The sequence below is a fragment of the Protopterus annectens genome, chromosome 5.part0, assembly GCF_019279795.1.
Source record: "Protopterus annectens isolate FY-2018-M chromosome 5.part0, PAN1.0, whole genome shotgun sequence".
Classification (NCBI taxonomy): Eukaryota; Metazoa; Chordata; order Ceratodontiformes; family Protopteridae; genus Protopterus; species Protopterus annectens.
The window spans coordinates 814,087,529-814,159,617 of NC_056735.1; the positions used below are offsets into that span (position 1 = coordinate 814,087,529).

At 36.8% G+C, this 72,089-nt stretch overlaps 1 protein-coding gene across 1 annotated transcript; it reads right to left on the bottom strand.

Moving 5' to 3' along the window:
• Positions 1-8,851: 8,851 nt before the first annotated feature.
• Positions 8,852-53,631, bottom strand: LOC122802205 (olfactory receptor 56A4-like). Its single transcript, XM_044071868.1, has 2 exons — positions 52,720-53,631; positions 8,852-8,923 (listed from the first exon to the last, which is right to left on the bottom strand). Exons 1-2 carry the CDS (start codon positions 53,629-53,631, stop codon positions 8,852-8,854), a joined length of 984 nt encoding a protein of 327 aa, XP_043927803.1.
• Between the last annotated feature and the right edge of the window lie 18,458 nt (positions 53,632-72,089).

Below are 72,089 nucleotides of genomic sequence, written 5' to 3' on the forward strand. Positions count from 1 at the left end.
AGGCCAGTAATCCTCTTTGTGAGGTATTTCTGTGGCCTTTTCAGTTGTTGTAGATGTCTTGTGAGGTATATACCAAAAGGGGTGTTGTACTCTATAATGGGTTTAATGAGTGATGAGTAGAGGGGCGCAATGACCTCTTTTTTCCTGGATGAGAAACCTTTTGTGATGAGGTGTGCCATGTAGAAGGATTTCCTGACTACTGTGGTGATGTGATCATCAAAGGAGAGACTACTGTCTACCTGTGTCCCAAAGTCTCTTATCACACTTTCGGTGTTAAGTAGACTACCACCTATGTGGTAGCTCATGGCTGCAGAGTTTTTACAAAAGGGGATGACAATGCACTTTTTGGCACTGAGCTTGAGGCCATGGCTTTGGCTCCTAGTTTGCAGTCATCTGCAAAATTCGTTAGCCAAAGACCTTCTGTGTTAGTCTGTACTTCAGAAAAGTAGATACCAAACAGGAGAGGACCCAGGACTGAACCCTGTGGTACTCCACATGTCACTGGTCTGAAGTCGGATTTGGAGTCTGCTACTTTCAAAGTGTGGGTTCTGTCAGTGAGCTAGTTGGCAACCAATCTTGTGACATAGGGATTTATAACTAGTTTAGTGAGTTTATCTATAATTCCAGAGTGGGGGATGGTGTCAAAAGCCTTGACAAGATCTAGATATTCTGTGAGAACTACCTTACCCTCATCTATGGCTTTAGTGACTGCTTCAAAGAAGTCAATCAGGTTTAGGAGACATGAGCTACCTTTTACAAACCCGAATTGGGTGGGGTCCAGAGTTTGGAGATTACCAGTGTCTTTGTTTATAAGTTCCATGATGAAACATTCTATGGCCTTGCAGACCAAGCTCATTAGGTTAATGGGGCTGTAGTTCCTGGGGTCTGTGGTGACTCCCCCTTTGTAGAGTGGGATAACCGTCATTGTGCCCCATTCAGTGGGCACAAAGCCTGAGGTGAGGCTATGATTGAACATGGTGCTTAGGTGGGGTGCCAGTTCATTCTGTAGTTCATGTAGAACCCAGCCTGGGATGTTGTCAGGTCCTATAAATGCTGAGTTCTTGGCTTTGGAGAGTGTGTTTTTTACCTGTGCAGCCATGATTACAGGAAATTTGCATTCTTTTGGTATAGAGTTGGGCCCTTTAGTGGGTGAGAGGGGGGTAAAGTTAGCACTGAATATATCTGCCAGGATGTTTGCAATATCATTTTGTTCTGTATATTTAGTGCCATTGTGCTGTAACTCAAAGCAGATCTGAGAGTTGTCATTGAGATTCCTGACATAGCTATAGAATGCTTTGTGGTTGTCTTTAGAATCAGTGGTGATTTTGTTTTCATAACTAGCTTTGGAGGATTTTATGAGGGATCTCAGTTTCTTTCTGAGGCTGACCAGGGAGTTCTTCCAGTCATGGGATTTTACTCTTTTTTGCAACAGTTCCTTTCTTCTGTTGTAGAGTTTGTTTATGGCAGAGCACCACCAGATTAGCTTCCTTGTTTTGGAGGATAGCATCTTGGTTCTGTTAGGGATAGCATGATCCATGCACTCGTGTAAATGCTTATAAAGTACATTTATGTAGGATTCAGCAGTCGTACCTCTATTGTCCATCTGCATGAGTGTTGTGAAGTTTGCCACTTCTGTCTTAAGAAGCATGAAGTTGGCTTTGGAGAAATATTTTTATGGTGGTTTCCCTAATGGGAGGTGGGGGTGGGATGTGGATGTCTAGGCTGATTATCTTGTGGTCAGATCTGATCAATGAGGAATTGACCTCTGGTGAGGAACACTGGTCACCCATGTTGGTAATGACCAGGTCTAGGATATTGCTGCCCCTAGTAGGGGTGTGGATAAGTTGATCCTAAGCATTGGAATTTATGAATTCCAGAAAACGTTGAGCAAAAAAGTTGGTACATGAGTAGTTTTCCCAGTTAATGGTGGGGTAATTAAAATCGCCCATTATTAAGGTGTTGGGTTGTACCCTAATATTTTCCAGTGTATCAAGAAATGAGGAGTGGGAATCCTGGGGCATGGTGGTGGATCTGTAAGAAGTTACAATTTGTATTGCGGTCTTGCCCAGAGTTAGTTGCACTTGGATAATCTCAGATGCATTATGCTGTGCAACTAGCCTGGAGGTGCGGATATCCTTAATGAATATGGATATGCCTCCACCTTTAGTGTTTCGGTCCAGGTTAGGTGGCCAAAAGGTGTGGTATGAATGCCTGGTAATGCAGGGTTGCTCTCTTGAGCCTTAAACCAGGTCTCTGTCACTGCACAGATGTTGATGTTCTCCATTTTAAGGAGTGCCTCAGGTGAATGTATTTTGAGGTTTAGACTTCTAGCATTGAGTAGCATTGCCCTCAGATTTTGCTTGCTTGTACCTGTTACAGTGGTGAATTTGTCATTTGAACCTTGCCTAAAAAAGGCACTATAGGGTGGCAAGAGCCTTAGCCAGTATCCGGAATCCCAAGGGTGACAGGTGCAGGCCATCTCTGGCAAAGCATCATGGTCTGTCGATCATGTCATCCCAGGCAGACAGATACTGGATCCCCTTAGAATGACACCAGAAGCGTAGCCAATTGTTGAAGTCAATCATTTTGTCCTTGTACTGTGGTATCATTCTGGGTGATGGCAGGATGCTACTCAGGGCTCAGGTCATACCTGCCTGGGCTACAAGATCGGAGAGCTCCTCCATGTCTCTTTTCATGTAGTCCAGGGAGGTACATCTCAGGTCATTCACACCAACATGGACAATGACAGAGTCATATTTGTACTTGTTGTGGAGTGACCTGAATGTGTGCGTTATGTGGCGGATCCTGGCACCTGACAGGCAGCTGACTGTAACTTTCTCCTTGTTTAGCCTGGTGAGTGGAACCTCAGTGTGCCTGAATACAGAGTCACCTATAACTAGAGTGTCGGGTAGGTTGTTATGCCTTATGGGCTGTGGTTGAGTGACACACTGAGTTTGTGTGCTATGTGTCATTTGGGTTGTGTTGGGGGGGTGGAGGTTGCATGTGTTTCTGTTTTGGAGGTCTCTGTTGCTTGAGCAGATTTTTATTGAGAGCCTCCGTGAATGTAGGTGTGTGTGTTTTCTGTTGCTATGTGTGTGTTTTAGTGGTGTGGGTTTTGAGGGACTAAGTGATGAGTGTGGTGTGGTGCAAGTGTTTACCTTCTCCTCTTCTATTGTGTGTAGGATATTCCAATTCTGTTTAATGACCTCACAATATTTATTGCTGTCACTAGAGTAAGGTAGAGAGACTCTAAAAGTATCTCTCACAGCTACAGCTGATTGTGGAGCATCAGGTGGAGTATGGTTGCCAAAATAGGCTCTACATTTCCCTTCCCTTTCATCCCCTGCAGCATTAATTTGAGAGTCAATCTCTGCCTCTTTGTAGCCTCTGTCTAAAAAGTCACGCTTGAGAGAGTCAAGTGCAAAACCCAACTGAATGTTATCCTTGTGCAATCTCATTACTCTATAAATCTGTCCTTTTAGAACATTCCAGGTGACCTTCTTGGGATGCATGCTATTTTTGTGCAGGAAGTTGTTCTTCCTAGTGGGTTTTCTGTAGACACTAGTATACATATTATTAAGGTCTCCTTTATTGATCTTAACATCTAAGAACTCCACTTCCACAGCAGAATATTTACAGGTAAATTCTAAGAAACCAGTAGTGCCATGCAAGTAGTTAATAAACATTCAACAGTTCTGATGAGCCAAGCCAAAGCGAAAACATATTGTCCACAAAACATAAGTACCAGGCTATGTTCTCTTCATAAACATTATGTAACAGACAGGATTTCTCCCATTGCACTAATGCAAGATTGGCGTAGCTATTGGCACAGGCTGTGCCCATAGCCACACCAACCTTCTGTAAGAAGAACTCATTCTCGAACACAAAAACTTTATTCTCAAGTACAAGCTGAAGTAATGCACAGAAGCAAATTCACTTTCTCATTATTAAAACATCTCCTGTCATTCAAAAAAGCTCTGACATCCTCTACACCCCAGTCATTTGGTATCACTGTAAATAGTAATTCTGTGTCAAGCATAACAAACAAATAATCATTAGACAAAGCAGATACTTTATCAAACAGTTTAGATAAAAAGGACTTAGTATCTTTTAGGACTGTGTCACATTCATCTAGAAGTGGATGTAAGTTTTTTTCAACAAAAATTGATAGTGGCTCTGTGCTCCAACCCTTGCCAGAAACAATAGGTCTCATGGGTGGGCACTCCAAGTTCTTATGTATTTTAGGAAGCCCATAAATCATGGGAATGAGGGGGTGTTCAACATTAAAATAATTAAACAAACTCACAGAAATGAAACCTGTCATGAGTAAGTCAAGCAGCATAAAAGAAATGTTTTCCATAATTCCTGTGACAGTAGTTCTTGAAACATTTAAATAAGTTGCTTCATCATAGAGTAACTTTCTCATTTGTGTTAGATACAGATCTCTATCAACTACCACAATACTGCCACCTTTATCTGCAGGCCTAACCTCTACTGAGTGCATATTCTTTAACTCAAATAGAGCAGTGGCGTCATCTGGTGACATGCTTGAAAAAAGAGGTTTAGAGTGAGTATCAAACAAATCCCTAAACTGTTTTCCACACAGAGAAATAAATGCTTCTACCATAGGGTGAGGTTGTGGAATAAAGGTACTTGTTTTTTTTAAATTCAGTAACATTACGCTGAGAGTCAGTTTTGAAAATGGTTTTGAGTGTCAGTGATCTGCCCAAAAGTCTCAAATCTTTAAGCAACTCTACAGGTTCAGCTTTTTTCACTGAAATAAAGGATAACCCTTTATTCAGTGGGGTTAGTTGTGCTGGAGTAAGTACCATGTAAGAAATATTATACACCAAACCTGCATTCTGTGTTTCCGTCATTTCACTGTTGGTTGTGTGTGATCCACGCTCTGTAGATTTTGTAGTCTGCCTTTCCTCCCTTGACTCCTGCTTCTCTCCTTGATGGGAAAGGGGTTTGTTAAAGGAAACAATGGCTTGCTTGAGGCCCCTGTTAAAAAATCCATAGAATGTGTTCCCTTTGAACTAGAGGCCATTTCTGTTGCTATTAATTCCATTTGAGTATTTTTAGATGGCCAGAAATGAGAACTCTTCAGGTTATCTGAGGGAGATGCAGCGCTAATGTGTTGTGATGAAATGAAAGTAACCTGGTTAGCCACAGTAGCTACTGGAACATTTATCAATTTAGAGGAACCGACAATGCTATCTGGTGGACCAGCAGAGTTATCACTAGTGCCTTGCCTGGTAAATGCAGATTGTGTTCTCATTGAAGTGTCAGTATGTTCCTTAGGCCAGGCAAATATGGCACCATTCTGAAAGTCTGATAAATCCCTTTGTAAACAAATAAAATCTTAGTTTAAAATCTTTGTTTAAAAATAACATTAATGTTTAAGCAGGCATGCTTTCAACAATGGTTTAAGGCCAGAGACGACATCTTGCATTTAAAAACAATAAGTCCTTGAAGAAACATTTGTGCTATAAATCACAACTCTGTATCAAAGGGTCTCAGTCTACCAGGTATGGGACTTTTTCCTGTAGATCTTGTTAAGCCTGTAAGTATATACTTACGAGCTCAACCTACATACATCCTCACTTTAATTTTAAAATTGAACTTGATTTTTATGCTGACTGCAGAACTCCAAATATTGTTTATTTTGCAAGCTGCCAGGTCTGTCATGCCTTCTATATAGGCAAAAATAACAGACCACTGAAGGACAGGATTCTCGAACACTATAGGGATATTAGGAACCAGAAAGATACAAATGCCTTAGCACAACACATTGGTTTACATGGCTCAGAACACCTCTTAAGTTCTTTGTACTTCAGGTTTTGGACGTTGGTATTAGAGAGAGTGATACAGCTAATAAAACAGAAAGGGCTGAACAGAAATGAATCTTGCTCTTGAATGCAGAGAAACTTCCTGGTTTAAATGACATCTCTAGACTTAAACCATTCTTGAAAGCATGCCCCTTTTGCATTAATGTTATTTTTAAGCTAAGATTTTATTTGTATTGTTTCCGTTGTATTTATAACAATTGTTGCATTGCTTGGTGTGTGTACCTTTTAGTTAATGTATCTGATTTGCATATGATAGCTGATTGGTCTTGCTTTCTTTTTAAACTCATGTCTTTCTACTTGTTTATTAGTCTGAAGAAGCAATAGTGTTATCACGAAAGCGCTCACTTTTATCACTTTCTTTTATGTTCAGTAAATAGAGTTTTTGCCTAGCCGTGTTGGTTCAGTACTTGTTTTTTACTTCAGGTTATAGTAACACTCTACTCATCCCTTATCAGACCAATGATTGAGTACAATACCGCCTTCGACATATACCTAACTAGGCATATGTATCAGCTGGAACACCCACAGAGGTTCCTCACTAAGAGAATCCAGGGTATTAAAACAATATCCTGTACAGTTCACCTTAGAGCCCTGGTTCTATACTTGTTCTCGTACACTCCTACTGACTGAGAGGTGATTTATGTTTGGCATATAAAGTATGTCTAGATCCAGCCATGATGGAGCGTTTGCATATCTGCAACAGAAGCAATACCAGAAACACTATATCCAGGGATCTGAACTTTCCTTGCAACATATTTAGAACATGCTGACAAGATCATAATCTGGAAGAGGATGCCCATCCATGTGAAACTGAATCCATCCTTAACCCTGTTCATATGTCACCTTGACCATTCAATGGGACTTTACAAATTAATCAATGGGCTGGGCCCCATGTCTTTTATCCACAAAGACAACCAGTAAACATTCCCTAACATATCCACCCACATAACTTTTTAGCAGCTTCCTAACATACCCTACCAAACAATCATACCCCCTCCCCCAGTTAAGATGCACATGTAATCAGAGGATGCAGTCAGATTGGGTTGCATAGCTAGGTTTATAAAAGCATTGTTGGTCATTTGCATGCTATATACCTATGAATCTATGATCACTTGCAGAGAAGTAGCCATATTTATTTATGGTAGAGTTCTCTCTTACAAAGCGCATACTGATTACTGCCTCATTTCATTCCTTTTTGTAAGTTGTGGACATTCTGAGCTTAAATTTAGTAATTCCAATGATTTGTAAGTTTGTACTTAAATGAGGTTGTGGCATAGAAAACCAAACTGATAGTATTTGCTGTACATATTTATAATTATAACTTACTGGCTTTTGTACTCATCATTTTCTTTTGCCTGCTCTGGGTATTCTGAGCCTAGGTCCAGACAAAACCACAATCTGCAGATTGTGCTGTCACTTGTACTAAACTATTGTTTTGACACTCAAGCAAAATTTTTAGTCACTGTTTCAAGAGTTCGTAACTTGTTGCTTTCACTTTTATTGGCTTTTGTGCTCTTCAGTTTTTGCTTCTTCATGTATGTATGTATTTGAAACTCATTGTCTTTTTGCTCATTGTTTATCTTTGTTTTCTGATAAACAGACTCCTTTCTGCAGTTACACTTCATTACTACTCATTAATACTCCATATTTCACTAGTTAGTGTATATGATAAAATCAAGTAAACCAAAAATAAGCACACTGGATGTCAGTCTCAAGTCCGTTTATTGTATAAAATCAGTTGAGCGCTTTCATCAAACACAGTTGACTTCATCAGAACAAAGAACTTTCTTGAAAAAAACAGTTTAAATATTGTTAAAACAATCATGATTGGTAGAAAAGCAACCAATAAAAAACACAAATTAGCATAAATCATGAATATTAATGCTTAAAATAAATTAGCAAAAAAACACGTGATCAATGTTGTTCACTTTCATGATGGTATAATGACAAAGGGCTTAAACTTGTCCTGCATTTGCTTTTAAAACTGGCAGGATAGTCAGATAGTCATTCAACCCCGGATGTATATTTGCAGCTGGCCTTAACTGCCACAACAACTTTTTACACAATACATTTTGCCAATCCCCCCCTCTAGAATCTATCTGCACAACATCCAAAATGGCAAACTTAAAACCAGAAAAATTTTCACAATGTAAGCTATGCCTAAACAGAGCATTAGTTTCCTTCTTATTTTTTACATCATATAAATGCTCATATATTCTAGATTTGAGAAGCCTCTCAGTTTTTCCAACATAAAATGCAATACATGTGCTGCATTTCGCAAGATATACTAGTTTGTTAAAAAAACAATCACCTTTCTTAAAAAAACAAAGTATTGCCATTTTGGTTAGCCAAAGTTATAGATGTACCCTATAATATATACTGGCAGTAAGAACATCTACCACAGGATTCTCCTGAACCGTTGGATTTCTCACCAGTAATTGATTTTGGACATTCCTTAGAGCTTTTGGAGCTCAAAAGGGAAATGGCCGAGTTGAAGGGCAAGTTAACTCTGCTTATTGAGTTATTTTCCCAACAAAACAGCTGTAAGAGTGGTTTGTTTGTTTCTGAGAGCTGTGTGGAGGCTACACAAGTGAATGGAACAGGTTTCTGTTCTCAAGGCAACAAAAAAATCTACAAATGGTTTGGGGAGCTGTTTGCGTGCCTTGGGGAGGTGTGGTGACATCATCATGGTTGCTGAGGTCCATCATGGCGATGGAAAACAGAATTTCCCTGTAATGGGGAATCATCTTTTGAATTTTAGCCAACAAAACAATTCGAGGAAGGATTTAGGCACGAATTGTGCTGTTTATTTTGGGAAAGATGTTGATTTTATTTCGGATGGCATCTCTGAGCAGCCGTGACAGGCGGAAAACAAGGAAACAGGTACTGTTAACTCCATTCTTGACTTAACTCAAAACAAAATGACTAATTGCAGTTCGAAAGGTACGAGTAACTTTAACAATGTGCTCCCTGAACAGAGAGCTACTCTTAATGGGCATTCAACTTGTCCTAGGAGTAATGACAATATTTGTAATCATAATATAAGGGTGACTAATTGCAAATATGGTGCCCTGTTTAACAAGAATATTGTTTTTAATGTACAACACAAGGCACCAGGGACAATGTCTGCAAAGGACAACAGTGATATTAACAATTTTAAATCCTTGAAAGACATGATTTACATGTTTGAGAAGAAACTGCTTAAATTCAAAATGTCCCAAATGGAAATTGTTTATTTTAAGGAATGTATACATTTGCAATTGATACCACAGGGGTTACGGATTTACAAATTCTCGTTTGGTTTATATTATGATGCTGATATTATCGGGAATTTTGTTAAACGTTTTGATAAATGGGGGTTTGAATTATTAAGTAAAATTGTGTATTTTCATGAACAAATGGACATTAGGCTTCAAAAAGAAGTAGAAGAGTTGAATGGTATGATTTTAAGTGATCTGTTGTTCTCTCAATATGAAGAGCTTTACAACAAAATAATTGTCAGGGTGGAGAAAAAATGTAAAATTTTTTATAAAAAATCATGGAAGTTATACAGGGACCTTAAGCAATATAAAAACAACAAAGTGTACCCTACTAATAACCTGGTTTTGCGTCACAACTATTCTGATAAAAGTGGATTTGACCCCCAAGTTGATGGTGACATCAGGGTTATGTCAGGTACAGATGTGGATGATAATAATAGCCATTCTGTAGAAGAGCAGATGGGTGATTATCCTGAGCAGCAGGATTTTCCAGTTTTAAAGCGCTCAGAAAGAATAGCAAACAGAATCAAGGAAGGCAGCCTGCCTACAACAAAGTGTCACAATATCAGAAAGGTTTCCCCAAGTGGCAGACAGGGAAGTATCAATATTAGGGAATGAAGGGCAACACATTCTTCATACTTTCCATGGTTTCAACATTTACAACTATACTGATAGGCCTATTACAGAGGATTTTTTTACATTATTTTCTAAAGGGTTCAAGTTTGTTCCCACTAAAATTCCTGATATTGCAGAGGTATTAATAGATACACAGTTGTATTTAAGGAAAGTAAATTTGAAAGTCCTGTTTTGGAAAAAGGATGGTGGTAATTAAATCAAAAGAAAAGAAAAATGTTTTAAAGAAAAGTAATGTATTTAACCCACCCCTACATCCCTTGGTAGCTATCTTTGAGAGAGCTGTCAAGGATGACCTTTACAAGATGTGAGGGTAAAATAAGAACTTTTCTTTTAATCTTAGTGCAAAGGAAAGGAGACATTCAAGAATTAAGAGAGGACAAAAGTATTCATATTATGACCCCAGACAAAGATGGAGGTATTATAGTTTTCAATTCTGAGGATTACACGAATGTTATGCAGGAAATTTTGTTTAACGTTGATAACTATTCCAAAGTCTCTAAAAACCAAATACATATTTCTTATCAACGCATTGATAGTTTGATAGTTTTTTATATGAATATGTACTAGATCAAAGAATTTCTAAAGAGACTTATGATTTTCTTTCCAATACACACCCTAAAGTACCGTCATGTTTGGGATACCAAAAGTGCACAAGAACATTGTGAGCCCTCCCTTCAGGCCAATAGTGGCAGCTGGGAGTTCCAAAACTCACAATTTAGCTGTCTATGTAGACAGAATATTGAAACACATTGTGGAAGAGGTGCCACATTTGGTTAAGGATTCTTGGGATTGCCTAGGATAATTAAAATTTGAACTGTGGTCCCCAGGAGTCATTATTTTACCATTTATGTCCAAGATCCTTTTTTTTTTTTTGCATTCCCAAACAGGAAGGTTTAACAATATTTGAGGAGGTACTTTTCACCTGTTCCCAATTAGAAAATAACCAAGTCACTATGATATGTGAGATTATGGCCCTTATTCTTGAAAACAACTATATATTTTTTGAGGGGCAATATTTTCAACAGGTAAAGGGTATAGCCATAGGGGCCACTTGTACCCCCATTTATGCTAACCTTGTGTTGTTGGGTTGGGAAAGGGAATACATTTTCAAGAGTGAATATTTTTCAGAGATTCTTTCTTATAATAGGTTTTTGGATGATATTTTTATTTTGTGGAAAGGTAAAAAAGATTCTATACCTGCATTTATTGATTATCTGAATAATACCACCACCTTTTTGAAGTTTACCTTTGAATATCATGACAAGGAAATACATTACCTTGATACAAATATAGTAAAAAGAAAAGAAGGTTTTATTTCTCGGATATATCGTAAAAAAACTTTCTGTAACAGCTATTTACACTACAACAGTCATCACCCATTGTTTCAGAAGAGGGGCATTATTAAAGGTCAAGCCATCAGGATAGCCAGGATGACTTCTCAAAAAGAGGATGTGACAAATGAATTTGTTTATTTGAAGAAAATGTTTTTAGACAGGGGTTATCCTGGTGAACTCATTGATGCCATCCTGAGTGAAGATTTGGATAAATGGGGTAAACAATATACTCCACTCCTAGGTAGGGGGTTAACTAAAACATCCCAGGTTGGCACAGTTGTAGATGGTGAGGTAAATATTGACTTTCAACAAACTTGTGTTATCTAATATAGTCCCCTATACAATGAGGTAAAGGACATTCTTAATAGAAACTGGAGTATTGTTAAAACCAATGATGAAGTGTATCAAGTTTTGGGTGAAAAAAAACAGTTTTTCAACTAAAATAGGACCTAATTTAAAATTGGTTATAGAGAGGAAAACTAGTAATGGTAGTAAATAGGAACCGAAATGGAACCAGACCCTGTGGCAGATGTTCTTACTGCCAATATATTTTACAGGGTACATCTTCGACTTTGGCTAACCAAAATGGCAATACTTTGTTTTTTTAAGAAAGGTAATTGTTTTTTTTAACAAATTAGTATATCTTGCGAAATGCAACACATGTATTGCATTTTATGTTGGAAAAACTGAGAAGCTTCTCAAATCTAGAATATACGAGCATTTATATGATGTAAAAAATAAGAAGGAAACTAATGCTCTGTTTAGGCATAGCTTACATTGTGAAAGCTTTACTGGTTTTAAGTTTGCCATTTTGGATGTTGTGCAGATAGATTCTAGAGGGGGGGATTGGCAAAATGTATTGTCTAAGAAAGAGTTGTTGTGGCAATTAAGGCTGGCTACAAATATACCTCCGGGGTTGAATGACTATCTGACTATTCTGCCAGTTTTAAAAGAAAAAGCAGGACAAGTTTAAGCCCTTTTTCATTATACCATCATGAAAGTGAACAACATTGATCATGTGTTTTTTTACTAATTTATTTTAAGCATTAATATTCATGATTTATGTTAATTTATGTTTTTTATTGGTTGTTTTTCTACAAATCATGATTGTTTTAACAATATTTAAACTGTTTTTCAAGAAAGTTCTTTGTTCTGATGAAGTCAGCTGTGTTTGATGAAAGCGCTCAACTGATTTTATACAATAAACGGACTTGAGACTGACATCCAGGGTGCTTATTTTTGGTTTGCTTGTTCTTTTGGTAAGCACTTTTATACTACTTATTTGGTTCTATATTATACAATCACTGTTTACCACACCTTCTGTTGCAGGTTCAATAGCTCCGTACACCCAGACATAATGTATGAACTGCCTTATGCTTACTGTTGACTATTTGATTCTTCCACTAGATGAAAAATATATAAGAAAAGATCAGGTATCTACTATACCAGGAGGCTTGTCTCTCTTCTGTGATTGTTGACTATACCGCACAAGTTTTCACATCACACAAGTATGGCCACCATGTTATAAACCAACAAATAAACCTTCTTATGCCTAGGTATTTAAATGCCTCTGCCTAAACCACAAAAGCATCCCAGATGAAAGTTTGGTATGTAGGATAGTCAACATCACACTGGGTGGCAAACAACATCTGCAGACACTACAGAAAATAGAATAAAAAAATGAGATCACGAACTAGAAAACCAAAGCCCTTAAGGCAGCAAGGATGAGACTATACATAGGTTAACATTTTTATCATAGGAGACTCCATAGTCAGGAACACAAATGTACATTTCACCAGTTTGAGGAAGGACAGGGTGACGGCAGCCTAACAGATACCAGGATGTGCCACGTCACTAGGGCCCTCAAGTTCCTTTACTCCAGGTGCACATATGACCTGGTTATTTTGCATGTGGGAGTAAATGACTTGAAACATATGCAGAGGACATGATGGAGCTTTCTGAATACGCATCCAAAACTGGAGTGAAACCAGTCTTGAAGAGTATGCTGCCAGCACCAAAAATGATGCCACAAAACAAACAAAAGATAATTTACTTTGACTACTGCCATAGAATTTTGTGTCATTCTAATAGAGTCCATTATATATCAGCCTGGAAAGAAATGATTGATGACCCTTGCTGCTTTGCTAAGGATGGCCTGCACCTCTTTGCACATAGTTTCCCTTTACCAACCAGGAAGGTTTCTTCCTGCATTGTGCCTTTTCAGGCAAGGTCACCCTCATTAAATTACCTCCATATCTAAACAAATTAGAGTATATAAAGTAGCACTGCTCAATGCTTGGAGCCCAAACAAAAAAATGCCCTGACCCACCACCACCTCAGTGCACCATTTTAATGTGAACAATTCTCAGAGATGCAATGCTGAAAATGAAAGTGTTATTGGAGAGGGTGCAGCCATATTCCTAAGAAGCCAGTTTACCTTACACTCTTAAGGTAAGACAATAACCTTTACCTTCTCCATATCCTTCTCAAGATAAAAAAAATCTATGCCTCATTTTATCCAACCAGTGTACTGCCTCCTTGTTACTTGCAGCCCAAGAGACAAATACATAAAAACTGATATCCCTCCCTATCAAAAATACCACTGTTATCTTAGGAGACTTTAGCTATCCTTCCATTAAAAGAGAAACCCACACCACCACAAATAAGTACACATGATGATTCTGTGACAGCCTAAATGCTAGCTCTTTAGCACAACATGTTAAAGTTCTAGGAAGAGATTAAAATGTAATAATTGGCTAGGCTTACAATGGCTCGCAAGGGCAGTTAGCCTAGTACTAACCTATGAACCTATGAATCTTTTATATTAGACCCATTCCTCTCCTAATAACTAAAATATGTTCAAAATTTACAGTTATCACATCAGTTATCATATCTGATCACCATTCAGTAAGAATTAGAAGATAAAACCCCTAATTTGCCACAAAACACATTTTATAATGGAATATTCTAATGCAAACCTGCTCCACTTAACTGATACACTAATGAAATGTAATCATCCTCATTATCTCAACAAACCAGTCTCACATGCTTTCACATCTACAGATAAGTTATTTGCGCACAGCTAAGCATGAATTGAGGTATCGGTACCCATAAGATGCCAGTTCAGGAATAAAACCTAATGTTGGATGCCTAGGATATGCAAATTATACAAAAAATGAAGAATGTCAGAGCCTGTAAAAACAAAATTAATATTCAATCCTTTAGAGGTGAACTTAGAAAATCAACAGAGAATTCAGATGCAAAATCAAATCATCCAAAAGCAAGTACAAAGTGAAATTGCCACAGTTGCTAAGGACAACCATTTATTAGCTAAGTCAGAACTTTATAATTAATGCTCAGTAATGTGAAGAGCTAATACAAAGCAACACATGCTCATTCCCTAAGGACATACCCAACATACTGAATGAATTAATCTCAAACTTTACTCCCCATCTTCCCCTACCTTTCCTCAGCATATTAGCATACCTGCTCCACCCCCTCTGATTATTTCAGAGAAAGTGCTCTCTCTCCAAGGCCAAAAGCACTAGCTCCATGAACCCTGATAATGTCCAAGACGGCCTTCTTGTCAGCACCAAATGCTGTCTCATAGACTCACAACCAAGCTAATTCAAGTTCAGCCTCTCCACTGTATTCATACCAGAGTTGTGGTGAACTGTTGTAATCATCCCAGTCTAAAAGGTAGCACCCACTACTGACCCTGAAGACTATAGACTTATATGCATTTCCCACCTCATTTGTAAAAGACTGGAGCACATCATTATGGAACTTGTTTGCAAGGACAAATGCAGCCATGAAAGCCTCATGGATCCAAGCCAGTTAGGTTTGTTAAAAGCAGATTCTGCCTCCTGAACCTGATGGACATCTTTAAGCAAATCACTGATGCATTAGACTGCCTACCTGGCCCTGGCCATGGCCTTTGATAACATTTTGTCATTCTAGCAATTTTGATGAACTAGTCAGATCTTACAACTGGAGAGCAGGCTGTCTTACTGATAGAACCCACTCTGTTACTGCTGGGTGTTTAATCTCTTTGAAGAGAGTAGTTACTATTAGTACTCCTCAGGGATCAGTAGTGGGACCATTTCTTTAAAGCACTTACTTGTCTAATGTCAAGGTCAGTTTGCAGATGAATGCAAACTCCGAGCTGTCATAAACTATTTGTGCGACTTTTAGATTGTCCAGGAGGGCCTAACTCACCCTAACAAGTTGGGTCTAAATGAAGGCCTTAAACTAAATTCCAAGAAGTGCACCATTGAAACTTTTGAAAATCTGACACAGACCTAGGTGACACCCTTTGAAAACCATCTCAATCAATAGGAACCTGGGCACACTAGTTGACCACAAACTATCATTTGATTACCATGTGTCCACTGTTGTTAGGAGATCCTTTTATCTAGCCAGACAGACCATGAGGGGTATATTTTCTATGCCTGAGGAAGTCACTATTCCTCTCCACTCCTTCCTCATCAGACCCATGATAGAGTATAATGACTCCTTTGGTGAATACTTGTCTAAGCATATGACTCAGCTTCAAAGACCACAGCATTTATTCACTAAGACAATCAAGGGCATGTTTGCCTTGTTCTACACAGACTACTTTAAAGAACTCTGTCTCTTTTATGTTTCCTACATATTCTTGAAAGGAGACTTATGTCAAGCTATGGAGTCACCAAGATCAAGACTATTTTACCAACAGCACATCCAAAAAACAAAAAAAACACCCTAAACACCCCCCAGTCAAGAAAACTAAACTTCAACTAAAACTTATATAAAAACTGCAGGTGAAACGTACATGCCTCCAAGAGAATACCAACTTTATGAAATAGACTTCCCTTAGATGTAAAGCAAAGCAGCTCCCTTACTATCTTTAACCATAATCTGAATGAATGAGAGAGCTATTGAAAATGCATGTCTAGTCTGACCTCTCAAGCCCGCATTGAATGTGATCAAAACTAAGTATTAATTGTTCATTTCACTGGGTGCTTATGACCCACTACTAGCTAGATTACAAGTAATCTACCAGTTCAATAGCCCAGTATTCATCCTAAAGCCTAACAACCTATGAATTGGAAAGGAACCTGTAAGTTTTAACAAAGAAAATTAAAGGTCTTAAACACTTAAAGTATCCTAACAGATTAGCACATCTCTCCTTATACTCAGCCAACCATCTGCTTGGAGGTGACCTGTATCACTTTTTTGAAAGATCAAGTCCTATTTGACTTGTTATGTCTTTGATAAAACAGTGCTTCTACTAACACCTATACTAGTGACCTAAATTTATAGTAACATATAAACAAGACTTGCTGGAGGGATAAGTTCCTAACTCAGCATATTCCCAGCCTATGGAATAACTTACAATTTCTGGTCAATCCAAATGCTACTTTGCCTGCCATTAAGGCTAATTTTTGGACTGAATGGGTACAGGGTTTTCATATACTACCCTACTTGATTTTGGAGAGAACACTGGTAATTGATCCTCAAGGGTAGAGGGAAATTTTAAATCTGTCTACATAAAGGTGACTATTGCTAGACATCTTATGGTCCCTGTGATTACATGTCTAGTATTGTTTCAGGGTTCCCTTATTCCTAAGTGAAGAATTGGTCCTGTTGGGATATTAACTTCAACAATGTCTAATGTGGAAATAAATATAGTAATGGTGATTCCCAAAGCTTGTGATATTGTACATAATGAAAATAGCTTATATATTATTGAGGAGTTGAACTTTTCAAAATATTTAGGCCTTAACTAAGCAAATGACACCTTATATATACATATGCATCAGCAGAATATGAACATAAATACCTGCTAGTGTTTATTCAGTGCAAAAGTTAATCAAATGAAGAAAGTAATCTACGGCAAAATGTAGACTGAATTACATGAAATTACATTGAAAGGATATTCACTCTGTATAACTAATATATGTATATATATACATTTGTGCAGTTTGGGAGGGTTAATTTTTATTTTAATTCATTTTATTTTACATTTGTTGACCGGGATAGTCCGACTGTATGCATGTCCATTTTCAGCAGAGGCCCGGGCAGAAAAGCTCCAAGGGTAAGCAGATACAGCATTACATAATACCAGCATTACATATTGCAAACAGACTATTTACAGAGATTACATAAGTAAGCAAGTTAAACAAGTTCCATAGGTTACAGTTAATCCTAAGCACAAGTCAGGATTAAATTAAATTAAATTACACAGTAAACTGGTTAACAGATTTTTACACATTCTAGAGAGAGTTAGCCAGGCTTGATACATTGACATAGCCAGTTAAGTGACAAATGTTGTTTGAGTCTAGTTTTAAATTGACCTAAGGTGGAAAGTAAGATAATATCAGCTGGAAGAGAGTTCCAGGATCTACTTACACTGAATATGTAGTAGGAGTAGTGAGTTATATCCTGTGTAAGTATATGCTGAAAATAGAAGATAGGATAATGCAGAGTTTGACTAAAGTAACTGCATTTATATGCACTTCCTGTCTGAAGTTCTAGTTTTTTTTCTATTTGTCTTGAATCTACAGGTAATATAAGTGTCTTAGCTTTTGTTTCTGTGTTGTTTGCCACATAATGACACAATGATGATCTCCATTACCAGATTTCATAGCTGCAGACATGTTGTGCATTTGGAAATGACACAGTGCAGACTCTGACAGATGGAAAGTAATCTTTTTCACCATCGGACCACCTATCACAGAGCCATGGTAATCTCATCTCAGGGCTGCATAACCCGAGGCATGAATATCACATCAAATAAGAGAAAAGTATATATTTACTTTTCCATAACCTAGCTTTTTAGCCATGACGGCTAGACAAAACGTGTGTCTCAGAACACAAAGGTTATTATAAACAAACAAAACAAAACAGTTCTTATTCCTCAAGCAATATTTGCATATAAAAGCCTTTCAAAGTGTTAATTTTTTGCAGACTGTAACCACCATGCTATTTTAACCATCTAAATATGGAGTAGTTGAAAATTCATTCTCAGCAGAAAAAGAGAGATGGTGGACTGCCATGTTTCACACCTTAGAGTGCCACTGAAATTATAATAATCCAGTACCTGTTTTTTTATTATTTTGCCATTTATCATTTGAACATTAATTCCCTGCAATTTTTCTTGAGATCTTTAAGGGTGAGACAAGTATGGCTGGAGAAGCTGAGGATAATGCTCCTTTTAGAGCACAGAGGTGGTGAGAGGAAGAGTCCAATATTTTTTCTCATATCTTTCAGAGGCAGAACAAGCAAAGGCTCATGTAAAGAGGCTAGACCAGGTATAAGGCTGATATCAGGAATAGATATCAGGAATAGGTTGGCCAAAACTGTCACTACTGCTATTAGCATCCCATGCATGGGGAATAGAACCACCACCACTATAGCAGCTTAAAATCACCCAGAACCTGACCTCTGTCACCAATGGGAGGCTGAAGTTAGAGCACACTCACTACCTCAGTACTCTAAGTATGCCACCTTTCAGGGAAATAAATAACCTGCCAATGCAGTGTGCTATGTGATCTACCATTAAATCATTTTTGTATATCTAGTCCCTGGAGAGTTTTAAAGGAGCATAAAGATACATTGGGACAGTGTTGAGCACTGAGGAGAGCACCAGGGTAAGTATAGCTACTTTTGTGACAGTTGTTCCTGTTTGCACAGGGATAAGTAGCAAGTAAAAATAATGGCACATTGTATTTACACTGCTTAGTACTAGCATTTCTTACTGGAATTTGTATGACTATACAAAATTAGAAATTTATTCTGCATGCCACGCCCTGTGTAACTGAAGAAGTGGCTCATCACTTCTGTAAATGAAGTGCCACTCAACACAATTTTAAAATGTGAAAATGTTTAAGCTAATACAACTGTAAACAAAATAATTAAGAGTTAAAATGACTGTATAGTCCTTGCTATTAAAAGTTTGCCTGACTTTACTGTGTGATGTGACTATATAAAAATAATTAAGAATGCAATTTCATTGTTTTTGTATTTTTTTTCCTCCCACCCTCTTTGTCCATATGTTTTCTTCTCTCTCTTTTTTATTTCTAAGGTTTCTCTATTTCTGTAGCAGCACAGAGGCCTGGAACATCCACTGTGCCATGGCCTGTCTTTCCCCTAGAAGTGGTAGCAGCAGTGCCACCCCAACCACCAGAGGCACCCAGCTCATGTGGGACACATCCTGCTAGAATTGCCTCCATACCTCCTAGCCTACCTGCAGCACTTACAACAGGTAGCCCTGCAGTGGAGGCTAGTACAATAGTGTCTGCAAGTAGTAGTAGTGTAAATGGATGTGGAAATAATGTTACCCATCAGGAACTGCTGAGTTTGGGGAGATACTGGACATGACTTTTGATGCCTGCATTGGCAGTATAGAGAACACAATCCAGTGACTCATTGAGTCACATGCCTGTTCAGCACAACTTCCAGGCCCTGAAGCAGGATACAGTGGTGATGGCTCAGAGGGAGAGTATGAATCTCCTACTCCATTAAAGATGATAGAGAGTGCATCTCTGAACATCCATTGTTATTCTGAAACCTGGTGCTCCACTCTCTGTTGTGTCAATGACCACCACTGTATTTTATATAGTTCTCCCCTTACCATTGTCTTCTCTCCGTTTGTCTCAAGTCTTTTACTGCATCGAATGATGATATCTGTCTTCACTTGTGACATACCCTCCCACTCTTATCCACCTTTTGCTTTACTGACTTCCTTCCCTGACATTCCACTTGAAAAACAAAAAAAATAAAAGACCTGTAAGTAGTGTACACTTTATCGGATCCTCTAGTTCATTATAAAAAATGGGTAGATGCATCACAAATCTTTGAAGATTTCAATCAGTGTATAATTAAAAATGTGATTATAATTCTAGAGGACTCCATCCTGCTCATTCCTCATTTACTTACCTGTGCTGCATACTCTTCTTGCTTACCCTTTTCAACTCTATCATATACTCCCATTTCAATTCATTAATCTGGTCCAAAACTAGATAAACACACAACAAACATGCCCCCCAAATATTTATATATTAACATCATCTTTCTGTGGTCATAGTTGCATGATGGCTAGCTGAGAGACATGTTACTGGTCATGTATAACAAGAGTGAAATGATAGTTCCCATCCTATGTCAATAATGAAGAAAAATCCTTTGAATGTGCTAAGATCTTGTCACAGGTTGCACAAATGACTTTAGCATACTGTAGGTGAGCATTAGCAAGCACTGAAATAATGTAAAGGTAGTACTTTTCTTGTAGTGACCTCTGTCACTCAATATATGATATTCTCAATGCCCTGCTTGCAGGGCTGTAATCCCCTGAGAGTGTAATATAAGTTTAGAAAGTCCATATGTGTACTCTATGTACTTATTATTTGGCTGTCCATTTCTCAGTCTGTGAGGATGGTACTTACCCTATCCCACCCTGACAAATAAAGTGTAATATTCAGACTAACAGAATGATGACATACATGTGGAAGTCCTACTATTAAACGTGTATTTTGCTTCAGCGCATGAGTATCAACATAGAAATGCAGTACATTGTTTCCATAAGTCTGTTTCCCACATCCATTGTCGCTGTGCTTTCTCTTTCATACATGTCATGTATTATTTTCTATTCCCTCCTGTTACTATTATATGATGATGCTTTGCAATATTACATTTTTCCTCAATTTTTTTTTTTATTTTTCAAATGCATTTGAATTAATTCCATAGTAGTTATGCATAACATCTTAAATAACTATGTACACTATTTACGCTGTGGGCTGTGGTCAAGTTGTTTTATCGTATTTTGTGTATTTTATGTACACTATTTACATTAACCTGACACTATAACACATCTTAATATATACAGTTACTTTATAAGTATGTCCAATACATTATCAGAGTGCCTGATCAATTATTGTATAGTCTCAATCAACGATAAGACTTTTCCCCAAGGATTGTTGATAAATGGCTTTGGATAAATTCTTAGTTCTTTAATTTTAATTTCCAATAATGTTGTGGTCTTCATTAGACTGCAGAAGTCTTCCAAAGTTGGTATTGTGTTTGTATTCCATCTTCTTGTTATACACTTCCTTAAAATTGCAAGTATAGTCCATACTAGATACATGTTTGACCTATTCAAATGAGGACCTTCTTTCACATATAATAATACAAGAGCTTTAGTTAAATACAATGATTCAGTAAATAAAGCTTGTAGAAAGTTATTAATACCGTTCTAAAATGGAATAATTTTAGCACATTCAAAGAATATGTAGTTCCAATCTGCATTGTCTACTTGCTTACATCTCCAACATATTCCTTTTAAGGAAGACTTAAATTTTTTCTGATTCTCTCTGGGGTTAAGAATGCTCTGTGCAAGCATTTCCAATTAAAAACTTTCCAGTATTGTGTAAAGGATGTATATTTTATCGATAATAAGATATTTGTTTTAATATTTTCAGTTAACTGTATTGAGTGTCCTTTTGTTATATATTTCCAGTATGAGGTTTTGGGTGTTGTTTTATAGTTTATCAATATTTTGTAAAAGTTTGAAATACTGTTTCCCATGTCAAAGTCATTATATATGATTTCATACATGAATTTTATAAATGTAGGTATTTCTTTAAGTGAAGAATTGCTAATTATTCTACTTAAACCTTGCAAATATGACAGAATACGCTGTAAAGTTAGCTAGTTCTGTTGTAGAATTTTGTATGTTCTTGTTACTTGCAGATCTAAAACTTTTAGTTCTTTGATACATTGGAGACAACGAACAAATCCTTTCTGTTCCCAGGAATTAATAATTTCTCTATATATTTTATGTGGAAAGTTCTTTGTGACTATAAGTGGTGTCAAAAGATCAAACCAGATTTTTAAATCTGTATTTGCGTTCATAATTTTCCTAAATGATATATGTCAATGATATATGTCTAGGTAATAATTAATCGTATGAGTTTTAGTGGGTTTAGTTATGTTATATTGCATACTAATACACAATATGTGCCATGGCAAATCACTTTATTCTATTTCTATTTTTTTTTTTTTTTGTAAATCAAATTCATTTATTGATATTACAGTTAGTAATTCTTTCCAATTTGCAGAGTAATTTGGACTTATCCAATTTGAGAGTGTTTTAGATATTGATGCTTTTATATATGTTTCTATATCAGGAAAGTTTAATCCTCCCTGTTGTCATGGTCTTCCAAGCTCTTCTGTTTCTTTTGAGAAACCATAAACATTTTATTAGGCATGAATTTATTTCTTTAAGTATATTCCTTTCTGATAACAGTTGTATTGCCATGGCTATATATAGAATCTTGGGCAGTAAAACCATTTTATTAACTGCAGTCTATTTTTAAAAGTTAATATTATTTTGTTCCATTTTCCCACAGAGACTTTAATTGTATTGATGATATTATTGTAGTTTTTTGAGATTAATTCATTATTATCCTTGCATAACTCAATTCCTAGATAGTTTAAGGTAGATTCTTGTTTCCCTATGATGTGATCCCCCTTAGTCTGCAGTTCTTTTTTTTTTTTTAAATAAAAATGTTGATTTTGATTTATTGAAATGGAGTTCTGAAGTCATGAGAAATTTGTCAATTAATATATCTAATTATTCTGTCTCTTTTGTATTTGATAATGTTAGTAATATGTCATCAGCAAATAGCATTAAACATCTATTCCTTTGATTTTTATATTGCTATAAATTGAATCTGCCAATATTTCATTAGCCAGAGCAAATAGAATCGGTGACATGGGATATGTTTGTTTAGTGCCTTTTGTTATATGTATAGATTCAGAGGTAAAAGGACCTAACTTGACATACAAATTATTTGTATATATATATGTATATATATATATATATATATATATATATATATATATATATATATATTCTTTAGGAGATGAACAAAGGATGCCGGAAATTCAAATAGCATTAGGATTTTGAATAAATAGTCCCAATTTAGGGAATCAAAGGCTTTCTTTATATCTAAGCCCATTATGAGTGTTTCTTTATTTTCTTTATTACCATAATTGGGATTTATTTTCCTTTACAATTGGTGTGATTGAGGAATATCTCCAAGAGAATGGCATTAAAGGTCAAGACTGGATTTCTAATAGAGTTTTATGGAAGAGGGATAGTATCTTTGAAGAAAAAAGTTTATATATTTCCATAATTATGCCATCTATACCTGGAGCTTTATTATTTTTAGCCTCTTTTATTGCATCTGTAATTTCTTTGTAGGATATGGGTGCTTGCAGACCTAGTTTTAATTTTTCTGGTATATTTTTAAATTACAACATTTTTCATCTAGATTTAATTGATCGATATGTATATTTTTTGGGGGGAAATGTTCCATATAGTGATTTCTATAGGCATCAAGAATGTCACCTATATCAGAGACATTTTTCCCTTTCTTTTCATGGAAGATACTTTTAATGTTATTAGCTTTTGCTTGTATTTTGATTCTTGTGGATAAATTGTGTAGATATTTGGGAGAAGTGGCCAAGGTATTAATTTTTAGATTTTCTAAAGCTAAACTAGTTTTATGTGTTAGAATTTTGTTGTATTTATTGTTTAATACTTCTACTTTATTTTTCATCTCCAAACGATTTTGATTTTTTTCAGCTTTTACTGACAGACATTTGGATTGTAGATCTAATAATTTAGAATCCCATTGTCTGAATTTTTTTAATTCCAAGTTAGGGTTTTGCCATATATGTAAGCTTTTAATGAGTCCCATATCATTATTTTATTTATCTCTCTGGTATAATTAATATCTAAGAAGAACTGTAATTCAGATAATAACCAGGGTTTGAACTCTTTAATTTTAGATTTAGATGCTGGAATTCTGGAGTTAAACATTAATGGTTTGTACCCATTTTGAAGTTTTGGTATCAATGAATTGTGTCTGAAAGGGGGCAGGGAGTGATTGAGACATTAATGATTTTACAATGTAAGTCATGGGCAGCAAATATTTTATCTATTTTAATTTGGGTACCAAATCTATGATCTTGATGGGAAAACAACAAATATTTGTCTTCTTTAAATTTGAAAGTATCTACAAGATGAAATGATTCTACCCATTTGTTTATAGCTTTTGATACAGCAAATATATGCAGCAGTCTTACATTTGTAATTTCAGACATATCAAATATACAGTTAAAATCTCCTCCTAATATTAAGTTGCCTTTATAATTATTGGAAATGAAATCCAAGTGTTTTTAACAGTTCCTGTTCCAAAGCCTGGGAACCAGTATAGATAGGCTAGGGTCCATATTCTGTTATTATATTTAACTATTACTAATTCTATAATGCCTTCTTTATCTTCATACTTATAAATGATTTCTGGGTTAATCACATTTGTTTTCCATAAAATTGTTACTCCTTTTATCGTGGTTTTATAAGTGAATTGCACCAATATCATATATTCCTTAGGATTCCATTTGTAATAGTCATTTGTTTTGAAATTAGTTTCTTGAAGGAAGACAATTTGTGCTTTGTTCAGTTTTAAATATTTCAGTAGATTTGATCTCTTGCTAGGATTCTTTAATCCATTAGTATTTAAAGATAATAAAGTTAAAGTTAAATCCATCTTAGATTATTTAGACTATGTATATTTTGTTTTATTGTGACTATTAAACATTTTCCTCTGATAAATATAAAGAATACGTTTCAGCTTTTAAAGGAAATTATCAGTTTTATATTTTGAGTGTTTAACAATAAAGTAATGTTTTGGTCAGACATACTAAAAATAGCAAATTTAAATTAATAAATGTTAACAAAAGTAAGATCTGCACTAGCCATGGAATGAAATTAATTCCGAATCTGATGGATAAACGTACACCCATCATTCACCCATACCTTGATAATTCAGAACATCTGAGCTCCATAAATTGAATTATCATATGGAGAATATTTGTAATAGGAATAAGCAATATTTATATTATTTTGAACAGATATAGTACTATTGTAGATTAGATAGAATTCTAATACAATATAAATATCTACTTATTGTATAAGCAATTAATATTTACATGAAAGATAAATGACAAGCAATTCAATCATAGTAAAGTAGGATGCATCTTATATAAAACCTCAGTAAAAGATTATAGCACACAGTTATTTAATATATTCACCCTTATCTATGAAGTCTTTCAAAATGTATTACTTAATATAAATAGAACGTAATAATATTTATACATAATGTTTACAATATAATGTATTTTACTGGATATATCAGAAGTTATATCTCATTGTTTGCAAACATTTAATTAATCACTGTGTTGCTAACTTACTAAAAGCATCAAGTTTGTTTTATGTGAACATTGATGAAAGTTAGTGCACTTTAATTATCAGCACATCGTTAGTGCATTTTAATTATCAGTGCATCCCTCCTCCCCCATTTCCTACATATAAGGATTTTCATATCTGTCATTTCTTATTATAAAATGGGTGAAATTATATGTTAAATGTTCTGTTTCCATATTCATAAATTGTAATTATAGGGCATATATTGAAAGTTTTTAGATTTAAATGGCAACATTCTATTTTGTATAATCAACAAAGGTTAACCTGAGTGATTATTGCCAGTTTAATACTATTTGTTCAGAATGTGATTGTTACATTCTGTGACATTCCTAGTTTAGGCTTCTATTGTTTCCCTTGAACAACTTGGTCAGTTTGATGTCATGTAAAAAACATTAGTTACCTTGGTAACAGCTTAAGTATTATGTATGGTCAAGATGGGTTACAAAACCACAATTCAAGTTAAAGCAATTATATGACTTGTTATGCACATTTACTTAAATGAGAAAATCATCATGCTTCCCTTGATGGTCAATATAGTGTATGTCATTTATGATAAGTTAAAACAGTAGTGTTATTATACACAAGCTCATGTTATTAAATTGAGTGTCTAGTGTCAGTTTAATACTATTTGTTCAGAATATGACTGTTACATTCTGTGACATTTCAAGTTCAGGCTTCTATTGTTTCTCCTGAACAACTTTGTCAGTGTGATATCATGTATAAAATATTAGTTACCTTGGTAACTGCTTAAGTATAATATATGGTCAAGATGAGTTACAAAAAACTACAATTCAAGTTAAAGCAATTACATGACTTGTAATGCATAGTTACTTATATAAGAAAATCATCATGCTTCCCCTTGATGTTCAATGTAGTGTATGTCATTTATAACAGGTTAAGACAGTAGTGTTATTATACACAAGCCCATGTTATTAAATCCTGTCTTTACTATCTAAATTCAGCAGACTGCTTCATCTTATATGACAATTATATATTTTATGTCTAGATTTACTAAAATCATACATCACATAACTATTGCTTGTGGTTTTTCTTTTTTTTTTTTTTGGCTGTTGCTTACTTATTTGAGAGACCACAAGCTGTAATACTTATTCTTATTATTAACTCCTTCCAAGCATGTTTATGCAGTCTAGAGACTTAAAATGATGAGACCCTTCTAATTTCTTATTTGTTATATGTATATTTCCATCCTTACATACATCCATATCAGTACTTCAAGCACAGGCAACAATGCTCATCCAGTTTTGCCAGAATAACAATCACTAGTTCATGTGGTGTATTTCAAGTCTGTTCTTAAAATATCCAAACCAATATTTGTCCTGTTCCAGTTTACCAGCCTGTTCCATGCAGTGGCCACTATGCCAGTGAACCATGCAACACACCTTCCATTCCCACAGATATGTCTACAAAGGAACTCTGATGACTCTCTAGCACTTCTCAGCAACCCCAAACACCCCTAGAATCAGCTATCCCCATATGCCCAACATGTCCGAGCAAGCTCACCTCCCAGACACTGCAAAGGGTACTGCACAAGACCAAGTGCTCTTAGTCTTAAACAATAACTCAGATGTCCACTCTTATGTAAGTCCTTAATGTGTTTAGAACAAAATATATTTTTAATCTAAAACTACTCTTACTATGTTTTTTATCAAGAATCAACTTAATGAGCTAAATGAAGTGTTGGGAGATCATCAATATGTGTACATGTGGTTTAAAATAACCCTTTTATTATATATTTTTTTAAAAACCAAAAACTTCATTGCTGAGAATCATCTTGGAGGCTTCTCAGAGCCGTTAAGCATTATTGTCACTCTGTCTCTGTAACCATAGCAACCTGGGAGCGTCTGCTTCTGTTAGAGTGTCTGTGTACTGCATACCAGAGGCTCGCGATGCACCTGTAGCAAAGCTTCACTTCACTGCAACTTCAAGCCTAAATTCCCTCCCTATCAGCAAGGCAGCAGCCAGGAAAAGAACAGAGAGCAACCGGATTAAAAAAAAAAAAACTCCCAACAAGCCGCCACAGCAAGAGATAGCACATGCTTCCAGCCTTCCCACCTCTCAATGAGCAGATGTATAAACAAACTATTCTCTGCCAAAATATCCCAAATCACAGTTTTATCCACCCCTTTCCCCTGGATCCAGTCTAAAACACCAAATGTCTCGTCCTAATACACAAGCATCAGTAAACCTCAATCATAAGCCACAACCCGCAGCTTCCCAAAGATGAAGAAGGCAACATACAACAGCTGCCAGACGCAGCTGCATCCACACACACCATGTCAGGCTTAAACAAACAGTGCTCGAGGCTATGATACCTGCCATAATTGATATTAACTATGTTTAGACAGAGTAATAATGACATTTATACTACCTGCCAGACACGGCTGCATCCATGCACACCATATCAGGATTGATCAAACAGCACTCAAAGCTATGATACCTGCCATGATATTAACTATGTTTAGACAGAATAATAATGACATTTGTACTAGCTGCCAGACACAGCTGCATCCAGGCACACCTTATTGGGATTGATCAAACAGCACTCGTAGCTGTGATACCTGCCATAATTGATATTAATTATATTTAGGCACAATAATGATGACATTTGTACTAAGAGCTTGCTTCTATTATTTAACCAGGATATACATGACATGTCTAAATCATACTTTAACTGAATAAGGCATTAGTCTTCATGACAACATTTTTTTTTTCAAAACACTCTACTGTTACTGCTATTATATATGATATTAACTTGTTACATTTGAGTCTGAACTCTGATGAATGGTACCTAATTGAATTAGTTAATTTATTACTTAAATTATTATAAGTAAAAACAATGAAAAATAAACAAGATACATATTCATTGAGTTCACGCAGGGGAATAGAAACTTCTATGTTTGTATTATATATTGCTATATTTGACTTATATATTATGTAAATATTATACAACGACCCCACATTAATATTCCAAAACGTGCATGCTGATTGGTTAGCGTGCACGTTGTAAATCAAAGACTTATACTAATGGAAAAGGATCTGGTCGCCCGGACTTTTTCCATTAGTATAAGTCTTTTTATTTATTTATTTTTTTACAGCAACGGAGAATGCAAGATCTCCGTTGCTTTCTAGAAACTGTCTCGTTATGTTAAAGGAGTTTAACATAGCGAGACAGCTTTAAAAAAAGTAATGGAGATCTTCCTTTCTCAGTTGCTTTTTGAAAGCTGTCTTGCTATATTAAATGGGTTTAACATAGCAAGACAGCTTTAAAAAAAGCAACGGAGATTCTCCGTTGCTTTTTTTAAAGCTGTCTCGCTATATTAAACTCCTTTAACATAGCGAGACACTTTGTAAAAAGCAACGGAGATCTTGCTTTCTCCGTTGCTTCCACCCACAGCTCTAATGTACTGCATAAGCATGCGTATGTGCAGTACATCAGAACTGCCGCAGAATACCAGACAGCTGCAGAAGGCCAGCACGGAAGCATTATACAATGCCATTATTTAAGAAAAGTAAGTATTTTCTTTCTTAAATAATGTTATTGTATAATAGCAATAACCCACTTCTGGGTGTGGGTAATGCTGGATTTACCCACGGTTTTCTTTGTTTGGTCACTCGGACTTTGTCCTCATGACCAAACCACACCAACCTTGGGTAAATCCAGCATTACTCACACTCAGGCATGGGTTATTGCTTAAGTAACCCATCTTGACCTACCTTTGTTTGTGAAGAATTATTGGACACTGAACATTCTGAATGAATCATTACTGTTTCTCAGTTGTTTAAGAAACCCTCCTTCTTTTTTTAAATAAAAACACATGACAAGTGATGTGCCATATCAGTTGATACTTTGAGAGATGTAGCTGTAAGAGTTATTTTTTGGAACAGCTATCTTGGAATCAGTTTTTTGTTTCTTCTTTCTAGCATCAGTCCAAGGATTTGATTCTTTTATTGGTACTCACGTATTATTGTAACCAGATTTTCCCGGTAATGCCAGTTGCTTCTCGTTGTGTCTAGTAGTACCAAGAAAGTATTAAAAAGTGCAGAAACATGTTTTCTTTAATGTTTTGTATTTTTAGGAAGATTTATCAGTTAAACGGCTGAAAAAATAAGGTTTGAAAATAGGTTTTCCTTTTACTGCCAGCATCTCATATCAGTTAAGCAAGTCCCATTCTACTTCAAATGCGTTAAGCAATCAACATCTTCTGAACTTCATACAAGAAAAACAGTACAACAGTGACTGAGTAATTTATATCTTATGAGCTTTCTACACAGAAAAACTTTATAAGAGGGACTTAGCAATCCATATCTGTTGAGCAGTAACACATAGGAAAATCAGTGACATTCAATCAGCCTTTGCCCTGAGAATAGAAGCATCACAACATAAAAGCAAAGGAGTACTGTCTACTTCTTACAAACGTTTGCAAACTTTTTCTTCTTTTTCCTGACAAGCTTCTATTCTAAAGTTTCTTCAGAACTGTTTGTAAAGCTATAAGAAATAAAGAGTTTACCTAACATAAATTTTATGTGTCCCATTTCTTCTTTTCACCAATACATCCAAGCAGAACAGGGTAAAGCTAAAAAAAACAATCCTTTCCACACAAGAACAGCACTAAAAGTAATCCTTTCCACAGTGCAAAAGCAGTTAATCCATTTGAACTATGTATGTGCATAACATTGTACACTAACTCCCACACTCCTTTCAGGCCAGCATACGTATACACGCAACCACTGTGATCGCTGAATTCAATGCTTGACATCTTTAAAGCAAGCTACCCACAAATCCTAAAATTTTAACCCTTAATCATTTAACAAACCCACCACCAATATCCTAGCAGACTTTTTAATAGTTTACCCTTCCTGATTACACTTATTTATTGTTGTTTTAGTAAAAGACAAGAAAGCATACCATGTCACAAAATCTGGTTGCGATAATACGCAACTACTCTTTTATTCTTTTAAGAGTAGGGGCCATCCATTCCATTTCTTCTGGGATAGACACTATGCTGTTTTTGATGAATATAGTACCTTCTTCTAGGTCATTGAAGGCTCTCATCTAATTGGCAAAAAGTAGTTTTATCTTGGCTAAAAAGGCCAGCTGTGCTTTAATGTTGTTTTGTTTCAACAGTTTCATTACTGGCCAGTCTTTTTTCATTTGTTCTAGTATTCTGGAAGAATAATCATTGTCAAACCTTATCAGGCTTTGATTGTATTTTAAGGGTAATTTTCTCCAAGCAGATTCTAATATTAGTTCCTTGTCCAGAAATGAAAGAAATTTTATAACTATGGATCTAAATGGAGTATTTGTTGAGTTAGAAGCAGGTTTCCTCGGTGCTCTATGCGGCCTTTCAATTCCAAATGAAAGTCCCTCTTTCAAGTCTAAAAATTCAGGAATCCAGGTTGTTAAGAATGAAATAATATCTTCTCCTTCAGTGTTTTCAGGCAGACCAAAGATCCATATGTTGTTTCTCCTTTCCATGTTTTCTAAGTCATCTATTTTGTTAAACAGCCATGTATTCTGTTTAAGCAGAAATTCTTTATGGAATTCTTCCTCTTTGAGTCTCCCTTCAATGTCATTTAGAGAAGTCACTATATTTATTATTTTTGTATGCTGTTGCTGTAGTAGTTCCTTAAGAGTATCAGTCTGTTTTTGAGAATTTAATTTGAGGTTTTCTAAGTCATTTTTAATGCCATCCATCTTCAAAGATAGTTCCTGTAAGGTAGATGTCATCAACTGCAGTTCTTTTTTCAAAGCAGTATCTGGATGAGAATTTCTTGAGTTGTTCATATTCAGTTACTCAATATATTTCAAAGTTACTTGGCAAGAAACTTTTTGTATATCTCCACCAAAATTAATATTTATTTAGTTTAGTAGTTTATCTATAGATTTTTGATGTTTTAAACTTGAAAATAATAACATTTTCTTATATTATTATACTAGTTTATGTAGCTCTAAAAACTCACTGGTCTCAGATGGCCATCTAGGCTCTGCCCCATCCCCCCCCCAGCAATATTACATTTTCATTATACAAGTGTATGCCATTACCCTGCATGGTTTAAAGTATGTTCAGTTGTTTTCTGTTGCATCTCTTGTATAATGTCATACATTCCAGTACCTTGATAAGTGTTTTATTGATACCTTCCCTATGTATGATTCTGTAGCATACGTAGTAAATACCTTATTGTGGAGAATGTGAATGACACAAGAACTGTTTCATAGCCATGCATGTGTAGTCATCTTGTCTTGCTAATCATGTGTTTTTGTTACCTAAATGAAACATTTCTAATATCAGTATATAATTCTGTGGTGAAGTTAGCTACTGTGTGACAAAAGACAAGTATGGAGTTGTGTAGTAGAGTTGAGTTAAAACTTTGTGAAATATACTTTAAAGTCATCTAAATTCATTAATTCTTAGCTCATCTTGTGTGCTACATTATGTATCCTTCCTTTAAGGATTTAGTGATTAGGAAGTTACGGGCTCAAATCCACTGGAGTATTAAATTGTACTTGTATGGATATAAGAGTAAACATAGTACCTGCTTGTAACAGTTTCACAGCAATGTGAATAAGGCTAAGTGTTTTAAGTGAATGTGGTAGGTTGTAATTGATGTGTAAATTGTGAATATAGTAAGGGTAGGGTTTGATACGCTGATTGTTAACTCTTTTGCCACTACGTCTTTTTTAGTCTTTAACAGTATTGTAAATTTTCCTTGAAATATTTTTTCTGACCCCTTCACTATAGGTTTTTTTTTTTTTTTTTTTTTTGCTTCACTGGATGAAGCACAAGTCTAGAGAATATATGTTAGGTAAGAAGGAGGTTGAATCTATGGAGCACTACCTTATAGCAGGCTGAAAAACATTCATGATCATGTGATAATAATGTACTGTACAAATATAAAATAAGGTAAGCATGCAACATCATTCATGACTCAGTCTTCCAATGAAGTGATGTGTATATTATCAAAGCACTGGCAGATGCGATTTAATGTCCTGTTATTTGGCATGTTGTTTTCCACTGTTCTGTCTTTTCCTTGAAATGTGTGCATTCAGACCTCTTCAGTTTAAGTTTTTTTCTGTGGCTTTATTTGTTAATGCCATAGTCTAAGGCATATCATTACAAAGGTGAGAATACAAACTATTTAGATGTAGTTCTGTTGTACTGCTATCATCTGTTCCATTTCTCTGAAATGTACTTTTCAGTCACCATTTTTAATGCTTCCATGGCATGCTAATATCCTTGAATGGAGAATATCATTGCCAAAAACAGGTGTTTGAATCATCTAGTCCATTAACATGAAATATATTTTCCAGGCACTTTTTTTCTAGCTGTGCTTCTATGTTATGCCTTTGTAATGTCCTTGTCTAAAGGATATTAGTTACACAGACAGAAGTTCAATTCCATTTGTGAATGTTTTTCTTTTCATGCTATCATGTCCCCTGAAAGCAATAAATGCTATAATGAGTGTGTACATGATAAGGGAGAGGTTAGCACTTCTATCATAGCACATTTCTTCATTTTTCTACACTTGTTGAGCTGGGGAGTTGGGAGATATGGGCTACTATCCAGACCCCAACCTTTTAATTTTGTATTTGTTAATCTTGTGCTATACCCCCTTCTTGATTTGCATTTTCATCTCTGCCTGTTCAGTACTCATTTCTGACCTGTGCTATGGTCAAAATTAGACACAACACACAGATGCCACCAATGAGCAATACAAATCAACATATTCTTTCTGTGGTCATGTGCTGCATGCCTGTTGGCAGAGACAGTGAAATGTAGATGACTACTCCAGTCTTTTGCATGCACTAAAAAATCAATCAAATAAGTTAATCTTTGCTGCTCATTCCAATCTGAAATAAAGTACAGTTGAGTAAATTGAACTTACCATTACAGGAGATGTTTGAATGGTCACTGCTGCAGTAGCCTTAGCTATATGGGTTATATCCTGGCAAAGATGTAAAAACTGGCCAGCTTCCAAAGCTTCAGTGCACCTAGCACATGACAAAATGTCAAGCAGCTCCAGATGAGCTGACTAAAAAAACGTTTGGGAGTGAAGCACTTCAGAGCTTTCCTTCCCACAGAGAGAGGGAGAGGAAGGCTGAGCCCTGAAAGGATGATGCTAGGAAAAAACAAAGCTAAATGTCCACACCCTAACATAAAGAAAACACACCAAAAAACAAGGAAGATGGAAGGTGGAAGGGGCTGCTGCAGCAGTAATAATTCAAGCCTCTATTGTTACCTTAAGTTAACCTCCACAATGTTGCTATTTTCTTCATATTGATCACTGCTACAGTAGCCTTAACTATATGGGTAGATTACCATAGATAATGATATTTGGGAGTAGGAAGGTGAAGGTCTAAGTAACCCTGGAGAATAGTCCTAGTAAAACTTTAATCTAGACCTAGAGAAGGAATCAAGTTTGTAGTGCATTGTTAAAGTATGTACAGAGGACCAAGTATCAGATTCTAGAATACTTTTAGAATCCAACCCTTTCCAAAAAGCCATAGATGAACCCACTGCCTGGTAGATCTAGCCTTGACCCTGCCTGGAATAGATTTGTCATGATGAGTATAACAAAACATTGCAACCTTAGACAGGTTATCACTTCATCTTATGTTCACAAGAAATTAACAATTGATCTGAAGATCTGAAAGATTTATTTCTGTCAAGATAGCTGCTCAGTTGTCAGTGGCTAGACAAGATATGGAGTAGCCTTTCTCCCTCATCTTTCAGTTCAGGAAAGAAAATTGGGAGATGGATAGTTTGACAATGTAAACCCAGATACCACTTCAGGCATAAAAGAATGAATAGTTCTCAAAGAAACTACGTCCTCTTGGAAAATGATGTAGGGTTGACTCATCATAACAGTTTGCATGTCAGATACCCTTCTTGCAGAGGCAGTGAAATCAGTAAAACTGTTTTCCATCTTAAGAACTTCAAGTCAGCCAGATTAGCTGGTTCAGATGGAGCAAGTGTTAGGTTCTCTAACAAAAAATTAAGATCAAAGTAAGGGGCTACCAGTTTACTTGGAGGCATTTTATACAAAACCTCTTTCAAGAATATTTTGACATCAGGCCACTTTAAAAGATAAGGATCCATGGGCAGTTATGTTGAAATAGATGATAAATGAACTTTGACAGAGAAATGAGAAAGGTTATAAGATGGTAACTCACACAAATACTGGAGAATCAGAGAACATCTAGCCATTAATTGGTGCTGGTTATTTTGTTTGCACCAAGTAGAAAACATTTTTCATTGATTATACATGATTTTCTAGTAGCAAGCCTTCTTGCCTCCATTAATACCTGCTGCACGTCCTCAGAAAATGGGTTTATATTAGAACATCGAAGTATTACTACATCGAATGTTCTAATATTGAACCATTTCACTCGAAACACCACAACATTGAACACTCAGAACAGCGATTTTTTTCCCAGTGAAAAAGTTTGCTGTTTCAACAAACATACACACAACACAAGCACACCAAAATACATTACCCACACACATACACTTCACAAAACCCTTCACTAAACCATACATAAACTACTAGCTATCCACTTACCTTAAACCAACCCTAACCCTAAGGTCCGTAACTACCACATACTCACCTTACCCGCTCCCTAACCCTAAATTCCCTATCGCACACTCACCTTACCCGCTCACTAACCCTAAGGTCCCTATCGTACACTCACCTTCGTTCGCACATTTACCTTAACCTGGTCCGTAACCTTCGCTCCACAGTTGAGAAAATAGTGAAGCTGCAGGAACGGCCCACCGAATACTTTCCCTAGGAAAGTATTCGATATCCTGCAGCTTTGCTATATTCAGCGTTCGATGCAAAGGGTTCAATAGTAGTACATTCAAAGTAGTAATACTTCGATGTACTAATATAAACCCTACGAAAACAAGTGCCTAAAAGGAATTAAAATCCTATCATCCAGGCAGACCATTGACAATGATTGATATTGGGCATATCAATCACCCCTGGACTTGGATGGCTACAGTCATTCTGTGAGTAAGCTCATGATAATTGCTAATGGCCATTTTCAAAAGAAAGGAGAATTATGGTTGGCTGAGCAATGAAGGCAGTCAACACAATGATCTTGGGAGATTCCTTCTGAATCTTCTGTAATACACAGGATACTAGCGGAAAGGGTGGAAAGCCATACAGCAACAATCCTGTCTAAAGAAAAGAAAAGGCATCTGTCTTCCACACCTTCTTGCATGGAGTCCTGGAACAGAATTTTTCCAATTGATTGTTCATAGATGAGGCAAAGCGTTCTACTTGTAGAATTCCCTATAGTTGGATCAAATTTTGAAATTCTCTCTGATCTAGTTTCCATTTATGAGGATCTACCCTGGCCCTGCTCACCTTGTCTGTCACACAATTATGAGCTGACAAAATGTAGGATGCCTGCAGAGTGAGACTGTTCTGTGAAGCTATATCCTGTGTTAACATGGCTAGTCTGCAAAGGGGGTACAACCTGGTTCCCCTTTGCTTGCTGATGTACCACATGACTGTGGTATTGTCTGTAACCACTTGAAGAGTATCCATGGACCAAAGATGGTTCACACAGTTGAGTGCCTTGATCAGGGCAAGCAACTGCTTGATATTTATATGTTTGCATCTCCCCTAGGTTACCCACACCCACTGCACTTTTATCCTTCCCAACATTGATCCAGAAAGGAAGTCTGAAGTGTCAAGACTGACTGTTTTGTAGCAGGGATGGAGACCTGGATTAAGAATATCTGTTGCCTCCACAAAAAAAATTATCTTCTGACAAATGCCAGTATCAGGATCTGAAAAGATAAAGGGTGTTGACGCTGAGACCAAAGTGATTTTATATACCACTGTATCTTTCTCATGTGGAGTCATGCCAGGATTATCATGAGAATCATAAATGCTATGAAACCCAAAATTCTGAGGTATTCCCTTGCAGTGACCAAAGTCTGAGTGGAAAACCTTAGCAATATATCTTGATAGCAATCTATTTTTTTTCCTGTGGAAGAAAAGCTCTTTGAAACAAAGTGTCTAATTGACATCCCTAGAACACAATCCTGTGTGAAGGGGTCAAAAATGACTTTAGAATGTTGTCTTTGTTTCTTAGTTTGTACACGAGATCTCTTCCCCAAGAGAGAGAATCCTGGCATTTTGAAAAGGACTCTGTAAAAATAAGCAAGTAATCTAAATATGGACAGAATGTGGATAACCTGTAGCCTACAAAGAGTTATAATTGGAGACAGACACTTTGTTGACACTCTTGGTGTAGTTGATAGTCCAAAGGGTAAGGCAGAGACCAGATAACATGATCTAGACACACAGAACATTAAGAAACACCCAAACTCTTGATGGATCATAATGTGATGAGAAGCATCTTTTAATTCTAGTGTTACCAGGAAACTTGAAAGAGAAAGCAGAGATAACAGGTTCTGAAGTGACAATTTGAATATGGGCACTATCACAAACAGGTTTAGGAAACAAAGATCCAAAACTGGTCTCTAAGCATTTTCTTTCTTTGGCACTAGGAATATCCGTGAATAAACCTCCCTCCCCTGGGAAGGAGGAATTGTTTGTTTCATTCCTTGGGACAGCATGTGATAAAGAACAGGTGAGAACAAAAGAGTCTGATCTGCAAGATGAAGAATGACCCCCTGGAAAGTAAGAATTTCCCCTCGTTGTCAACTGTTACCCTGCTGATTAATTTTCAGAACCCATTTGTCTGAAACAATCGGGTGCTGAATAGAAAAATGGAGATTAAGTCTTTCTGGAAGAAAATAAGGGCCAGGCTCATTCAGACATTTTGGACTTTTCTTGGTTTTGGGAGGTTTGAAACTTCTTTATAGAATTCCCTTGCCACTTCTTAAATATCTGTTTTCTTGAATTCTGTTGAGATCGTTTATTCATTTTTTCTTTCCTGAGGAGAAAAGAATCAATTGAAAATTTGGAAAAGGACAACTGAAAAATCTTAGAGATACCCCTTTAATCACACTTTTTGATCACCTCTGCCTAAGGGAGAATTTTTAAATTTCATTTTTTAAATAACCTGGGAGGTTCTGAGAATGCAGTCAAGCAAACCTCCTTAAAACAGTACCAGTGGCCATAGCCCTGGAAGAAGTATCAACAGAATCCTACACACATTGCAAACAATGGGTAGTGACATCTGCAACCAAAGAAACTAAGTTATTTAAATCAGTTTTTCTTCACAAAAATAAACTGTAAAGAATTTTTCATACTTTCACAATATGTCAGAAAAAAACTTTAATATATGAGCCTGACAATTTAAAATTCTGAAAATCACAGTTGCAGAAGGGTGCACATTTTCCATTATCTGTCAACAATTTTCTCATACTTATTAGAAATAGTAGGACTGGAATTATCCAAGTGCTTAGCACCAGTGGAGTCAAGTAAGGCTATAGCTGCTGGGTCAGGTTTGGGAATAGTGTATAAAAATGTAAAAAACTGAGGAACTTTATACATACAATGTGCCTTTTTAGGGACAGTTGGCTGACTATCATGAAACTTGTAAGCAGCAACACACTCTCTAAAGCAGACTGGACAGGAGGTATGACTGTAGGTTCTGGAAAATTCTTCTGTAACAATTCTTAGTATTTTCTGAGGGATAGAGAAACCTCACTGTTCTCCCACAGAAAACACTGGGGCATTCTAGCAATAGTCTCAGAGAAAGAGAACACCCCACAGGAATAATCAGAAACTGAGCTCTCCTCTGAGTCTGAATAAGAAACCTGAGGGCAAAACCCTGAATCTGTCCATTCATCTTCCTGTTCAGATTCAGAATCTTGAATCTCTTCAAGTAAAGAGGCATCCTTCTTTCTTTTTCTATAAACTACTCTGAGCCATTTCCAATAAACTACTCCTATAGTAAAGAAATTTGAGGAGGAGTAGATACATGTTTGGTTTTATGTTTCTTTTTGACAGAAAAAAATGGGGCTATCCATATTGCTAATGGAAGCCACTACTTCCCCAAGACTGAGCACAGCATTGAGACATAACAGGGAACCATCCCTATTCCCTCTCCTAAGGCCAATAAAAGTCACTCTCCTTTGCCCACTGAGGAGACTCCAACAGCCGCAGAGGATGTGGCTAACACCTAGAACATAGTGGCTGTAGGTGCTGCACCAGAGGGATTGAGGTAAATGATGAGTGGTCTGAGGTAGAAAAAACAGCCACAGCAGAGTGACCCACATGTGACTGAGGCAAATTGAAGCCTGCTGTGGGGGCAAAGGCTGTTTGCTTAACTTTTTCTTTTTGTTTCTGGAAGAAAGATTGACCATGGGATCGACAATCTGTTCCATGGCCAAGCCAATAATGGTGACTCTTTCCTGTGTAAGGCAAGCAGCAAATGTCGTTAAAACTACCAGTCCACAGACGTTACTTTTTTACAGAAAAACAGAGTAAAACACATTTTCAAACATTATGGCAGCCCCTCAATGGAAGTATTAAATACAATGTATCCACAGAAAATATGTTATCAATTAGTTTACACTACTTTAAAACTGACAGATAAAAGGAGTGCTCTGTTTGAAAATACATTACAGTCTCAAGACAGTTCATTAAAACGCAACACTCCTAGCTTTGAAATAACTTCTCTGAAGAGGAAGGTAACAAAACATCAGTAAATGTAAGAAAATGGATTTTTTTTCCCAAAGGGAACATATCTTCTCTGCCCAGCAAAGGAAAACACAAGCTGACCGTTAATCATCAAAAGTCTCTGTGGCAGTAAAGCTATGAAGGGCTTTCGACCCAAACTTATCTTTTAGCCAGCTCATCTCAAGCTGCTTGACAGTTTTGTACATGGAAGGTGCCATGAAGCTTTGGAAGCAGCCCAGATCTTATATCCTTGGCAGGATATGCCCCATATAGCTAAAGCTACTTGTGCCATGATCAATATGAAGAACATATTAAAACTACTGGGATTATGCAATATCCTTCTATATGGCTCAGTGTACTTATGCAATGATTCTTGCTGTCTCACTACACTGCATGGGAGTTTCAAATCCCCTGGGGATTGTATGTTGTTTTATAGCTTTTCTCTTTGCAGTCTGCACATGTGACATTTCCCAATATGCCTGTTCTATGACCCCTTGTACTCTGGCTGCTGCAGTGGGCTCCCTTTGCCAGGAATCTGGACATACTGGCATGTGGACTAAATTGCTAAATTGATTTCACTCAGGTTAACATATATTCCTTTTTAATGACACTCACAATGTTATACAGGCCACTACTGACACTGTTATTGTCAAGAATAGTGAAGGTTGGTATATAAGATTACTTTATTGTATCCCACCTCTGCTGTGCATATTTCATATTATTTAAAACTGATTTACTCTCATAGCACCTTCCTCAAGCTACTTTTCCATCAATTGTTTTGTCCTTCAACATTTTTAGCACTTTTATGTTGTCCATCAAGGTGGATTCTGTTATTATATTGCAACCTCTACTGCTTACCATCTACGGTACTTTCCTTTCCATTGCATATTTCTCTATGAATTCATTTGTTGCTGTTGACTACATCAACATTTTACAACTGTGCGAGCACACTCACATGGATTACTAGTATGATTGTGCATTTTATTGTTTACTTCCTTATCTGCTTGTACTTCCGTGTGGCCACAGAGTCATTTAACATGATCTAGCCAAGGGATCCGTGCAGTGACCATAATGAGAGTTTCCTTGTTGTGCACCCTGGCCTGGCTGCATGCATATCTGATTAACATTGCTGCTTGCTGAGCTGAAACTGTGCTGGCTCACCTGTGATCTCTGATGTGATGTTTATGATTCCATGGAGTGATGTAATGTGTAATGTTATCATTATGTATTATTATATTCATAGGTTCATAGGTTCATACTAGGCTATCTGCCCTAGGGCATTTATAAGCCTAGCCAGAATGTGTTTGGCTTTCACCACCCATTTTAAATTTATTTTGCTATGCCCTTTTTCGAGGTTAGTATACTATGCCTCTAACAGTGACACAGAAGTGATACCCGGGGTAAACCTACGATCTCCCATCCACTCATCAAGATTCCTCTTGAAGAGAGTCAATGAGGGACTCTGCCTAACCTGGACTGGGATTTTATTCCAGAGTGAAGGGAGCCTCTGGGTTATGAATCTGTCCCTCCAGCATGTCCTATTTATTTCAGTGCTGAGGTTCAAGTCTCTCGAGCGCGTAGCTCGATGGGATTTGGATTTTCTGAGGTGCAGCATGTCCATTAATTCCGGGTTGGACATGGCTTTATACGTCAGGCACAGATCTCCTCTGAACAGGCGTTATGCCACTGAGTAGAGCTGGAGTTTCTTTAACCGGGCACCATATGGCATCTGTTTGGGCCCTTTGATCCTCTTGGTGAGGTACTTTTGGGGTCTTTCCAGTTGCTGCAGGTGTCTGGTAAGGTACATCCCAAAAGGGGCATTGTACTCAATTATGGGCCTGATGAGGGATGAGTAAAGAGGCACGATGACCTCCCCTGATCTAGATGTGAATCCCTTCATGATTAGGTGGGCTATATAAAATGTTTTTCTAACCACTTTGGCCACGTGGTTGTCAAATGAGAGATTGCTATCAACTTGGGTCCCCAGGTCCCTAATTACTTCTTCTGTACTTAATGGATTTCCACCTATGTGGTAATTTGTGGGCACTTTGTTTTTGCCAAAGGGGATGACTATACACTTTTTGGCATTTAGCTTGAGGCCATGGCTCTGGCACCAGTTGTCTGTTTCTATGAGGCCCATTTGGAGGATGCTTGTGTCGGCTGGAGAGTCGATTATGGCACCCAGTTTGCAGTCATCTGCGAACTTGGTCAGCCACAGTCCTTCCGTGTTGGCCTGTACATCCGAGAAATATATACCGAACAAGAGAGGTCCCAGGACTGAGCCTTGTGGGACACCACTTGTAACTGGTTTGGAGTCTGACATGGCTCCAGCAATTCTAACCATGTGGGTTCTGTCCTTGAGCCAGTTTGCAATCCATCTAGTGACATAGGCGTTTATATTTAAGCTGGTGAGCTTATCTATAATGCTCGAGTGGGGTATTGTATCGAAGGCTTTTGCGAGGTCCAGGTAGGCTGTGTGGACCACCTTCCCTCGTCAATGGCCTTGGTGACTGTTTCAAAGAAATCAACCAGGTTTAAGAGGCAGGATCTGCCCTTAACAAAGCCGAACTGGGTAGGATCCAGTGTTTGTAGGTCCCCAATATCTTTATTTATGAGGTCCATGATGATCCTTTCCATAGCTTTGCAGACCAAGCTAGTCAGGCTTATGGGGCGATAGTTTCCAGGATCCGTTGAGGCACCACCTTTATGGAGAGGGACCACTGTTGCTGTACGCCACTCTTTGGGCACATATCCTGTAGTAAGGCTGAGATTGAACAGTAGTTTTATGTTTGGGTTTAGCTCTTCTTTGAGTTCATGTAGGACGCAGCCGGGACACCATCTGGTCCCATTGATGCTGTGTTTTTGCTTTGGAGAGGCGGCTCTTACCTGAGCATCTGAGATGTCAGGGGCAGCACTCTGCTGGGATAGATATTTGCCCTTTGGTGGGGAGGGGGTTTGCGCTGAACCTGTCAGCTAGGATGTTGGCAATGTCTGTGGGTTCGTGTATTTTTGTCATTTTGGACTAATTCTGAGCATATCTGGGAATTACCACCCAGGTTCCTAACATAACTAAAGAAAGCCTTGTGATTATCCTTAGTGTCCTGTGCAATTTTTCTCTCAAAGCTGGCCTTAGACAATTTTATGTGTGCCCGTAGTTTTTTGCTAATACTGATCAGTGATGCCTTCCCTTTTTGGGATTTTGCTTTATCATTTAGTAGCTTCCTCCTTTTATTGTATAGTTTGTTTATGGCTGGGGTCCACCAGACAGGACGTCTGCCTTTGGAGGATTGGGTCTTGGTTTTATTTGGGATCGCATGATCCATGCATTCCTGAAGGTGTTCATAGAATGCATTTATAAAGGATTCTGCGGTCTGGGCTGTATTTTCCACAGGCCCGGGGGCTTTAAAGGATTCCACCTCAGTTTTGAGGAGTGTAAAATTTGCTTTAGAGAAGTTTTTCACTGTAGTTTTCTGGGCAGGGGGTGGGGTCGGGATGTGAATATCCAGTGAGATTAGTTTATGGTCTGATCTTACCAGTGAGGGATACACTTCTGGTCTGGAGCATAGAGTCCCCATGTTGGTGATGATCAGGTCCAGTATGTTTTCCCCTCTTGTGGGAGTGGTAACAAGTTGTTCCATAGCATTTGAGTTTATAAATTCTAGGAACCTTTGGGCTAGGGTGTTGGAGCTAGAGTAATGCTCCCAGTCTATGTTTGGGTAGTTGAAGTCACCCAATATAATGGTGTTTGGAGAGACCTTCATATTTTCCAGTGTTCTCAGGAAGGCCGAGTGGGGTTCCTGGTTTTGGGAGGGTGGTCTGTAGCAGGCTATGAACTGGAAGGCAGTTTTACCCACTGTTAGTTGCACATGGATAGTCTCTGATGCTTCGTGCTTTGCCACCAACCTGGAGGTGTGGGTATCTTTGATGAATATCGATACTCCCCTCCTTTTGTGGTTCGGTCCAAGTTTTGGGGCCGAAAAGCATGGTATGAGGTATAACCTGGTAGTGCTGGGGTGCTCTCGGGAGCCCTGAACCAGGTTTCTGTTACTGCACAGATATTGATGTTCTCCATGCTAAGGAGAGTTTCGAGTGCATGCATCTTGAGGTTTAGACTTCTGGCGTTGAGTAGCATTACTCTTAGTTTCTTATCCCTTGTGATACCTATGGAGGTGGGTTTGTCTTTTGAGCCTTGCCTAAAAAGGCACTATGGGGGTAGCAAGAGCCTTTGCCAATATCCGAAAGCCCAGGGGTGACAGGTGCAAGCCGTCCCTAGCGAAGCATCGTGGCTTGTCGAGCATATCATCCCAAGCTGACAGGCATTGGATCCCCTTTGAATGACACCAGTACTTAAGCCAATTGTTGAAATTGATCATCTTGTCTTCATATTGTGGCATCATTCTTGGTGAGGGTAAGATGCTACTCAAGGTCAGGGTCATACCGGCCTGGGCTACATGCTCAGAGAGCTCCTTTATGTCTCTTTTCATGTAGTCCAGGGAGGTACGTCTCAGGTCATTCACACCAGCATGGACAATGACTGAGTCATATTTGTACTTGCCTTGGAGTGACCTGAATGCTTGTGTTATGTGTTATATTGCGACTTGTCTTTTTCAAATAATTGAATTACTTTTTTACTGTACTTCAAATGTGTATGTATGTGCGCATTATATGCTGTAAAATATTTTGTTGCCTATTAATAGGTAATTTTACCTTGAAACATTACAGTTATGCCTCAGATGTCATTAAAGAGAACTGTTTTTGAACTGAAGCCTATTTGGACTTTCTTGGTAAATAAGTGCAAATAAAGTCATTGTAGGACTGACATCACAGACCTTTTGTCAAACCTGCATAGTTATTAACATATTCCATATTGGCAGCTGTCAGGGTAATATGTCTGTGCTGTTCTCTGTATAAATCCATGCTTTATATCCCCATACAATGCAGTTCTTTTTACCCTACAGGTCTATTTTTCTCTATAGCTTTTCAACCATGTCATCATGGCTGCTACAATATATTCCATAAAACAGGATGCAGTGAATTTCCTCTTCCTCTCTGCCACTCATTAATTAGAAAATGTCTTTTTTGTTGATACCTCATAGGTACCTGAACTTTCTATGATTTTTGTTTAATTAGAACTAAATACCTTGAATATATACCTGCATATAGCAGTTGAAGTAACCTATAGACAGCTAACTTAAAATGGTACCTTGCTTAAATTCCCTTCAGTCTATGACTACCGCCTTAGTGGCAAAAAAAAAAAAAAAAAGAAAACAGCTGAATGTTTGCCTGCCTATGACTGCTTAATCTGTTCCTGAACAATTCTGGACTTAACTTTTACAGTACGGGACAGGGTGCCTACAGAAACACAGTGTATTTTCACTCACATTGCTCAATTGTTTTCTTTTAATTAATCCAATGTTATGTTATACATCTTGAAAAGAGGTCAAATTATCTTTCACTGGCAATGATGCAGTGTTTGCGTTTGGAAGCATACACAGGTTTTAGCATGTGGGATACATAGACTAATACCTAGAGATATATACGAAAGCAATCTCTGTGGTATCATAACAAAGGGAGAAGGTCAATTTTCTGGCCATGTTTGTATTTTATTTATTTATGCATGTGTGTATGTATATATGCATGCACACACACACACACACACACACACACACACACACACATATATATATATATATGTGTGTGTGTGTGTGTGTGTGTGTGTGTGTGTGTGTGTATTCAGTGATCGATTTCAACAATTGGCTAAGCTTCTGGTGTCATTCAAAGAGGGTCCAGTGTCTGTCTGCCTTGGACAACATGCTAAACAAGCTGCGTTGCTTCACAAGAGACATCTTGCACTTGTCAACCCTAGACTTTCGAATACTGGCCAAGGCTCTTGCTGCCCCCATAGTGCCTTTTTTAGGCAAGGCTCAAAAGTCAAACCCACCTCCATAAACAACACAATTAACAAAAAAATGAGGGTTATGCTACTCAGTGCCAGGAGTTTAAATCTCAAAATGCACACACTCGAAGCATTCCTCAGTATGGAGAACGTTGACATCTGTGCAGTAACTAAAACCTGGTTCAAGGCTCCAGAGAGCACCCCAGCACTACCAGGCTACAACTCATACCACACGTTTTGGCCACAGAACATGGACCGAAACATAAAAGGAGGGGGTGTATCCATATTTATCAAGGATACCTACACCTCCAGGTTAGTGGCGCAGCATGATACCTCTGAGATCATCCATGTGCAACTAACATCGGGCAAATCTGCAGTGCAAATTGTGGCCTGCTACAGATCACCCTCCATGACCTAGGACCACCACTCCACCTTTCTGGAGACACTGGAAAACATGAAGGTCCTACCGAACACCCTGATATTGGGTGATTTCAATTACCCTACCATTAATTGAGAAAACTACTCAAGTACAAACTCCCAGGCCCAGCGCTTCCTGGAATTCATCAACTCAAATGCCCTGGATCAGCTGGTAAACTCCGCTACCAGAGGTGAAAACATATTTGACGGGGTTATCACCAACATGGGCTACAGGTGTTTCACACCGGAGGTCAACCCATCACTGGTTAGATCAGAGCATAAACTAATCACTCTGGATGTCCACACCCCACCACCACCTCCAACTAAGGAAACATCAGTAAAATCTTTCCTAAAACAAACTTCACCTTACTTAAGACAGAGGCGGTAAGTTTCACAGCCCCACTCTAAAGGATAACGCTGCCCAAGATGCAGAAACCTTTTCAAATGCACTCTATGAGACCTACAAGGATGCATGGATCGTGCCATCTCTAGCAAAACCAAGACCCACTCCTCTAAGAAAAAGAAACCAGTCTGGTGGATCCCTGCCATAAACAGGCTATACAATAGAAGGAGGAAACTAGTTCAGAAAAAAAGCAAATCCCAAAAAGGAAAGACATCCCTGATCCCTATCAGTAAGAAACTAAGGTCCCTCATAAAATCATCCAAGGCTAACTTCGAAAGAAAAATAGCCAAGGATTCAAAAGATAACCACAAAGACTTCTTTAGCTATGTTGAGAATCTAAGTGGCAACTCGCAGATATGCACTGAACTAGTGCAAAATAGCACAAAATATACTGAACCTACTGACATTGCCAACATCCTGGCAGATAGATTCAGTGCAAACTTCACCCCCCTCTAACCCCCAAAAGGGCCCACAACAATACTGGAAAAGTGCAGTGTCCCAGAAATCACATATGCACAGGTGAAAACAGCCCTTTCAAAAGCCAAAAATACAGCGTCAATGGGGCCAGATGGTGTCCCAGGCTGCATCTTGCACGAACTACAGAACGAACTAGCCCACCACCTAAACACACAGTTCAACCTCAGCCTCTCCACAGGCTATATGCCCATAGAATGGTGCACAGAAACAGTTATTCCACTCCACAAAGGAGGGGCCACAATTGACCCTGGTAACTATGGCCCCATAAGCCTGACTAGCTTGGTCTGCAAGGCTATGGAGTGCATCATCATGGAACTCATTAACAAAGACATTGGGAACCTCCAAACACTTGACCCAACCCAGTTTGGCTTTGTTTAGGGCAGATCATGCCTACTAAACCTGGTTGACTTCTTTGAGACAGTCACCAAGGCCATAGACGAGGGAAAGGTGGTTCACACAGCCTACTTTGACCTCGCCAAGGGTTTCGACATCATTCCCCACTCAGGTATTAATGAAACACTCACCAGCCTGAACATAAACCCCTACATCATGAAATGGATTGCCAACTGGCTTACAGACAGAACTCACACGGCAAGAATAGCAGGCTCCAGGTCCAACTCTAAACCAGTCACAAGTGGTGTCCCGCAAGGCTTGGTCCTGGGACCCCTACTGTTCGGCATATACTTCTCAGACATACAGGCAAACACAGGAGGACTATGGTTAACCAAGTTTGCTGATGACTGCAAACTGGGAGCCATAACTGATGCTCTGGCTGACATGGACATCCTCCAAAAGGGCCTTACCGAGATGGATCCTTGGTGTCAAAGTCATGGCCTCAAGCTAAATGCCAAAAAATGCATAGTCATCTCATTTGGGAAAAACAAACCACCCACAAATTACCACATAGGTGGCAGCCCCCTTAATACAGAACAGGTAATAAGAGATCTGGGGACCCAGGTAGATAGTGATCTCTCCTTTGACAATCATATTGCCAAAGTAGTTAGGAAATCCTTCTATGTGGCCCATCTAATTACTAAAGGGTTCACATCTAGAAATAAAGAGGTTATAGTGCCCCTCTATTCATCACTCATCAGACCCATCATAGAGTACAATTCCCCATTTGGGCTATACCTCACAAGACACTTCCAACAGCTGGAAAGACCACAAAAGTACCTCACCAAGAGGATTACTGGCCTCAAACATATGTCCTATGTAGCCCAACTGAAAAAACTCCAGCTGTACTCAGTGGAATATTGCTTACTCAGAGGTGATCTCTGCCTGACTTACAAAGCCATGTCCAGCTCAGAATTGATGGACTTGCTCCACCTAAAGAAATCCAAGTCACTGCGAGCCACGAGCTCTAGTGAGCTAAACCTCGCCACAACAATAAATAGAACATGCTGGAGGGATACATTTCTGTCACAGAGACTCCCCATGCTTTGTAACAATTCCAAACTACATTAGGCAAAACCCCTCACTGACACTCTTCAGGAGAGACCTTGACGAGTGGATGGAAAACAGAAAATACACCCCTGGGATCACTTCTTTGGCTCTGCTTGACAGAGGATCAGTTAATTAATCAATGGGGTGGCGAAAGCTGACACACTCTGGCTAGGCTTATAAATCCCCTTATAAAGTGTTCCCATATATATATATATATATATATATATATATATATATATATATATAGGAACACTTTATAAGCTTGAAATACTGAAATCTCGAAATTCAGTATCTTGATTTCATAAAGTGGAAGGATCCGAAGATCACAACCCCAGAAGCGCGGAATTCAAAATCTCGAATGTGGGAGATTTTAAATTAGTGGTTCTGGTGTTGGCTGTGTTCATGGATTCAGGTAAGCGTTTATGTTTAATGTTTTTGGGTAGGGGCTGTAGTGTTTGTTAGTGTGTGTTGTTACTGTGATGTGTGTGTGTGAGAGGAATGTTGTTTGTGTGGTGGTGTTTTTTGTCTGTGTGTATGTAGTATGACCTTGGAGTTAGAATATTTAAGTAGGGGGGGTGGGGGGGCACAGCCCCCCACATGGAGGGTGCAGTGGGGCTTGTCCCCCAGCATATCATAAGGGTAGGTGTTGTGTGCTTGTGTGTTGTGATGGTGTTTGAAAGTGTTGGGAGTTTGAATTTCGCGGTTTTGCAGTTTCGGGATTTAGGGCTTCATGATTGTGTAGTTTCAGGTATTTGGATTTTCTAGTTTATAGGTTCAAGATTCTGTAATTCAAAATTTCAGAAGTTAGAGCTCATAAAGTGAATCTATATATATATATATATATATATATATATATATATATATTTTTTAAGAGAATTACAAAAATCAGCACTGAAAGTAATGTTTTTTACTCTGTAGTCCACTGTTTAGACACAGGAGTGTTCTGAAGATTTTCATCTCTCTCATAGAGCATGGAATACTGAAGTTATTTCCCAAAATCAGGGAAAATAGTCTTTTAAGCACTTTTTTGATATCTATAACACGCTTAAGAGTTATTTATTTATTAACATTTATTTACCAGGAAAGACAGACCAGGAATTAAATCAAATTAAGCCAGGGCTGCATATACAGCGTTATGACAATGTGTAAACATCTATTAAAGACAATGCATTTATAAGGGATTAATGGAAACATATCAAGAGTTTAACAATGAAGAAATTACACATTGCAATACATATACATTAAACTGAATGTTTTATAACTGTAATACAAAGATAGTTTCGGAAGTAGCACCATAGTCTGTATACACTAAAGTGAATCTTTTTATAAAAAAATAATACAAAGGCAGTTTTGATGGTTGCACTGTATAGTATATATACTTTAAAAGAAGCTTATATTGAGAAACATTCACTGTTGTTAAGATTATGTTTCATAGTGTCTTACTAGGCTACTGATGCTGAAGGATCCTTAGAAATATAGTCATGCATTCTCATGAAATTTTTCTCAGCCTTTGTAATTAAATATTTACAACCTAGAGCAAAGCAGAACATGTACATGTTATCCCTTTCTGTAAGGGACAAGGATGCTTCTCCAGGAATGAATTTGCTGTTTTTCATCCATTGAGGAGTATTTTGTCTTATGTAGACAGGAAGTTGTTTGTGAAGAAGTGTAGTTTTATTTTATACATTTCTATCCCTCCAACATGTTCTGTTTCTGTTTCAGAAGAGATTAAGACCTCTTGCGTGGGTGTTTATGCTACCATTGGACTTGCAATAGGTTTGAGAGGATAGTATATGCTGAGGCTCTGTATGTGAGGCAAAAATCACCTGTCAGCATCCTGTATGATACTGAGAAAGGGAACAAGGTTTTGAGATAATCAATATAATTCTTATGATTTATACTTTTGATTTTCTTGATGAGAAAATGTTGTAGGCATTCAAGTGTTTGGAAAGGTACATGCCGTAAATAGCATTATACTCAATGATTGATCTAAAAAGTGCCAAACACAGTGGAATGATCACATTCCTGGACCTGAATGCCATACTCTTACTAATAAGCTGTGCAATGAAATAGGATTTTAACAATATTGGATACAGGGTGATCAAAGGACAGTTCATTGTATACATAGTTTTCCAGGTCCCTAACCATCAGAACAATTTTCAGGGGTGTGTTGTCAATGTGGTAGTAGCAGGGGCTATCTTCCTTGCCAAAGGATACTATAATATTTTTTTTGGCTTTTATTTTTAATCTATGTTTTTCGCAACAGCTATTTGTAAGGGTAATTCCCTTCTGGAACCACTTGGTATGCTCTGGAGAGTTAATGATGGAACTTAGTTTCTAGGTTCTATTGTGAGCCAATCTGCTATCCATTGAGTGAGATAGGGACTGACATTTAGTTGGAAGAGTTTACAAGTACCTGATTGAGGAATGGTGTTGCATGCCTTAGGGAGAGTTTAAGTAAATGGTATGTGCTGTACTGTTTTTCCCCCCATCCATACCTCTCAACCTCTTATTGCAAGAAATTTGGACAAAGCCTAAAGTCTTCTTCTTCTTTCTGCATTTCCCAGTTAGCGGTCACCACAGCAGTTCACCCATGATTGGCAGTGGAGTTTTACAGTGTCAATTTGCCAGCCTGGCACCTAACATTTCACAGAAGGCACACACACACATGCACTCACGCCTAGGGACAACTTACAGTATCTAATCCACCTACAGCATGTCTTTGTGATGTGGGAGAAAACCAGAGCACCTGGAGGAAACCCAAACGACCACAGGAAGGACGTGCAGACTCCACACAGAAGGCACCCCAGCCAAGGATTGAACCAGAGAACTTCTTGTTGTGAAGTGGCAATGCTAACTGCTGCACCACCGTGACCACCCCAGACGAAGTCTAAAATAATGGGGACAAAAGACTCCAAATAGGGACAGATTTCAAATACTGATCCAATAAACTTAGAAAGTTGCTATAATAACAGGATTTGTGTTAGCATGCATTTTCTGAAAGATATGAAGTCTAAAACTCAAATGTATATCATTATTTATTGACTTCAGTTCCCACTGATTTACCAGATGACCACAGATTTTATGCAGAACAGACTGAAAATATGAGGCAAAAATCTGGGCAGTCTGGATAACTCTGGGCACTCAACAGGTCCATTGCTTCAGTAACCTTCTCATAGACGTCAGTCAGGTTGAATAAACAGGTTCCACTCTTAAAAAAGGAATTGCTTTGGGTCAAAGGTTTGTAGTTTGCTGATATCGTTGTTTACTAATTTCATAATTATCCTTTCCATAACATTACAGATGAGGCTAGTCAGATGTTTGCTAGTGCATTAACAGTGCTTAGTGGCCACCCCAAAATAGTGGTGGGACCCAAAAAAGCTTTAAAACATACTCTGTCATTTTAGTCAGCATTTATATTTGTAGTTAAACTGTGAGGTATTAAAATCTTACAAAGATGCTTTTTGCTTACCACTGCAATTTGGCGGTGTCAGTTCTCTGTGTGACAGCGGTAAGTGTGTCACAGCTTTCAAAGCTGTAAAACACTTAATGATTCTATATTTTTCTCTAAGTGTTGTAGTACATGGGAGAGTGATTAAATTTAATGCACTCCAAAGAATTATGATCTGGTATCTCTGGTCATACCCAGCCTAATCTGTGGCGTTAGCATGGATGTCAAGATTTACCTCTCAAACTTTTCTCAAAGTATGAATTTTTGTGACATCCACACCTCATACACATAAACTGTTCATGATCAGTGAGGCATTCTTTATCCTCTGTATTAAGCATTCCATCAAAATATGTAAATATCATCTGCATGAAATTTAGTTTTCAGCTCTTCTTGTTTATCATATGAAGTTGTTTCTACAAATCTTCTAAAATGTGTTTTCTCCAGTTCGAAATTTACCGCAGTGGCAAATGTGGCTTTCCTCTGTCATTTTAAAATGCTCTCTGTTATGTACCTATTAGCATAAAATGCAAAGAAAAATATCACCCTTGCACAGCATTTGGAATCGATGCACGTTTGCCAGTTTGATTAGCGATCACATGCCTCTTCTTTTAAGACATTCATAAACCCACCTGAATAAGCTTTATATTGAAATAACACTAAAACAAATCCCTAAAGCATTTTGTACTGTTATTTTCCAATGCCAGTATCCCAAGGCTTTGGAATCTGAAATTTGTCATTTGCATATGCTTTTTACAACAAATAATAGTACTACTAGATGGCAGAGTTTATAGCTCTGTAATCCTAAATAGTACATGACAGAACTAAAATAATTACAACTACTCCTGCGTGCAGGCAGACATCTCAAAAGTGCATTTCTATGAATTTAATTATTTAAAAAATTTACTCAGCTTCTTTCAAGTATACAGCCTAAGACACAGTATGCAGGCTTCATCTGGTAACTAATACCTTACATTTATAAGAAAGTATTGTTTTTGCTCTACACTTCTGCCATGGTACATTACTATTTATTTAAATATATGGCAAACAAACATATCACACATTCTTAGTAATGTATTGCTACCAGACTACTTTAAATGTTATCCTGGCAAATTACTGTTGCTGTTTGCACATGGCAAAAGTCTGTACTCTCTATGTTTTCTTTCCAGTATCTTTCCTACTAGTGTTCACTACAGTTATTTTTTTTATATCTTTTTGCCAGTGCTTCTTTTAGTGTGTTATTCAGAAGCATAGCTTCAGTGGAGCAAAGGGGCAGCCAAACAGGGCACAAGCTGTTAGTGGGGGATGACTGGCAGATACTTTACTGTCAGGCATGAAATATTTGCCTCAGTGTTTGTAGCAATTTTTTTTTTTGCAGCAGCAGACTAGATGTTAAATGAGCCATCTACAGCCAGTATTATAAAAGAGATCAGGAGAGGCAAATTATTTAGGAACTTGGATAAAGTAATGACATTTTCATAACTTGACACCGCCAAAATTATCACTACAATTTATTTAGAAGTTATGGGCAGTTTTTAATTATGATACCACGTCATATAAAAACACCTGAATTGCTAAAAATCATTTGTTTTATTCCTAAAATATTTCATCACCACTAAACGGATCTCTTTAGATTTCATTCCATATATCAGAGGATTTAGTACTGGTGGTGTAGTAATGTAGAGTACAGAGACTAAAGAATGTGTATAAACTGGAAATACACTCTCAAACAAGAATGTTAATATATGCATTGTCCCAAGTAAATAAAAGAACAATATTACAAACAGATGAGAGCTACATGTACTAAATATTTTGCGCTGTGCATCCTTAGATCGCAGTTTTACACTAATCGTAGCAATCTTATAATAAGAAAGTACTGTTAAAATCAAGTCAGATGGTACCACCAGAAAAAGACATATAATTATATAATTATCACTCATAACTGTTTGGGCACAAGCAGTGTTAATGACAGAAAAATATTCACAAAAGCCATTGCTAACAATGCTTATGCTGTTGTATGTCAGCATCCTAGCAATTACAGCTAAAGGCATTACAACAAAGAAACTGCGTATTATAATGAATATGCTTCCTTTTATTATGAATTGGTTTGTTACCACTGAGTAATATTCTAAAGGTCTGCATACTGCAACATAACGATCATATGCCATTAATACCAGCAGAGATGATTCCATAGCAGTTGGAAAGTAAGCAAAGTACATTTGCGCAAAACAAACATCAAATGGTATTGAATTTGATCCATGCCATAATATGGCTAACAGTTCTGGCAGAAGAGTAATGGCTGAGACTAGGTCTATCGCTGCTAAAATAGAAAAAAAGATGTACATGGGTTCATGAAGACATCGTTCTCTTGTAATAATAAGTATGACTGATATGTTACCTAGAAATGCTAAGACAAGCATAAATAAGAATGGGAAAAAAAGCCAGTGCTGCCATGTATATAGTCCAGGAAATCCATTCAGGATAAATTGCACATGCTGACTGCTGGCATTGCAGGCAGTTGGCATAGCTGGATAATATAATAAGCGGTATATTCAGGAAATACTTGCGATGTTCTGAAGGTAAAAATAAACATGTTGTCATTACATATTCCAAAGTACAGTTTTATATTCCAAATACATAAATTAAATAGATTACAAATGTCTACTTTCTACTCTTTTCCAGAGTTACTCATGAACAATATAAAATTCACAAATGTGACACATATATGGGCTTGTACTCAAGGAAATAAGCACTGCATGTTTCATCCTTCAGTGCAATCTTTTTAAGAGGAAGGCTATGTCTGCAGCATGTTGTCAGTCAATGCTAATGTGCTCATCCATCCATTTGATGTGGAGAATACACTTCTATAAATAAATAAATAATATTTTTCATCTTTTTCAATGCAGGAAGAAATGGTGCAATACCATAGACACAAGGAGAGGCATCTCCTTTAAAACTACAGATACTGTAATTGTTTCCATAAATGAAATTAAACGCTTAAGATCCATGGGACCAAACAACAAACAACATATTTGGTTATTTAGGGAAATGTAACTCCTGTGAATCACATTAAGCAAATGCTTGTATGTTGTCATAGGTCTGATCTAAGATGATAAATTGTAGTGCAGCCATTTCACAATGGGGGATTAGGTTAGACGTAAGTAGCTCTAGAACTGTCAGCCTTACAATTATTCAGTGTATAACCACAGAGAAAGCCATGACTTCATCCAAAATGCCACAGGGAATTATTTTTTTTTAGATAAGGACTAGTACATGGTTGTTAAGGAGACATCTTCCGTTCTGAATCTCATGACATTCTTTAAAGAGCTAACCAAAAATACGTCATGATAGACTAAAAGTACATGCTGTATATCTTGACTTTGCTAAGCAGCTCAACAGTATTGCTTGTAACACATCCATTAACATATTAAATATAATAAATGTCAATCCATACATAGCTCAGTAGCTAAAACACTGTTTAAACAATGGGGTGCAATACGTCCGAGAAGATGTGTCTGTCCTGAAGCATAGTTACAAGAAGGCAAAGCAAGTGGCTGCCCTGGGCACAGGGTGTTAGGGATTGGGATTGGTAGTTGCAGATGTGTAGGTTTTGCAGTACTGGGATTCAGTTACCAGGGCTGTGTAATGAGAATGTATATCTTTGAACATAGATGTCAAAGTAAAAAATGAGTCTGAGATACACAAATATACCACTGAGTGCAAAATGCTATTTTGGTAATAAAATTACTTTAATAAAATATTTTCCAGCCTCTACTCACAGCTTCTTCGGTCCCCTTCCTCCTCATATACTTAATCTACTCTCTTTTATTTGCCTTGCCTCCCTCCTTTCACACCTCTTACCCCTACTTCTTCTACTCTCTCACTCTCCCCGTTTGTGCATATTGTACATAGATGCCCCTTGCCTTCTACAGTTTTTGCTATATATTTCCCCATATGGCAAAGTCATTACTTGCCAGTGGTATGTGCCTCTTTTAAAAATACAATTCTGTATTATCATAGTATGGCTTTTCTGTTGTTCCAGATATTTCATTATTATAATTGTTTTAAAACTGTACTGTTACAAAGGGATGCATGCTATTTTATATACTGGTTGATTCTTGTGACCATGAACTGAGTCAGAAGATGGTCCAGTAAGATCAGGACACTACCACAGTCGACAAGTCCAAGTATATAGCATAAATTAAACAAATTTTAAAGTGCAATAGTTCTCCAGGACTGTCTGCAGCAGTACATAACTTATACAGTATAATTACTTCATCTATGATGTCAATTAATATAACATGACAAATAGACATAAATTATGATTATTTCAAATAATAAAAATTATCATTAAAGATTTATGGACTTCAGTAGGTAACATTTTATCTTTGGCCAGAATTTATCTGTCACCATCATCTAATTCTAAAGGACATGCCTAGTTACTCACTGGAGATCATTGTACCACCGTATATATCAGTGATTCATCCCATTTTTACATAGTGCTGCATTCTGTAGACTTTAAACATCCTACCTGAAACAATTTGAACATTTACAAGGTTCCCTTAGTAGAAAAATGATATGGCTGGTAAAGAGCTAATAAAAAAAGCTTTAGGATAGGTTACTTAAAGAAAGCATCTGCCTTGTCTATAAGGCAGTGTCCGAAGTTGATCTAATTGAAAGTAAGCATCACTTGGAAAATTAATTCTAAACATAATACTAATAACAAAAGAAAATGATAGCTGTATTTTACAAGGGCAGCCAAGATTATGTAAAATTTACTTATGTTAAGGACAAATAATTTAACTTACTTCAAAAATAACTGATAAATATATGGATTCTAGAAATTGTTGTCATGAAGATTTGTCAATCAGGCTTCTAAAATGCCAGTAGTTTAGATGTATAAATCTATGAATGTTCCATCATGGACAGGGGTAACTAGTGCTGTTCACAGACCAGCTCTGTTCATGAATTCATTCTGCAAACTACCTACAAAGAACAAATAGAAATACTTGGGATTAACATGGCTAGGCTTGTAAAGGCTCTAGGGCCGCTAGCCTAGTGACCTACTATGAACCTATGAACCTATCAATGTTTGCATCTAGGATCTCAATGATTCAGCACATTTCAAGGCCATCAGTGGCTTTGTACAGGTGCTTCTACAATGTACCACCTTCTTCTGATAGTATAGATTACCACATACAGTTTCTTTTACCTAGTTTCCCTTGACTGATTGGAGAGACAGATTGTGATATAACTACTTCTTCAGAAAATAGGCTTGATTTTGATTAGCTGACTTATGTGACATCAGAGCTTTATCAGCTTTAAACAGCAAAAGGTTTCCTCTGATTGGCACTTTGCTACATGCTTTGCAGCACCAATGAGCACTGGAAATCCTATTGTTTAAGAATCATAAGATCCTATGCTACAACTGGAAGGACAACCTCTATATCCTTGTCGAGAATTGCATACATTTCACTCCCTGTTCATTGTCTCTCTCATGATTTCTTTTATTTGTAATCTTACATTTTTTATATTTCTGATACATATTCACTAGTCTATTACTATTACTATTGTAATCAAACCAGATCGAGTGTTTATCTTGTATCGTTTTTGTACTATATTGTACATAGATGCCCCTTGTCTTCTACAGTTTCTGCTATATATTTTCCCATATGGCAAAGTCATTACTTGCCAGTGGTATGTGCCTCTTTTAAAAATACAATTCTGTATTATCATAGTATGGCTTCTCTGTTGTTCCAGATATTTCATTATTATAATTGTTTTAAATCTGTACTGTTACAAAGGGATGCATGCTATTTTATATATGGATTGATTCTTGTGACCATGAACTGAGTTAGAAGATGGTCCAGTAAGATCAGGACTCTACCATAGTCGACAAGTCCAAGTATATAGCATAAATTAAACAAATTTTAAAGTGCAATAGTTCTCCAGGACTGTCTGCAGCAGTACATAACTTACACAGTATAATTACTTCATCTATGATGTCAATTAATATAACACCATGGGACGTGACAAATAGACATAAATTATGATTATTTCAAATAATAAAAACTATCATTAAAGATTTATGGACTTCAGTAGGCAACATTTTATCTTTGGCCAGAATTTATCTGTCACCATCATCTAATTCTAAAGGACATGCCTAGTTACTCACTGGAGATCATTGTACCACCGTATATATCAGTGATTCATCCCATTTTACATAGTGCTGCATTCTGTAGACTTTAAACATCCTACCTGAAACAATTTGAACATTTACAAGGTTCCCTTTGTAGAAAAATGATATGGCTGGTAAAGAGCTAATAAAAAAAGCTTTAGGATAGGTTACTTAAAGAAAGCATCTGCCTTGTCTATAAGGCAGTGTCCGAAGTTGATCTAATTGAAAGTAAGCATCACTTGGAAAATTAATTCTAAACATAATACTAATAACAAAAGAAAATGATAGCTGTATTTTACAAGGGCAGCCAAGATTATGTAAAATTTACTTATGTTAAGGACAAATAATTTAACTTACTTCAAAAATAACTGATAAATATATGGATTCTAGAAATTGTTGTCATGAAGATTTGTCAATCAGGCTTCTAAAATGCCAGTAGTTTAGATGTATAAATCTATGAATGTTCCATCATGGACAGGGGTAACTAGTGCTGTTCACAGACCAGCTCTGTTCATGAATTCATTCTGCAAACTACCTACAAAGAACAAATAGAAATACTTGGGATTAACATGGCTAGGCTTGTAAAGGCTCTAGGGCCGCTAGCCTAGTGACCTACTATGAACCTATGAACCTATCAATGTTTGCATCTAGGATCTCAATGATTCAGCACATTTCAAGGCCATCAGTGGCTTTGTACAGGTGCTTCTACAATGTACCACCTTCTTCTGATAGTATAGATTACCACATACAGTTTCTTTTACCTAGTTTCCCTTGACTGATTGGAGAGACAGATTGTGATATAACTACTTCTTCAGAAAATAGGCTTGATTTTGATTAGCTGGCTTATGTGACATCAGAGCTTTATCAGCTTTAAACAGCAAAAGGTTTCCTCTGATTGGCACTTTGCTACATGCTTTGCAGCACCAATGAGCACTGGAAATCCTATTGTTTAAGAATCATAAGATCCTATGCTACAACTGGAAGGACAACCTCTATATCCTTGTCGAGAATTGCATACATTTCACTCCCTGTTCTTTGTCTCTCTCATGATTTCTTTTATTTGTAATCTTACATTTTTTATATTTCTGATACATATTCACTAGTCTATTACTATTACTATTGTAATCAAACCAGATCGAGTGTTTATCTTGTATCGTTTTTGTACTATATTGTACATAGATGCCCCTTGTCTTCTACAGTTTCTGCTATATATTTCCCCATATGGCAAAGTCATTACTTGCCAGTGGTATGTGCCTCTTTTAAAAATACAATTCTGTATTATCATAGTATGGCTTCTCTGTTGTTCCAGATATTTCATTATTATAATTGTTTTAAATCTGTACTGTTACAAAGGGATGCATGCTATTTTATATATGGATTGATTCTTGTGACCATGAACTGAGTTAGAAGATGGTCCAGTAAGATCAGGACTCTACCATAGTCGACAAGTCCAAGTATATAGCATAAATTAAACAAATTTTAAAGTGCAATAGTTCTCCAGGACTGTCTGCAGCAGTACATAACTTACACAGTATAATTACTTCATCTATGATGTCAATTAATATAACACCATGGGACGTGACAAATAGACATAAATTATGATTATTTCAAATAATAAAAACTATCATTAAAGATTTATGGACTTCAGTAGGCAACATTTTATCTTTGGCCAGAATTTATCTGTCACCATCATCTAATTCTAAAGGACATGCCTAGTTACTCACTGGAGATCATTGTACCACCGTATATATCAGTGATTCATCCCATTTTTACATAGTGCTGCATTCTGTAGACTTTAAACATCCTACCTGAAACAATTTGAACATTTACAAGGTTCCCTTTGTAGAAAAATGATATGGCTGGTAAAGAGCTAATAAAAAAAGCTTTAGGATAGGTTACTTAAAGAAAGCATCTGCCTTGTCTATAAGGCAGTGTCCGAAGTTGATCTAATTGAAAGTAAGCATCACTTGGAAAATTAATTCTAAACATAATACTAATAACAAAAGAAAATGATAGCTGTATTTTACAAGGGCAGCCAAGATTATGTAAAATTTACTTATGTTAAGGACAAATAATTTAACTTACTTCAAAAATAACTGATAAATATATGGATTCTAGAAATTGTTGTCATGAAGATTTGTCAATCAGGCTTCTAAAATGCCAGTAGTTTAGATGTATAAATCTATGAATGTTCCATCATGGACAGGGGTAACTAGTGCTGTTCACAGACCAGCTCTGTTCATGAATTCATTCTGCAAACTACCTACAAAGAACAAATAGAAATACTTGGGATTAACATGGCTAGGCTTGTAAAGGCTCTAGGGCCGCTAGCCTAGTGACCTACTATGAACCTATGAACCTATCAATGTTTGCATCTAGGATCTCAATGATTCAGCACATTTCAAGGCCATCAGTGGCTTTGTACAGGTGCTTCTACAATGTACCACCTTCTTCTGATAGTATAGATTACCACATACAGTTTCTTTTACCTAGTTTCCCTTGACTGATTGGAGAGACAGATTGTGATATAACTACTTCTTCAGAAAATAGGCTTGATTTTGATTAGCTGGCTTATGTGACATCAGAGCTTTATCAGCTTTAAACAACAAAAGGTTTCCTCTGATTGGCACTTTGCTACATGCTTTGCAGCACCAATGAGCACTGGAAATCCTATTGTTTAAGAAGCATAAGATCCTATGCTACAACTGGAAGGACAACCTCTATATCCTTGTCGAGAATTGCATACATTTCACTCCCTGTTCTTTGTCTCTCTCATGATTTCTTTTAATTGTAATCTTAAATTGTTTATATTTTTGATACATATTCATTAGTCTATTACTATTACTATTGTTATCAAACCAGATCGAGTGTTTATCTTGTATCATTTTAATATCTGAACCCCATTTTAGTACTTTGCTGGTATATCTTGCCTTTTTCCATCAAACTATTTCATATTCAATGCATTTTACTGATTATTTCTTTATTAATTGAACCCCATTTCATAACAGCTCCTACATATTCCTTCATCTCCTATGCATTTTTTGTTGTCCACTGAGATATATATTGCCCATTGCTTTTGTCTTGTATGCTTGCTGCAGGTGCTCAATTGTTAGTAGTGTGATTTATCTGTGTTGGTGCCTAACCATTGACTACATTGCTGTTGTTGTGTAATTCTTTGTTAGTCATTCGAGTTGCAAACAGTTATTATTATTCAGTTACTACTCATTCATTTTTTTCTCCACTGATTCTGTACAATGGCATTTTCACTTCACACTCCTGGGCCATTTGTTCTACTGAAGGTGAGAAACAGACACCCCCAGCTAGGCAAGAATTCTATAATCCATTCATTCCTACACAAGGCTTTAATTACACTTGGCTTTATTCAACTAGTGAGACTTGATTAGTAAGGAGCAAGTTAGCTTTATGGTCTAGATGAACAGACAATCGTTGTTTCCCATTTTCCCCTTTCTTGGTTGCCTAGCATTTCCTTGAAGTGAGATTTGATGTGGACATCAGTGCTAGGCTGTCCCATGCCTGAACATGGGATGTAAGCCAGCAGAACAAACCCTGCTCTCTCACAGTGAGGCACTGCAAGCATCTTTCTCAATCTCCACTGGGAAATAGTAATCCGGCCATGTGCACAAGATTACAACTTTCCCACTCATCTATCCAAAAAAAAGGGGTAAGTGGGCACTGTCCTTTCATTTTCACTCTCATTACCAGTTCTGTCAGGTACCTGAGTCACTAATCAAACTCAGGTTACTTAGATCATAGTCTTGACTACACTAGTAAAGGACAGCATGACCATCAGTTCTTTCTCACATGTTAAAATTACAGATATCCAAAGGGCCTTCTCAACCCTGAAGTGTGCATAATATGAGTATGGACTTGTTGTTCATGTCAGTGTGAGCTGACTCAGTTGGTTCCACCTAGAGGAGATGCAGAAAGACATGGTAGCATTCTCATTGTTTGTTCTTATGAAGCAGAAATCTCTTTCACTAAGTATTCTGTCCTCACTACAAATTAACCCATCATTGAATTCAATGACTTGATATACAAATAAGGTCACTGTATGGGAATCTATTTTGTCACAGCCAGAGAAAATAGGACTGACGGTCATTTCTGCTTTTACCAGGATTGGACTGCACTTGTCCTTCAAGGGAATAAGCATAAAGGCAATTTTTTTGCATCCCTGTGGTGCATTTTTTATGCAAAGTGAAACTATTAGACATTCTTACCTGTTGAATATCTATCCAGTCATCATTATGATGGCTATGATTAACTGAAGAAACCACAAATACAAATTGTTCGACTTGGAAAATTCCTAGTGTCTGGTGAATATACTTTTCGGCATAGATACTCAAACATTGTTTCAGTATATGGAAATTGCTATTTTTGTTCTGGAATTCACCATGTTTCCCACAATCAGGACCATTAATAGCAGTTAGAGTGTACACTCATTTACCAGAGACCTCTTAGGCTTGTGTTTCATCCCAAGTAGCTTCACACTTGATGTAGTATAATCTACATCAGTTTCAACAAAACACATTTTAAATTTATGAATATATTCACATAGGCAAATATCAAATACCTAATCATGGTTCTCCCAACCAGAAGTCAAATAACTTTTTATTATAAGGCATTACTTCCCTAAACATCAACTAGTCCTGCTATACTTTCCACATTTGTTACTGCCAGACATTTCTCAACATTATCAGTTTCACATCCTTAGCTCAAATATTTTCCTCATAGACATTGTGTCAAAAAGCTCTCTTGATTTCTGTTCAACACAAAAAGTACTCCACTGTGTAAATAAATTAGGCAATTTATATTTCACTTTTTACTTTAAGACAAGCCTCCCTAGTCCAAGTAGTTCACCTACATTCAAGGACTTCAGCAATATATTTGTTTTAGATTTTATCAACATTTAGAAAATTTAAATGGTCTGTTCACCTCATATCCCTGAACACTGATATCACAGTTATCTCCAAGGAATTTTATGACTTATTAATGTGTAGAAAATGTTGTCCTCTTCCTTCATAAGCTAAACAAGAAATACATCAAATGTTCAATTAAGTGGGATAAATGAATCAACAAATTATGTAACAAGAAATGCAACTGTATGTCTTTAATAAGCTATACCCTCTCTGAGAACATAAACCAAAACATACATTAGAAACAAATTCAACAATGCCAAGAAGAATTGAGGTTGCCAGTAAGTAAACAATACCTAACAACAGTAATGACAACCATAAAACCTTGTTTAGGTATGTTCAGAAAATCTGCAAAAATTTGCTGTCATTTTCTGAACTCATTGTAAATTTTGCTACCCATACTGAGTCAAAATCCATAGTTAATATCTTTAGACAAATAATTAAATTTTAATTCCACTTCATTTGTTATAACCTCAGTCCCCTATATCAGTTTTGGCCAAATCCACAATCATCAATAATGACCGAGTATCAAATGCCTTCTCCAAAACAAAAAATAATACCTCTTGGGGCCAAAATACATACCCTGATAATTTAGTGACTTATCCTGACACTTACTGATGTATAGCATCACCTAGCCAAACATCTTCAAAAAATTTTTAGTTATAGTCTCCCCAGTCTTCCCAAAGGATATTACATAAAGTATGGAGAAGCAACATAGCCATCATCCAGCCTCTTCACTGACCCAGGAATATATAGCTCCGTAGTCTCAATGGCATTATAGCTAAAGCTATGGGAGGTGTTACTGTAGTAGTAATCCACAAGAGCATACAATATCTGCAGACACTAAAACCTCCTCACTTTGGCTTTGTCAGTGGTACGTTTTGACTTTTTAATCTTGTTAGATTCATTAAAATGTTTAGCATGTCCCTACATGAATCTCCTGTCCACAGTGCTTATCTGGACTTATCCAAACCATTTAATACCATTCTATACTATTGCCTCATAAATAATCTAACCCAACTAGATAACTGGCTGCCAATCAACCTCTACTTGATCATGGAAATGTTGCCCTCCCTAAAAAACAAAATTCAACTTGTGGCTTTCCTCAAATTTCTGTCCTTGACCCACTTATTTTTGAAATCTGTTTCACTGAAGTTCAAAAAAAATTATAACAAAAACTTTATTGAATTAAATTTTTAGTGAAATATTGTAATATATGCTGTAACTGAAGAACTGATTCTTCTGAGCTGAGGAAAAGGATCTGAATTGTCTAAAAACAGCAAGGCCTTACTATGTTTAATTCTATTGGCTGCCAAAAAAGTATGACTAGAAAATGGAAATCAAAATCTAAACCAGTTGTATTTGAAGTACTGAATTTTGTAAAATACATAAAAGATCTTGAAATGTGATCTTTAGAAAAGGAAAAAGCAAATTAGAACAAAATGGAATTTGTGGTAACAATACATGAAAAAATAATGTTCAAGAGGAGGGAGGTTTAAGGGAATATGGGAAACGAGTTCTTTTTGTAATGTTAGACAAAGTGAGAGTTGTTATAAAGAATGAAAACATATATTTTATGTATAATGTATGTGAATAAAACATTCTATTATGGCTTGTTTTCTTTTCTATTAAAGTATGTGTGCATATGTCTTAAGTGATAATTTAATAAATATGTTAAAAAAAAGATTGATACAAGTGTTCCGGGATTTAGGATGTTACGTAGATGAAGAGATGTTCATAAATCAGCATATCTTCCATGATGTCAAAAATTCCTTCTAACCTTCTCATCTCAAATCATGTGCATTCACATCCAGATCCTACGCGATCGTAATTTGATTTTAGGTTTCTCTCATTCTTGAAATCACAGAATACTATGTTCCATCAGGCATGTAGCATGGCAAACGACTCTCCCAATTAGAAACACCCAAATGTTTTAGAACCAAAAGAATCCAAGGTATAAAGAATGTGTCTTATTTGGAAAAAAAACAGCTCCCTGTCTTCACTTTGTGTAGTGTATAGACAACTATGAGGTGTATTGCCTTCTGAGCTATGTTAAACCAAAGATTCTGCAGCCTTCTTTTTCTCAGATAGAAACAATCTTCATTTAATTTCTATTTCAGAGTCATAGTTCTACAAGAAAATAGTAATGATTGCCATTCCAGGGATACATTCATCTCACAGTACCTTGTTTGCCTATGAATAAGCTTGTCCTACATAACAGAAAGTATAAAATATTCAGACACAAACCAGATGCAAGACTGAATGGGATTCCATACATTCATCCTAGGAATCACTGTCTAATAAACTTTTAAAGATGCCAAACCAAATATTCCCATATCTTATTCCCTTCTTTTCATTTTTCACTTCTCTTTTCCAGCCTTTGTATCAAGTGGTCTACACTTCATTTCTGTCTAGCTTAATCTAAGAGGAATACATTCTTCTTCTCCTAACCTATTACTATTCCTTTAGGGATTCTTATTCTATGATGTTGTTGGCTATTCTTAGAATAGTTGATGCACCTCTGAATTAATATAAACCTATGGATCTAGAAGTGGTTCCTGAAGACTTGCCATGGGCATTTTTCTATCCAAATGTGGTTTAATATTTTGATTCAGTAGTCTTTCTAATTTCATAATTCCATATAAATGTCCATAATCCATTGAATGTTACAATTTGGGCCTGTTCATGTCATCCTGTATTTTGATGAAATTAATAAAAATATATGTTTTTTTATTCTGTTCAGCATTAAGATATTGCATCATCCATTGAATGAAACAACATGTAAATACCTCTGTCTTTAATTATGAGCCAGTCTTTTATCTGTGATCAGCATTTTATGAAACTTACCTTTAATAAGATATCACAAACATGCATTCATTGTTTCAGTATTAACTTGTCTGCTCTTTTGTTATTTTCATAAGACATATGGCTGCACTTTCTATGTATATATATATATATATATATATATATATATATATATATATATATATATATATATATATATAATACACACACACACACACACACACACACACACACACACACACACACACACACACACACACACACACATATATTGTAAAATGAATCATTTGAAAGGTGCCCTCTTATTTTTAAATAATAAACCTCACAAGTTTCTGAGATATTTATTTCAGTGGTATTAACAAATTGAAAATAAATCCGGAAATATTCTGAATCCGTAAAGATATTTTAGAGCTTATCATGCTTAGCATTTTTGCATGTTCTGTCCAAATTATGTTTCTTACTGAAATGTCTCCTATGTTATAGGTCACAAATTTTAATACTAAACATAGTAGATTCTTTAACAGGCTGTATTTTAAAGATCTGCATGTGCATATGTTTGAAATTTTGGATTTCTGTATCAATATACATCTGATACACAAAGCAATGTCTTTTGGCTTTTCCCGGTTAGGGATCACCACAGATGATCACCGGTTCACAGATTGATTGGCAGTGGTGTTTCTAATCTTGTTTTGGTTATGGTTCTTACAGAAATGATTTATCCTATCCAAGGATTTATCGAGCTTAGTGTCCAATGCCATATTGAAGTCACCAGCTATATAACTTTCTAATTCAAAATTGATTTGCATTCTTACAGTTATATTGTAATTAAAAGATGAATATTTCTTTGAGTTAGCCTGCAAAGTGCCAAAATTGCAAATATTTTTTTTTCATATTTCAAATCCAATATAATAATTATCCCTATAATCCTCTACTATGTAGTATGAGACCAAATTTCATGATTAAGTATGAAAGTAGCCACCTCTGCTTTTTTTCTTCAGGTATTAATCAAAGATGATTACCAACTTTTTGTTTTTCTTTTAGTTAAGATAATTATATTTGGTTAAATGCAGATATTGAAAAACAATAACTATGAAATACAGATTTTAATTAAACCAGTCTGAGTGATTAGAAGCTAACATGACCAAAATTATATTTCACAAATAATAATAATAATAATAATAATAATAATAATAATAATAATAATATTCTTATATCTCACCCACAATCACACACACTGGGTAGGAAAAGTAGTCATGGTCATATAGTTGTTTTTAGCTGACAGCTCACTAAGAAATTCAGCTCACTAAGAAATTGTCTTTGTTCAGTCAGGAGTAAGTGCTATTACAGAGCTATAATTCCATTGCTCAAAATTATATTATATGGTCATGAACATCTCTCTGATTTACATGTAATGTACTTCTGTCTCAGATGAAAGATGTATGACACAAGTACATGTCTCTGCAACATGTTCTTCCAATGTACCCAAACTAGGTTTACAACTTTTGTTCATGTGATTGTAATGCTTTCACACTTTGTGATTTTAAGGAAGTCCAGCAGTACAGGATGCCTTTTTATCCTGGCATAGGTCACACTATGATACTGTGCATCTCATTGCTTATAACTACAAGGCTTTCATGCACTCACCCTATTGTTTGTGTTGTATGCCAGTTTTTCTTTATGTAAAGTTTCTCTGAGGGTTTTTCCCTTTATCCAGATGCCTGGTAAGGTACATATAAAAGGGAAAATTGTAGTCAATAATCACTGTAATGCAGACACAGTGCATGAAAAAAATGGCATGTGTTGACTTGAATATCTTACCTTTGTTTATAACTTGATTACAATATAGGTTCATAAGTTTATAATAGGATCATGACGACTGGGACCTTTATAAGAGTAGCCATTCATCCCAAATGTATCCTATGTGTGTTTGAGCCTGTAAAGGTTCTTTTAAGTGGTACATGTTAGCCATGGTATGATTTACATACTGCTTATGTCCATTATACACATAAATGCTACAATTGGGTTGAACTTACTATTTCTTATTTGCTCTGCCATGTTTCACTTGAATAGGATTATAGAAGAACTCGGCTTCAATTGATTTTCAAGCTTCCTCAATAGAAGGGTAATTATCTTTGACACATACCTGTATCTCTTTGTATGTTGCATGCAAAGGGGAAAGTCCATACATCGAGTCATTGTGGAGGTCATTGGTTTGGAAGATGTGCAAAAGGTACATCAAAGTGGGAGACAAGGATGTCTTGTATGCCAGGCAGAGATCACATCTCAACAGTCCGTAGGAAAATGAATATAGAAATAGGGATTGCAGGCAAGTAGCATAGCACTTTTTATGTACATCCTATTTTATTTTTGTTGCGGAAGCTCTGTGAACTTTTCAGTTGCTGCATGTGCCTCATCGGGTACGTACAGAACAGATAATTTTCATCAGTGATCAGTCTGATGAGGATAGAATAGAGAGGAACTATGCCTTCCTTGGATCTAGATGCCATAACCTTACTTATAAGCTGAGCATCATGTGTTGACTTCATTAGTACCTTAGACATATACACAAAAGCCATGTTACCATCCACAAACATAACCAAATCTCTGAATAATGGGTTCACTATTATGTGGTGTATTATTAGTGCGGTAGTTTCCTTGGGTAGCCAGCTTCACAAAGCATACTATTATGCATTTCTTGGAACTGAGCCATGTCCATGGCAGAAGTCATTTGTCTTTGTTACTCATTTCTATAGTATGCTACTTTCTTGTGGCGGTTCTATGATTACTCATAGTTTGAAGCCATCTTCAAAATTGATCATCCAGAAAGACTTTGACATTTTCATGTAATTCAGATCAGAGAAAGGTAGGGGGCCCAGCACTGATCCCTGAGGGGTTCTGATTGTGAATGGCATTTTTGGGGAGATGGTCTTCCATATAACAAATTCCTTAATTCTTCATAAGATGAATCTGAATATCCAGTGGATAACATAGGTATTTATGCCTAATTCCTGTTTTCCGTGCCTGAATGGTGTATTGTGTGGCATGCTTTCTCCTGGTTCAGATAATCCTTATGGGGTCTATATCAGAAGCACAAAAAGGCTTCTGAGCAAATGCGAAAACAAAGACACATATTCATTGAATCACATTTAACTGATTCAATGAGTATGTCATAGGGCAAGGAGATAGTTGGCCAACTTCACAGACTTGCCCTTTCCTTCCCTATAGTGCGATCTTGGAGTTGGTATATTTAGTTAGGGGGAAGTGTGGTGGGCACAGCCCCCCACTGTTTATGGTGTTAAATTAGTTTTTTTAGCTAACAGCCGAGTACATTTTTTCCCCTAGGGAAAAATTCGATTACGTGGCCGTTTGCTATTTTCAGGTTTCATGCATTATGTGTTGACTTTTATGTAGTCGGTCATATGCACTTTTTAGGGTTATAATATAGACCCATCTGTATACACCATGCTGTCCTCTAGCATTGTCTTGTTAAGTTATCCAAAGAAATACAGAAGTTGAATCAGCATTGTTTTATGCCAGCGTCTGAGTGTTAATGTTTTTAGTATAATTCATAACCTTTTGAAGTTTTTCAATGGCTTTGCATATAACAGTATTTTAGGCTTATGGGATCATAGTTGCCAGAGTCTGTTGAGGGACTACCATTGTGTAGAGGGATGATCTTTCTAGTCCTCCATTACCATGTTAAAATGCCTGTCTAAATGATATGGTTATAAAGAGAAGACTCAGCACTGGGTGGTGGTGTTGCACTGTTATCCCATGGTTGTCAGTACCAATTTTGTTTTCATCCATAGTGGGCATATGTACTGAATGGTCCAGAATGTTTGCATTTAAAAACTACAGAAATTTCTGTACTTGCAAGTCTGTGGTTGTGTAGGAATTTCAGTGTGTAGAAGGGTGGTTAAATTCCACCATGAATATGGCATGGGATAAAGTACTAATTATCTCCAGTAGGTCTAAGTATGTGCCACGTGTTTCATATATCACAGAGGGTGATAGGTTGCAGAGATGTGTGAGCCCACCTCACACATGGACATGGAGATCCTCAAGTGAGTCATCCATTTTGAGTAACATTGAGGTATGCATATTTCTGATGTAGACTGGCAGGCCTACACCTACAGTCCCTGCCTGTTTAGTAGCTGGTGAGGTGGATGCAAGGTGTACTGTACACCTTCTTAAGCAATTCAGCATGTATTCACTGGTAAATGTCTACCAACATGACCAAGTGGCTGATTCAGCTATAGTTGTACAATCCTACTGTTTAGCCACTCCCTAGTGTAGGTGACATTGATTCTGCGTGGAATTGTCTTCCCATGTTGACAGCAACATGAAAGTAGAGCAGTTGACAAACCACTGAGGAATGGTCTTTACACACAGAGATCATGCCTTTCTTTTTCCTTCATTGTTGCTGAGCAGGTGATAAGCAAATCTGAAGATTTTTATGCCATGAGTGTATTGACTAAGTTGTCTGCGTACAAACAGACTGCGTGAAATAGTTGTTCTTCATACAGACACATACAAGGATGTACAAGCATTTATGTGCAATTTGCAAACATACTTGGCCAATCATGTGATGTCACACAGTTATTCCCACCTGTCCACAACTAGGAATGCACATGTACACATGCTACATAGAGTGCCATACTTCCTGATGTTATTACAAAAAGACACTGTTAGATGTGATTTTCAATGTAAACTGCAAACACCATTGTGCTCAATCTATGTAAATGCTATTGTCATTGTTTTTCAGAAATGGGTGAAGTTTGCAGATACACAGAAATTGGGCTTGAGATAGTGCTGCAAATCCTCATTTATGCTCAGCACATTTCAAAAAGGGCAACATCCAAAACCTACAAAAGGTCATGATGGATTTTGCCAGATATCTGTAGATGATGAGAAATGCTGTCCCCATCTTTAGGCACAGGTATGTCATGCAAAGAATGATCAAGACAATTCTGTGACATCTTCAGAGCTTCATAATACAGTGCTGGATTATAGAAGATGTAAGTCTTCAAGTGATGAATGTCATTTCAGAGTGACTGTCAATAGGCACTTTTGGTTATTTACTAACAATTCTGATGTATGTCATGAATTCATTAAATATGAGAAAATTATATACACATAAATGTATTTGTGTATACCAATGCCTGTATGCATATCTATTTGTGACATATATATATAAATAAGAGCAGTAATGACAGTAAGCAAGTATACATACTCATGTGCTTTCATAACTCAGGATCATACATCTGCTGTCATACCAGTTGGACAATCACTTACTCCATAGAAGGGATTTATATCACAATTACATGTACATCCAGGAATGTCATGATTGTTTCAAGTGACATATTAAGGTAGGTTACCTCTGAATGAGTTGCTGATGGCTCAGGTGGATGTAAAGATTGCAGGTCACTAATCAAAAAAACACACAAAATTTATGCAACACACTCAGCAAATTTACCCTGATAATATAAATATCACCTCAGGTATCCCCTTAAAGAAGTCAATAATAGTGGACTTACACCGTTAGCAAAAACAGTACTTATCTGTGTATATACACACATATATAATATGTATGTGCATATATATATATATATATATATATATATATATATATATATATATATATATATATATATATATATACACACACACACACACACACACACACACACACACACACACACACACACACACACACACACACACACACACACATACATATGGTTCTACTTTAGATAATCGAAATTCCACTTACCTGACTTTCATAATGCCAAAATGACTAAACCGACAACTCCATTTCAACAACCTCTTGGAACACCGACTGGAAACTCAAGATAAGTAACCACTTGGTCACATTAAATAAAGTAAAACCAAACTAAATTGAACCCAACCATATTGGGTGGCTTCACCCCACAACTCAATTTAGGGGGTTCTGCCCCCATGCCCCACTAACTAAATATACAAACTCTGAGATTGCACTACACAGGGGGTAAGGGGCAAAGTTCAACATGGTGTTCTGAGAGGTCATTGAAATGTGGTTGTCAGTTAAGTCATCTCAGCATTACGAAAGTCAGGTAAGTGGTATTTTGATTATCTAAAATAGACCCAAACATATCTATATCTATCTATATATATATATCTATCTATCTATCTATATATATATATATATATATATATATATATACATATATATACATACATATATAAATGTGTGTATAGATAAATATAGATATGGATCGATATACAAACAGCTACAGATGTGTATGTCTATATATTCATATGGATTGCTGTATATATTCATACACACACACACACACACACACACACACACACACACACACACACACACACACACACACACACACATGCACACACACACACACACACACACACACACACACACACACACACGTGCACACACACACACACACACACACACACACACACACACACACACACACACACACACACACACACACACACACATAACTAGTGTGTGTAAGGTTAATGGTACCTGTGAAAAAATACTGCACATAGTCCTGAGTAACATTTGGCTATGAAAATGACAGAAATGGAAATTAGATAGCTAAGCATCACAGAATATAAACTAGCAATTACCAGTCCTTCAATGGAATCACCTTCAGCACATTGTCAGCAGACATTCCTTAAAGTGGTGGAAAAGTGTACCTGATTTTGAACCCTGCCTTGCTTTTTATTCGTATTGCCTCCTAATCCATTCAGAGTATTGTAAGATTATTACTGATATGAAAGGTATTTGCAAGGAGTTTCTGCTGCTTGTCTGCATGCATCCTGGCTATCATATCCTAGCACACAGCCTCTGCTTTGCTTGCTTGTCACACTGTAGTTTGCAGATCATTGTGTATGTGCTTCTTATACATTTATTGTCTCTAACATTCATTTCCATCCTTCCATATCTTTGCACTAACAATGTGACTGAATGCCAGATATGTCATTTTTTTATTACTCAAAATGGCACATGTGCTGTCATACAGGTTGGACAATCATGTACGCCATGGAAGGATTACTT

What these genes read in the sequence shown, in the direction of transcription:
- LOC122802205 (XM_044071868.1), bottom strand. Translation starts at nt 53,631, where the DNA reads ATGCCAACTGCCTGCAATGCCAGCAGTCAGCATGTGCAATTTATCCTG. An exon ending in CTAAAGAGATCCGTTTAGTG is followed by an intron (nt 8,924 to 52,719) that starts GTGATGAAATAT and finishes CTTGTTAAACAG; the next exon opens with GGCACCATATTTGCAATTAG.